The sequence below is a fragment of the Rutidosis leptorrhynchoides genome, chromosome 3 (assembly GCF_046630445.1).
Source record: "Rutidosis leptorrhynchoides isolate AG116_Rl617_1_P2 chromosome 3, CSIRO_AGI_Rlap_v1, whole genome shotgun sequence".
Taxonomy (NCBI): Eukaryota; Viridiplantae; Streptophyta; class Magnoliopsida; order Asterales; family Asteraceae; genus Rutidosis; species Rutidosis leptorrhynchoides.
In genome coordinates, this window is record NC_092335.1 from 65,142,751 (window position 1) to 65,214,839 (window position 72,089).

At 33.6% G+C, this 72,089-nt stretch overlaps 1 protein-coding gene and 1 long non-coding RNA gene across 2 annotated transcripts; both read left to right on the forward strand.

Annotated features, from left to right (window-relative positions):
• The first annotated feature begins 29,768 nt into the window (after positions 1-29,768).
• Positions 29,769-31,328, forward strand: LOC139900042 (sialyltransferase-like protein 1). Its single transcript, XM_071882853.1, has 6 exons — positions 29,769-30,196; positions 30,282-30,358; positions 30,792-30,878; positions 30,975-31,052; positions 31,131-31,226; positions 31,320-31,328. Exons 1-6 carry the CDS (start codon positions 30,070-30,072, stop codon positions 31,326-31,328), a joined length of 474 nt encoding a protein of 157 aa, XP_071738954.1. The 5' UTR covers positions 29,769-30,069.
• On the forward strand, positions 31,326-32,414 carry LOC139896231 (uncharacterized). Its single transcript, XR_011776167.1, has 3 exons — positions 31,326-31,521; positions 31,956-32,014; positions 32,271-32,414. It is a non-coding gene; the product is annotated as an uncharacterized lncRNA (long non-coding RNA).
• The last annotated feature ends 39,675 nt before the right edge of the window (positions 32,415-72,089 follow it).

Consider the following 72,089-nt stretch of genomic DNA (forward strand, 5'->3'; position numbering starts at 1 on the left):
GTTCAAACGGTAGATTCCAATTTAGAGTTATCATGATCGGCGCATTAGTGAGTTTTTCTTTAAGAATATTAAAAGATTTGATGCATTCATCTGAAAAGATGAATGGAGCATCCTTTTCTAGGAGTTTATTCATAGGAGTGACAATTTTAGAAAAATCTTTTATGAAACGTCGGTAAAAACTGGCATGCCCTAGAAAACTCCTAACTCCTCTAACATTGGTGGGATGTGGAAGTTTAGCAATTACATCTACTTTAGCTCTATCCACTTCAATTCCTTCCTTTGAAATTTTATGACCAAGAACGATGCCTTCTTTAACCATGAAATGGCATTTCTCCCAATTAAGTACTAGATTTGATTGTTCGCATCTAATAAGCATTCGTTCAAGATTGACTAGACATGTTTCAAAAGTATCACCGAAGATTGAAAAGTCATCCATGAAAACTTCCATGCATTCTTCTATCATGTCGTGAAAAATCGCCATCATGCACCTTTGAAAGGTTGCAGGGGCGTTGCAAAGTCCAAATGGCATGCGTTTGTAAGCAAAAGTACCATAAGGGCACGTGAATGTGGTTTTCTCTTGATCCTCGGGTGCTATTAGAATTTGAAAATATCCGGAAAAACCGTCAAGAAAACAATAGTAACTATTTCCGGCTAATCTTTCCAACATTTGATCAATGAAAGATAAGGGAACGTGATCTTTTCTGGAGGCGTCATTTAATTTTCTATAATCAATACAAACACGCCATTCTGTTACAGTCCAAGTAGGAATAAGCTCATTTTTTCATTTGTGATGACAGTCATGCCACCCTTCTTAGGTACGCATTGAACTGGGCTTACCCATGGACTATCAGAGATTGGATAAATTAAACCTGCATCTAGCAGTTTAATAATTTCTTTCTTAACAACATCTTGCATATTAAGATTTAGTCTTCGTTGGCGTTGCACATACGTTTTATGACCTTCTTCCATAAGGATTTTATGTGTGCAATACGAATGACTTATGCCTTTAATATCATGAATTTTCCATGCAATAGCTGGTTTATGAGCTTTTAGCACAGAAATGAGTTGAGATTTTTCATTTTCCGTAAGAGAAGACGATATTATTACAGGTAATTCAGATTCACCATGTAAATAAGCGTATTCCAAATGATTTGGAAGTGGCTTTAACTCTAATGTCGGTGGTTCTTCTATCGATGATTTATATCGATATTTGTCTTCTTATTTTAACATTTGAATTTCTTTTGTTGTTGGTTCATATCCATTAGCCATGAGTGTAGTTAACATTTCAGCTTCATCAATTGGTTCAGTTCCTTCTTCTAAAGAACATTCTCCTGTTCCTTGTAATTCTGGAAATTCTTCTAACAATTCTGCATGTGAATCTATAGTTTGAATATAATAACATGTATCATCTGCAGATTACGGTTGTTGCATGGCTCTATCAACAGAAAAGGTAACACTCTCGTCCTCTATACTTAGGGTCAGTTTCTTACCGAACACGTCTATTATTGCTTTAGCCGTGTTTAAGAATGGTCTTCCTAATATGAGAGGAACTCGAGAATTTTCTTCCATGTCCAGAATAACAAAATCTACTGGAAATACTAAAGTACCAACTTTAACTAGCATGTTCTCCATTATCCCTCTAGGATATTTTACTGATCGATCAGCTAGTTGTATGCTTATTCGTGTTGGTTTCAATTCTCCAAGGTCTAGTTTAGCGTATAGTGAATACGACATTAAATTTATACTAGCACCTAAGTCTGCCAATGCTTCTATTGAACTAAGACTACCCAGAAAACATGGAATTGTGAAACTTCCTGGATCTGATAATTTTTCTGGTATCTTATTCAACAACACTGCAGAACAATTTGCATTCATAGTAATAGCCGAGAGTTCTTCCATTTTCTTTCTATTTGTGATTAGATCTTTCAATAATTTGACATACCTAGGCATTCCTGAAATCAAATCAATGAAAGGAAGATTGGCATTTATTTGTTTAAACATATCCAAGAATTTAGATTGCTCGGCTTCAAGTCTTTCTTTTCACATTTTACTCGGGTAAGGAAGTGGTGGTTGGTATGGTTTAACATAAGGTTTAGCCTTAACTGTGTTATCTTCATTAACCTTTTCAACTACATGTTCTTTTTCCTTATCTTGCTTAGGTTGTTGTTCTTGTGGAGTAGGAATAGAGTCATCAGAAATTACAGGTATTTCAGGTGGTTTAAGTGTAATACCACTTCTCGTGGTAATGGCTTTAGCTGTTTCATTCCGGGGGTTAGCATTTGTATCGCTAGGTAAACTTTCCAGTTTTCTTTCACCTATTAACCTTGCTAGGTTACTCACTTCTTGTTCCAGATTTTGAATAGAAGCTTGTTGATTTCTAAATGCTTGAGCATTTTGTTCATTCGTTTGTTTCTGAGATGTGAAAAATTGTGTTTGAGATTCAACTAGCTTTGACATCATGTCTTCTAAATTTGGCTTTTTATCATCGGTTTGTGGTGATTTATTTGGAAAAATAGGTCTTTGCTGATTGTAAGTATTATTAGACACTTGTTGATTGCTAGGACCTTGTTGATTGTTGTATGGAACATTTCGGTTATAATTCTGGTTTTGATTGTAGATTGGTCTTGGCGGTTGATAATTATTCTGATAATTCTTTCCATGCCTTTGGTTTATGTATGAAACATTCTCTCTTTGTTCCATTGTTTGTTCAATACTGAGACAATCTTTTGTCAAATGTGGTCCTCCACACTGCTCACAACTAATTCGTATTGAGTGAATATCTTTAGTCACCTTTTCCATTCGTCTCTCGACAGCATCTATCTTTGCAGAAATGGAATCAAAGTCATGGCTAGAATCGGCTCTAGCCGCTTTAGATGATCTAACGATATCTTTTTCTTGGTGCCACTCATGTGAGTGGGAAGCAGTGTTATCAATAATTTTGTAAGCTTCAGTTGCGGTTTTCTTCATAATGGAACCACCAGCTGCTATATCGATATCTTTTCTTGTAGTGATGTCGCATCTTTGGTAGAATATTTGTACTATTTGATAAGTATCTAAACCATGTTGCGGACATCCTCTTAACAACTTTCCAAATCTTGTCCACGCCTCATATAGAGTTTCATTTGGCTTTTGCGTGAACGTAACAATTTCTCCTTGAAGTCTTACGGCTTTAGATGCCGGAAAGAATTGTTTAAGAAATTTTTCAACTAAAACGTCCCATGTATCAATCACCCCTTCAGGTAACGATTCTAACCAATCTTTGACTTCTCTCTTTAAAGTCCAGGGAAATAACATGAGATATATCTGTTCATCCTCAACTTCTCTTATTTTAAATAAAGTACAGATCCTATTAAAGGTTCGAAGATGTTCGTTTGGATCTTCCTTCGGCGCACCACTAAATTGACATTGATTAGTTACCATATGTAGGATTTGTCCTTTGATTTCATAATCTGGCGCATTAATGTCTGGTTGAGTAATTGCATGACCTTAGCCAGTGTGTTTAGCTCTCATTCGGTCTTCCATACTTAGAGGTTCCAGATTTTTCATGATCGAATTTGTTGAATCTGAATCACTAGAGGATTCTGACTTAATGGTTTCTTCCTCGACAATCTCTGGATGAGTAATTTGTGGTTCAGGAGGAATGATTAGTGGTTCAGGATCTCTGAATTGTCCCTGAATATCCTCCGGATTCTCAATTGTGAAGTTGGGTTCAAAAAATGGATTATCGGAAATTTGAATTGGAGTACTTGGTCAACTGGATGACGATTCTAAAGAAAAATCAACGGCAACAATATTGTCTAGATGTCTTTATCTAGTTATAGGTGGTGAACGTATGAAAGGTGGTGAATGTTTTGCTCGGTGCATTCACTGAATATTCTATTAGTTATAAAAATAAAAATTATATAAGTTATCAAATTAATAGACTTTTCTGATTTTGCCCACGTTTTGAATAGCCAATAGATGCAGCAGGTAGCCAGGACCCTTTAAATCAGAAGCCCACAACTCGTCACTAACAAATCCAACTATTACTACAAATCAGAAAATTTAGGATGTCTATCAATTTAACCACTTAAAATAATTTTTCGTAGAAGTTTAAAGAAATTTTAGAGAAGAAATAGAAAATTCTATGTCCTAAAAAAACTAGAGCGTCGAGAAATAAGAAAGAAAAAGAGCGCGTCGAAAAACGTCGAAAAATAAAAGGTCAAAAATAATAAAAAGAACGTAGCGCGTCGAAACTTAAAAGTCTAAAAACTAAGAATTAAAAGTTACGTCTCAAGGTATTAAAGCTTAAAAGGAATTCTATATTCAAAACGGCAATAACTTAAAAAGTACTAAAATTTATAAAATATTAAAGCGATAAGCGACGTCGTAAAATTCTAAGGCGCCTAAATCTTAATCTAAAGAAAAAGCACTTAAGGAATTTTACGGCAAAGCCTAAAAATCTAGAAATAAAAATAACTACGGCAAAATACTAGATTAAAAACTAATTACGAACGATAAAAATACAAATATTACGAATAAAAAGATATAAAATATAAAAATAAAGCTTAAAGTTGTAAAAAAAATACAATTTTTATAAAAATATTATTTTTATATTATTTATTTTATAAAAGTATTAATTTATTATATTAATAAAACTAATTAAAACTAAAAATACAAAATAAATAAAACTAAACTAAATATTATTATACTTAACCGTAATTAGAATTAATAATAATAATAATAACCGTAACCCTAATTTCGTACGTACTAGGATTAGGCCAGTCAAATCACTCCATGCGATCGCATGGAGTGCTAGTTAAATATTCATGCGGTCGCATGAATTAGGAAACTAGGCCAGAAGTTGTGGGCTGCTACAGCATCGGGCCGTATACTTTTTATATTTATATTTTTGACTTTTAATTTTCTGTTTTATATTTATATAAAGTATTTATATAAAATAAATAAAAACTTATATTTTTACAAACTAAAATAGAAATAGAAATATTTTATAATTTATATATTTTAAACAAATTCTTAAATATATATATATATATATATATATATATATATATATATATATATATATATATATATATATATATATATATATATGTGTATATATATATATATTTTATTTATTTTTGTATTTTTAATATTTAAAACGTATTTTTACAAAAAGAAATTGAAACCTAATAAAAATCTTTTTTTTATATATATAGCGTTTCGCTTCCGGCGTTTAAGAAGTCCCCGGCAGCAGCGCCAAAAATACTTGATGTTAAAGCGAAGGGGTACGAAATAGTTATATATTTATTATGAAAAACTATTAAATATGATACAATTTTACACAAGTTATTTATTTATTTATAGAGTGGATATACCTAAACCTTGCTACAACACTTATAGGCAGTGTACCTAATCGTACAGTAATGTAGTTTTTAGTAAGTCCGGTTCGTCCACAGGGAACTAGCCAAGTTTAACGCTATATTTTTAAACTATATTTGTATAAATATAAATATATATATAAGTACTATTATTATTAAAAAAAGGGGTTTTTACCGTTTAATGACCGGTTTGTCGATTTTAAAACTTTAGTCGCAGTTAAAACCTAATGTAAAATATTAAAAATAAATATAACTTAATTTAAAGCGTAAAATAAATGACAATAATTAAAGTACGATAAATTAAAGTGCGATAAATTAAAGTGCGATAAATAAAATGATGGTAAATAAAATTGCGATGAGATATAAAATAGAGGAATTATGCTTATTTAAACTTCCATAATCATGATGTTTGACGTGCTGATTTTAGTTTATTATCATGGGTTAATTGTCCTTTGTCCTGGATTATTCGATATGTCCATCTGGTTTTTGTCCATAACAGTCCATCAGTCATAAATATAAAGTGCGAGTGTCCTCGTCAAATTATCCTTATATCCGAAGTCAAATATTCCAACTAATTGGGGACTTAAACTATAACAAGGTTTTAATACTTTGTTAACAATTACGCCAAGTGTCCTTGTACATAATTCACCCCTGTTTTAATGAGTCTATTGACTATTAATCCATTCCCGTGTCCGGTTAAATGAACGATTATTAGTACTTATAAATATCCCACCCATCGTGTCCGATCTAGTGTATATGGTTATTTATAATTACGTTCAATTGTAAATCTTTATATTAAATTAACGAACTATCATTCAATTAAACAAATATAAAGCCCATTAATAGCCCATAGTCTAATTTCCACAAGTGTCATTCTTTTGTCCAAACCCCAATTATGGTACAAAGCCCAATTACCCCGTCTTTAATATTTTAGCCCAACATCACGATTACTTCAATTTAAATAAGCATAATAATAACTTAGCTACGAGACATTAATTTAAAAAGGTTGAACATAACTTACAATGATTAATAATAGCGTAGCGTTACACGGACATAATTTCGACTTATACACTTACAACATTCGCTAACATACCCTTATTATTATTAATCTTAAATTAAAATTAAAATTAAAATTATAAATTATATATATATATATATATATATATATATATATATATATATATATATATATATATATCGTGAGAGAGAGATTGAATAATATTTAAAAAATTCGGCCAAAACACTCGAACTTTATAGGACCTCAGCTGCAGCAGTACTCCATGCGATCACATGGAGTTTGTTCCTCCAGGCCATGCGATCGCATGGCCGCCTTTTACTGGACACATAACATTCCAAAACGTGGGCTGCTGAGATTTTAATAATATATAATATAATATATATAATTTTATATAATTATATATATATATTATATTATATTCTTGTGCATAGTTGACTCGTAATTTTAGGTCCGTTGCGTCGCGCGTTGAAAGTTGACTCTAGTCCCGGTTCCGAATTTTCGAACGTCCTTGCGTACAATTTAATATCTTGTATTTTGCGTTTTGCGGCTCGTACTCTTGTAACTTTTAGACGTTTCTCATCAATAATTTGAACCATTTTGATTGTACTTTGTAATTTTTAGCTTTTTGGTCATTTGCGTCTTCAAATCGTCGAATCTGTCTTTTGTCTTCTCCTTTTATTATTTAAACGAATATTACTTGTAAATAGAACAATTGCAACTAAAAGCTTGTCTTTCTTGAGGGATAATGCTATGAAATATATGTTCGTTTTTAGCATTATCACTTTTGATTTTGAAAAAGCAAACAACTCACAATTGCATTTGTCGAATAGCATACGGTCCAAGCAGGTCATGTCAGTTACCTCAGAAACCCAAACATGGTTAATCGAGGCTCCTGAAACCTCCAAATCCACTACGAGTTTTTTTTTTTTTTGGGCGAAAAACGAATACTCATATAGAAACGAGGTCGTTTTCTAAAAGAAAACTCTCTCAACAGGGAATACAAAAGGGCTAAGGGAGAACGGGATGGCTCGCGTCTAAACAAAAAACTATCTATCAGCGAGCCTCCCTAACATCTCGAAAAAAATACAAACATATTAACCAAACAAAAAACCGAATAATAGACGAAATACAACGAACGAAAGCAACCGAAGAAAATCAAGACGGACCATTCCAATGAACCTCGAGGACCCGCCCTTTTCAATTTTTCATTGACCGTCTCTTTTAAAGAATTTTTCCCGGATCGGTTCTCAATCTTGTATGATAACACATTAGCGGATCCATCACCCGGTACGCACTCCCCGGCCAACCGTGTCATCATAACGTCGAATGCCGCGAAAGCCTCCATGGACATATTTCCTCTCCCAATTACCGATGAGCCACCATCTCTTTCAACTTGAGGGCCCACAAACACCTTTTGAATTGCATCCCCATAATTCAAGTCATCGATATTATCTTTAAGTTTATAATCGTACGATGTGGAAACCTCAATCGCCTTCTTTCTTGACCTAGGGTTAACCTCGCTAAGTAAACTTCTTGAAACATCCTTATTCAAAACGTACCAAGCTTTACAAAAACCGTCACACGAGGGAACCTCGCAATCACAATACCGTCTTCCACTTCGACCAATCAAAATCGATTTTGGCCTTTCACCGTTCGATTCAACCTTTCTTCTTGCTAACATTTCTTCTTTCTTTTTATGTTTCTCCTTCTTCAAACGAGCCAATCAAAATCCACTACGAGTTGATCACGAATATGCTAAGCACATTTAATATTAATACACGTGAACATGAAACCAAAATTCCCAACCCTAATTAAAGACCTCGCCACTCATAACACCTCACCAAAAAGACAACAGATCTTCAAATCATTATCTTTCGAAATACCAATAGCCGAATCACTTTTAATTTCATTCCACGCGAAATGATAAAAAACCTCAAGGATGTCAAAGAAAGGAAAAAGCGCAATAAAAGCATCCGAGCAAAAATGCCAGCATATTATCATAGTTAGCTTGATCATTGCACACACAGACGCAAGCATAAATTCCAAACTTATAAAAACGTGGTCGATGATAGCCATAGAACCGTAGAGAAACTCAGTAACCTTTATCTCATTCAAAGGGACTGAGTCCACCGAAAGAACATACAACTCCTTTATGTCGGGATATGAGTCAGTAGGAGCGTAAAAGTGGTGAATTTTAATTTATATTCAATGTTATAAGATTATACTACTAGCTTAAGACTCGCGAATTCGCGGAATTTTTTTAGAGACGAATCAAAATCTGAATTGTCAGAATAATTTTATATATTATTTGTTATGTCGTTAAGAAATGAAGACAGTTTCAATAGTAATGTTAATTACTCATAATAAAGCAAGCAAGTTATAACTGAAAAACAAAACAAAGAACACAAAGTTACGAACCATAAGCGAACAAAAGTTTAGTTTGTAATTATTGGTCGAGCTTCCCACCATGATTGTAATATTTTTAACATATTGATGAATTGTACAGAGATCGAAATATGTTTGTTTATTATGAGTATAATTTGAATCTCCTTAAAGGTAATAACACGTAATCTATTTGTCTGTAAGATATTAAAACAATAACATTAGAACATTCCTTGAAATAAATAGATCACATGTGTAAATTAGCAAATTGTTAAAAGATGTAATAGTATGAATGCCGAAAGGAAGTATATTAAAATCACCTTCTCGAAATATTTTTCATATCAAATAACTTATTAATTTGCTCATACATGTTATTTTTATGATTAGATATACCAGCAGTCAAATTGCTCAAATAGTTTATCATAGCAGATAACTTGTCAATTTGCTCAAACATGCTAAGAGGCTTGTCGGAGAATGTGTCCGATATATTTATTTCAAGTTATCCATACAACACAACACATATGGATCTCAGAATATCAATACAATTATCCAAACTAATTGATTTCATGAATCGATTCAATTTAATGATCGATTCAATAGGAAGTTGAAATATTAAATGATTACCTTAGTTTTTAGACGTTAGGTTGAAGATTATAATGATAATCTTCAAGTAATAGTCGAAAGTAGCTTATTTAGTTGAGAAGAACAATATTAATTGAATCTACAATCAAATTATGAATTTAAACAAACTCCTCAAATCTGTTCGTATGATTTATAATACTAATTAAGAGTATAGAAACGAAATAAGAGATCTTTAGATCCCATGAAATATAAACGTACCCATATCATCTTTGAAATTTGATGTTATGCGAGGTGTATATAAAATAGCTTATATTTTACAAGGAAATACTATTAAATACGATACAATTTTACTCAAGATATTTATTTATTTATTGAATAGATTATGGGCAGTGTACCTAATCGTACAGTAGTGTAGTTTTTAGTAAGTTCGATTCGTTCCACAGGAAAAATCTTTTAATCAAAGCTTAACGCTATATTAGTTTTATTTTATAAAAATACAAATATATATATAAGTAATATTATTATTATAAAGGGGGGTTTTTTACCGTTTAATGACCGGTTTGTCGATTTTAAAACTTTAGTCGCAGTTAAAACAAAATGTAAAATATTAAATAAATAAAAGACTTAATTTAAAGCGTAAAGTAAATAACGATAATGAAATTGCGATAAATAAAAGTGCGATAAAATAAACTTATGATAATTAAAAAGTACGATAATTAAAAGTGCAATTAAATACAATAACAATAAATAAAAGTGCTATAATTAGAAGTGCAATTAAATATAAAATAAAGGAAATTAAATATGAAATAAAAAAATTATGCTTATTTAAACTTCCGTAATTATGATGTTTGACGTGTTGATTTTAGTTTTATACCCATGGGTTAATTGTCCTTTGTCCTGGATTATTTAATATGTCCGTCTAGTTTTTGTCCATAACAGTCCATCAGTCATAAATATAAAGTGCGAGTGTCCTCGTCAAATTATCCTTATACCCGAAGTTAAATATTCCAACTAATTGGGGACTTAAACTGTAACAATATTTTAATACTTTTTTTAATAATTACACCAGGATGTCGACTGAATGTAACCCAAGGTTTTAATACTTTGTTATCAATTATGCCAAGTGTCCTTGTACATAATTTCACCCCTGTTTTAATAATTCTAGTGGCTATTAATCCATTCCCGTGTCCGGTTAAATGAACGATTATTCGTACATATAAATACCCCGCCCATCGTGTTCGATCGAGTGTATATGGTTATTTATAGGGACGTTCAATTGTAAATCTTTATATTAAAATTAACAAACTATCATTTAGTTAAACAAATATAAAGCCCATTAATAGCCCATAGTCTAATTTCCACAAGTGTCGTTCTTTTGTCCAAACCCCAATTATGGTACAAAGCCCAATTACCCAATTTTAATATTTTTAGCCCAACATCATGATTAATTCAGATTAAATAAGCATAATAATAACTTAGCTACGAGACATTAAATTAAAAAGGTTGAACATAACTTACAATGATTAAAAATAGCGTAGCGTTACACGGACAGAATTTCGACTTACACCCTTACAACATTCGCTAACACACCCTTATTATTATAAATTAAAATTAAAATTATAATATAAATATAAATATTATACGTTGAATGAGGAGAAGGAAAAGATGTCTTTTTGTGGTTCACCAAAGCTCGATTTTTATAGGCATGTGGGCTGGAACTGTGCACCATGCGATCGCATGGATTTATGCCTTCCAGGCCATGCGATCGCATGGCCAGCTGGGGAGACTCAAAAGTCTTTGTTTTTTTATGCCGACGGTTTTTAAATATAATATAATATATATATTAATTTTAAGAATTAATTATATATTATATTATATTCATGTGCATAGTTGACTTGAAATTTTTAGTCCGTTGTGTCGAGCGTTGAGAGTTGACTCTGGTCCCGGTTCCGGATTTTCGAACGTCCTTGCGAATAATTTAATATCTTGTACTTTGCGTTTTGAATCTTGTACTCTTGTAATTTTGAGACGTTTCTTATCAATAATTGGAACCTTATTGATTGTATTTTGTACTTTTGAGCTTTTTGGTCGTTTGCGTCTTCAATTCGTCGAATCTGTCTTTTGTCTTCACCTTTTATTATTTAAACGAATATCACTTGTAAATAGAACAATTGCAACTAAAAGCTTGTCTTTCTTGAGGAATAATGCTATGAAATATATGTCCGTTTTTAGCATTATCAAATATTCCCACACTTGAGCGTTGCTTGTCCTCAAGCAATATCGCCTTGAAATACAAGAATCACTTATTTATTCTTCACACTTTGTACATCAGTGATTTCAATACGGCGGTATAAACAATGGTAGTAACGATGTGGTTTACAGTCTCACATGACTTATGAAAATTTAGATCCTTTAGGAAATTGGATCTTTATGAAAACATTTGATTTTTTTGAAAATTAAATAGCTTTTACCCTAGATAAGTTTTCCGGAATAACCCTTCACCGGTGTTTGCAAAATATTTTTGTGGGTTTGGTGGGTTTCAGATTTGAAAATTTTAGCTCAAAACTTGTGGTTTTGTGTCACCCACTTGCTAACCTTGTATTGGGAAAGCAACACGTCCAGTATACTTGCTCCGTATATTACCTTTCGGTAAACTACCGTCCGGTTGTAAAGGAAAGCGTTTGAACAAGCAACTGTTAAGGCAATGTCCCCTGACATGCTTTTAATTATGGTCTATAACGTGTCGGACGCAATTACTATCCTTGGTAGGAGCAATAGTAAAGCTCACCCTTATGATTTTTCGGTCTGGCACAAGGTCCTGTCTTTGACCATGCTATGCAACCACCGTTCTTACGGTTGACACCCGATTTGGTTCAGGTGACCTAATGAATTCCAACGAATTCTCAGGATTTTACGTTCAATGGTAATGAACGCATTAAAAATGGGTTTTCAGAAAATAAATCGGTTTGTAATTTTGATCAAAATATTTTCTCGTTCAAGCTTGAGTTTAGATATCATTGAATTCCATGAGTTTGTAATTCTCAATCTTTAATGTCAATCTCTAGGATTGAGTAATATCAGTCTTAAAAGCTGATTTTTGATCTTTAAAGGAGATTATCCTTTCTGGGGATCTGATTTATTAGTCTTATCAAGCTAATTTGCACGGTGCCCCCCCATTGTACGACATAAATCCTTCTCATGGTTAGGATAAATCTGACCACTTGGCGACCCTATTTTATGCTGAGGTCCGTGGATTTCCTGCTGATTTTAGAGATGACTTTTCTAGATTTTTCATTAACCTACAGCTGGTCTGGACGACAACTTCATGACCTAAATCAAGAAGCGCGTTTCTTTTTCGAAAGACTTTACTTCCTTTTAATGATGGATTTGATTCATCGTGTAGATCCATCTTTCTTTCAAATATATTACTGTAAATCGGGTAAAACTGTTTAGTTTAGTCCAAAGCAAAAGTATCTTCAATTATTTGTTACAGAAATATGTGATATATGTTTAAGATAACTTGGTAATTTTTCCCACACTTGGCTTTTATTTTCCTTTTTATTGTCCTCTATTCCATTTTAAATGAATTTTAACATTTTGGTTTGTTTCTCAATTTATGTCCTTTTCGAGGTAACAATAATTTCGGTGTTAACACCTAGTTTTATCGTTCATAAATATGTATAAACATGATTTTGAGTTCATTTAATTGAAAATTTTGAAAAATTTTACTAGAATTGGGTAGTCAGTATATAAGACTAGGGCTGTTCTTTATTATCAGAGAGCACTAGATTCTAATACAACTACTACTTTACTAGTATTTCTAATGGTAACCAAGTGTTTAAAGTAAAAAAATTTAAAAATCTGAAAGAATTTAACCTCTTCCCACACTTAAGATCTTGCAATGCCCTCATTTGCAAGAAATCAGTAACAATTTAAATTATTGAGGGTGATTAGCGTAGAAAAATGAAAACATATTGGCGTTTGTTTGCTGAATGATAAATGGTGCATATCATTTGTTCATTCCGTCTGTTGTTACATCACATTTATTTGTCATCTTGTCGTCAAAATTAGTAGCTTTTGCTGAACTTAATGCCAGTCTTTAAAAATGCGCTGTTTTACCCTGTTTTGTACAATTTACAATATACATACATACAAATATAAACATGCATGGCAATTTGAAATGGGACTTAATATCCCACTTTCAAATCCTAAATGTGAAATATTAGTACACAATAATAATAAAAATGATAAAGATTACATAAGTATATTCAATAACATAAGTTTAAACATGAATAAGTAAAAAGATAAAAACATAAAAATCATATAAATAACCAAATGGAACCAAATCAGTCTGGATAGTGGTTCCAGTTCATCTCATCAGGTGGGTTCCATTGTTGGTTATAGGTGTTCTGATAGGCTTGGTTATAGTCATACCGGTTAAAGGGTGGTCGGATATCGGGGCTGTGTGGCGGAAAATGAGCAGGTCGAGTAGGTACATAGTTATTTGGTACCTGATATGATAGCTGGCTCATGATTTGGTGCTGATGAACTACCCAGCTATCGTGTTGGCGTCACCTATAATCCTCGTATACTCGCTCGGAGTTCCACTGCTCGTACATACTATGTCTGGCCGCGTTCGTCATTGCTTCCTCATCTATACGAACGTGGACGTCAAGAATAGCATCTCGAAAGACATCCCTAATGTCTTCCGCCTCCTTCATTTCCTCGTCTGAGCCTCTCTCTACCTGAGGATGAGATCCCTCATAGGGTACTGCCTGGTTACGTCTACTTTTCAATACCTTAGCACCCACATAAACTTTCAATCCTAAGGGCTCAACCTGTTCTCTATAAAGCTGTAATGGACCCCCTTGGTTCCTATCAACACCTAAATACTCTCCAATGAGAGTAACAAAAATACCTCCTCCTATTATACTCCCGTCCTGCATTCCCTCTACTATTTTAGATAAATAAAAAGCAACACATTAAGGGATATTGACAAAGCTTCTAGGATCCCGAATACACTTTAGGTAGAATAAATCATGTAAGGTAATTTTTTCTTTATTATGACCTCTTTGTGTAATCGAGTTAGCCAAAAATCTATGAATAATACGAAGCTCGGCTCTATCAATATGTGTATAGGAGTGTCCTCCTGCTCGTGTAAAAACATCAAAATGTGACATACGCCTCCAAATGGCGTCAGCGTCAAAGTTACTATCTACCCTTTCACCATAATGAATCAAATTTGTACAATCGGGTAATAGCAACTCACCAGGAGTATATATCTGTAAGGCCCTGGCCATGTCCAGCATGGACATTCTGTACATCCTACCGCCAAGGATAAACCTAAGAAATCTTCTATCATCTATTCTAACTATATTTGTATCAAGTGATACAGTACTCATCAACTCAACACACCATTCCTTATATACAGGTCTACGAATGGTGAAAAGACGTTCCCAATCTGTAAAAGAAGAACTGCCATACCTTTGTACCAAAAGTTGTCTAACACGGTCAGCTAGATGGACCATTTCCAAAGGGGCCCAATCGATTACCCTTGGTACCTCTACATTTTTTGTTACCAATTTGAATTTGTTCCTTTGATATGTCTCGTAATCTCTCCATCTCCTATCAAATCTTATATTAGGATGCAGAGTGTGCTCAGGAATCGTTGGGAATTCTACTGGCGGCCTCATTGGGAATACTATGAATTCATCAACAAACTGTACCGGATCATAATAAGGTATGTGCTGATCAGGCTGTTGTTGTGGTTCTTGTTGTGGTTCTTGTTCGTGTTGCATTTCTGGTTCTGGTTCTGGTGCTGGTCGTCTAGATGATGATGCTCCTGAACCTCCCGTATTGGCTTTCATTTTGCTGAAGAATGAGAATCTAGGCATGATTAGGGCAAGAAAAATGACGAATTACGATGGATTTTGGTGAATTTTGATGAAGATTTGAGAGTATTTTCGTGTATGTTGTGTGTTTGTGTTGAAGAACAGACTCGCTGTCTGTTTTGATCTGGCCAGAAATTTGCCTCCATGCGATCGCATGGAGGTATAGGGTGATTCCCATGCGATCGCATGGGTACCCGGCTACAGTGTTTTGCCCTTTTTTTTTTTTAAATAAAACCTTATACTTTATAAAACTTATAATTAATTAAATTTTAAAAATTTGTTTTCCTTTATGAGCGAGGGTGTTTCGGATCGATGTCCTAGTCTGTCCCTTGACAAAAATTTTAAAATTTGTCAAATCAAAGCGTGGTTTTAAAAGTAAAGATTTTTGGGTTTTTTAGTGTTTCTGGCATACTTTAATTCAATAAAATTAAAAATAATGATAATAAAAGTTCTCGTCCCTCCCTCGGGTAAAGCAATTTCGGTTCAACGATCTAGTCTTCAACTCACGATGAATTTTATAAAACATATTTTTAACTTAGCAAAATAAAGTAAATTTTTGTTTTTAAATTCACACCAAACTTAAATTTAAAATGCATAAAATTAAAAATTCACACCAAACTTAATTAAAAATTTATATTATAAATTCACATCAAACTTAAATTTAAAATGCATAAAATTAAAAATTCACACCAAACTTAATTAAAAATTTATATTATAAATTCACACCAAACTTATATTATATTTTTGTTTTTATACATACAAACTTATATTAAAAAGATTAATTTTTCAAATATTTACAATTTTAAATATATTAATTTTAAAAAGTTTACAATATTATTTTAATTTTTATATATTAATTTTAAAACAAGGTAAAAATAAAATTAAAAATCTTTTTGGCTTTTATCCCACTTTAATCAATCAAATATTATCAAAAATATACGACCCTCTTTTCGGTAAAGTAATTTCGGTTCCATGACCTAATTTAACTCATGACGAATTTTTGAAATATTTTGGGTTGATTGATTAAAGATATTTATACCTTAAGAATAAACGTTAAATTTCGCAGTGATGTAATAAATTTTTGTATGATATCAATAATTTCGGTCGCCAAACCTAATTTTATTCAATACCAATTTAATACTTTATAGCGAACAAATCAGCGTTTATTATCAAAAGGTTAAAAATAAAAATAAAAAATAAAAACTGTACAGACTTACCTGTGAGATAGTATTCTTAGTTATATGATTTATCCCATTCATAAGATAGTCGGTTTAATTGTTTTTCCATAGCTACATAGGCGTAACCTCGAGCATTCAGTGTTTTTTCTTCTAAACATATGAACGGTCCGTCTCTGCATAAAGTAACAAATTCGGTGTTTGAATAGGTTTGATTATTTGAACATTTACCTCCATGTGACCATTTTCCGCATTTGTGACATCTTTCTAGGTGTCGTGCTCTTCTTTTCGCTGCGGATTTTGATTTTCCTTTACCAAATTGTAACTTATTATCTTCGCATCTGGATTCTTTTCTTACTCCGTCCAATCTTTCTCTGATTACTGATACTAGTTCACTCGGAAGTGTGTCATTATTACGTTTAGTGATCAAAGCGTGTAGCATTAGACCATGGTTTAGTTCACAGGAAGTCTTCATTTCCTAAAAAAATAAAAATTCAGAATGGGGGGAGAAGACTAGTTCTTTAGGGTCTGCTAGGAAAAGACCATTCGGGTTCCATTTTCGAGAACTACACGAAAACAGACAATCTAACTCTAACAGAAATACATATTATCCTTTAAAGACTTGATTCTCCCCACACTTAGTTAGCTGTGGTATCGAAATTGTGATTAACTTCATTGTCGATTTCCATTGGACTATCTATGTAATATTTAACTCTGTGACCATTAACCTTAAATTCAATCCCATTTGAATTTATTAATTCTATCTTTCCGTATGGAAAAACTCTTTTGACTATGAATGGTCCAGACCATCTTGATTTCAATTTTCCAGGAAATAGCTTGAATCGTGAATTGAAAAGAAGAACTCTGTCTCCTTCTTTGAATTCTTTTGAACTTCTGATTCTTTTATCATGCCATTTCTTTGTTCTTTCTTTATAGATTAACGAATTTTTGTATGCTTCATGTCTTAATTCTTCTAATTCGTTTAATTGACTTAACCGTAGACGTACAGCTTCATGTAAATCAAGATTACATGTCTTCAAAGCCCAAAATGCTTTGTGTTCAATTTCTACTGGAAGATGACATGTTTTTCCATAAACGAGTCTAAAAGGTGTGGTTCCAATTAGAGTTTTGTAGGCTGTTCTAAAAGCCCAGAGTGCATCCTCCAATTTAATGGACCATTCCTTCGGATTTGATCCTACAGTTTTTTCTAGAATACGTTTTAAAGCTCAGTTAGTATTTTCAACTTGTCCACTTGTTTGTGGATGATATGCGGTGGAGATTTTATGAGTTACTCCATATCTTTTGAGAACTTTCTCAAGTTGATTATTACAGAAATGAGTACCCCAATCACTTATTAAAGCTTTCGGTGTTCCAAACCTTGCCAAAAGACGTTTTAAAAAGTTGACTACAACTCGTGCATCGTTAGTTGGGAGAGCTTGTGCTTCCGCCCATTTAGATACATAATCAATGGCTACGAGAATGTAGAGATTATTATGAGATTTTGGAAATGGACCCATAAAGTCAATACCCCAAATGTCAAATACTTCACATACTTGAATGACATTTTGTGGCATTTCATCACGTTGACTTATTTTTCCGGCTCTTTGACATGTATCACAGGATTTGCAAAGAAGGTGTGCATCTTTGTAAATTGTAGGCCAATAGAATCCAGCATCATAAACTTTTTTTGCTGTTAGTTGAGGCCCATAATGCCCTCCTGTTGGTCCTGTGTGACAATGGTTTAAAATTTTACTAGCTTCATCTCCGAATACACATCGGCGTATTATTTCATCTGGACAACTTTTAAACAGATGTGGATCTTCCCAGAAATAGTGTTTTATATCACTGAATAATTTTTTTCGTTTTTGGTACGATAATCCTTTTTCAAGGAATCCACATACTAAGTAGTTTACATAGTCTGCAAACCATGAAATTTCATTATAATCTATCTTCAATAGATATTCATCAGGAAAGTTATCTTGTATGGCCGATTCATTTAGAACTTCTAATTCGGGATTTTCAAGACGAGAAAGATGATCAGCGGCGAGATTTTCTGCTCCTCTTTTATCTCGGATTTCAATATCGAACTCTTGTAAGAGTAAGATCCAACGGATTAATCTTGATTTAGCATCTTGTTTCGAAAATAGGTATCTAAGAGCAGAATGGTCGGTATAGACCACCGTTTTAGCTAGAACGAGATATGAACGAAATTTGTCAAAAGCAAAGACAATAGCAAGGAGTTCTTTTTCAGTAGTTGTGTAATTCGTTTGTGCTCCTTGTAACGTCTTACTATCATAATATATAGGTTGAAATCGTTTTTCAATCCTTTGTCCTAAAACGGCTCCCATTGCAAAAACACTTGCATCGCACATTAGTTCAAACGGTAAATTCCAATTCGGTGCTATCATGATCGGCGCATTAGTGAGTTTCTCTTTAAGAATATTAAAAGATTTGATGCATTCATCTGAAAAGATGAATGGAGCATCCTTTTCTAGGAGTTTATTCATAGGAGTGGCAATTTTAGAAAAATCTTTTATGAAACGTCGGTAAAAACCGGCATGCCCTAGAAAACTCCTAACTCCTCTAACATTGGTGGGATGTAGAAGTTTAGCAATTACATCTACTTTAGCTCTATCCACTTCAATTCCTTCTTTTGAAATTTTATGTCCAAGAACGATGCCTTCTTTAACCATGAAATGACATTTCTCCCAATTAAGTACTAGATTTGATTGTTCGCATCTAATAAGCATTCGTTCAAGATTAACTAGACATGATTCAAATGTATCACCGAAGACTGAAAAGTCATCCATGAAAACTTCCATGCATTCTTCTATCATGTCGTGAAAAATCACCATCATGCACCTTTGAAAGGTTGCAGGGGCGTTGCAAAGTCCAAATGGCATGCGTTTGTAAGCAAAAGTACCATAAGGGCACGTGAACGTGGTTTTCTCTTGATCTTCGGGTGCTATTGGAATTTGAAAATATCCGGAAAATCCATCAAGAAAACAATAGTAACTGTTTTCGGCTAATCTTTCCAATATTTGATCAATAAAAGGTAAGGGAAAGTGATCTTTTCTGGTGGCATCATTTAATTTTCTATAATCAATACACACACGCCATCCTGTTACAGTCCTAGTAGGAATAAGCTCATTTTTCTCATTTGTAATGACAGTCATGCCACCCTTCTTAGGCACGCATTGAACTGGGCTTACCCATGGACTACCAGAAATTGGAATATTAAACCTGCATCTAGCAGTTTAATAATTTCTTTTTTAACTACATCTTGCATATTCGGATTTAGTCTTCGTTGGCGTTGCACATACGTTTTATGACCTTCTTCCATAAGGATTTTATGTGTGCAATACGAATGAATTATTCCTTCAATATCATGAATCTTCCATGCAATGGCTGGTTTATGAGCTTTCAACACAGAAATGAGTTGTGATTTCTCATTTTCAGTAAGAGAAGACGATATTATTACAGGTAATTCAGATTCACCATGTAAATAAGCGTATTCCAAATGGTTTGGAAGTGGCTTTAACTCTAATGTCGGAGGTTCTTCTATCGATGATTTATATCGATATCTGTCTTCTTCTTTTAGCATTTGAATTTCTTCTGTTGTTGGTTCATATCCATTAGCTATTAGTGTAGCTAACATTTCAACTTCATCAATTGGTTCAGTTCCTTCTCCTAAAGAACATTCTCCTGTTCCTTGTAATTCTGGAAATCCTTCTAATAATTCTGCATGTGAATCTATGGTTTGAATATAATAGCATGTATCATCTGCAGATTGTGGTTGTTGCATTGCTCTATCAACTGAAAAGGTAACACTCTCGTCCTCTATACTTAGGGTCAGTTTTTTACCAAACACGTCTATCATTGCTTTAGCCGTGTTTAAGAATGGTCTTCCTAATATGAGAGGAACTTGAGAATCTTCTTCCATGTCCAGAACAACAAAATCTACTGGAAATACTAAAGTACCAACTTTAACTAGCATGTTCTCCATTATCCCTCTAGGATATTTTATTGATCGATTGGCTAGTTGTATGCTTATTCTTGTTGGTTTCCATTCTCCAAGGTCTAGTTTAGCGTATAGTGAATACGACATTAAATTTATACTAGCACCTAAGTCTGCCAATGCTTCTATTGAACTAAGACTACCCAGAAAACATGGAATTGTGAAACTTCCTGGATCAGATAGTTTTTCTGGTATCTTATTCAACAGCACTATTGAACAATTAGCATTCATACTAACAGCCGAGAGTTCTTCCATTTTCTTTCTATTCGAGATTAGATCTTTCAGAAATTTAGCATATCTAGGCATTCCTGAAATCACATCAATGAAAGGAAGATTTACATTTATTTGTTTAAACATATTCAAGAATTTGGATTGCTTGGCTTCAAGTTTCTCTTTTTTCATTTTACTCGGGTAAGGAAGTGGTGGTTGGTATGGTTTAACATAAGGTTTATCCTTAACTGTGTTATCTTCATTAACCTTTTCAACTACCGGTTCTTTTTCCTTATCTTGGTCAGGTTGTGGTTCTTGTGAAGTAGGAATAGCTTCATCAGAAGTTACAGGTATTTCAGGTAGTTTAAGTGTTGTACCACTTCTTGTGGTAATGGCTTTAGCTGTTTCATTCCGGGGGTTAGCATTTGTATCACTAGGTAAACTTTTCGGTTTTCTTTCACCTATTAACCTTGCTAGGTTACTTACTTCTTGTTCCAAGTTTTGAATAGAAGCTTGTTGTTTCTAAATGCTTGAGCATTTTGTTCATTAGTTTGTTTTTGAGATGTGAAAAACTGCGTTTGAGTTTCAACTAGCTTCGTCATCATATCTTCTAAATTCGGCTTTTTATCATCGGTTTGTGGTGGTTTGTTTTGAAAATTAAGTCTTTGCTGATTGTAAGTATTATTGGATACTTGTTGATTGCTAGGACCTTGTTGGTTGTTGTATGGAATATTTCGATTATAATTCTGATTTTGATTGTAAATTGGTCTTGGCGGTTGATAATTATTCTGATAATTATTTCCAGGCCTTTGGTTTAGATATGAAACATTCTCTCTTTGTTCCATTGTTAGTTTAATACTGAGACAATCTTTTGTCAAATGTGGTCCTCCACACTGCTCACAACTAATTCGTATTGAGTGGATATCTTTAGTCATCTTTTCCATTCGTCTCTCGACAGCATCTATCTTTGCGGAAATGGAATCTAAGTCATGGCTAGAATCAGCTCTAGCTGCTTTAGATGATCTAACGATATCTTTTTCTTGGTGCCACTCATGTGAGTGGGAAGCAGTGTTATCAATAATTTTGTAAGCATCAGTTTCGGTTTTCTTCATAATAGAACCACCAGCTGCTATATCGATGTCTTTCCTTGTAGTGATGTCGCATCCTTGGTAGAATATTTGTACTATTTGACAAGCGTCTAAACCATGTTGCGGACATCCTCTTAATAACTTTCCAAATCTTGTCCACGCCTCATATAGAGTTTCATTCGGCTTCTGTGTGAACGTAACAATTTCTCCTTGAAGTCTTACGGCTTTAGATGCCGGAAAGAATTGTTTAAGAAATTTTTCAACTAAAACGTCCCATGTATCAATCGCCCCTTCAGGTAACGATTCCAACCAATCTTTGGCTTCTCCCTTTAAAGTCCAGGGAAATAACATGAGATATATCTGTTCATCCTCTACTTCTCGGATTTTAAATAGTGTGCAGATCCTATTAAAGGTACGAAGATGTTCATTTGGATCTTCCTTCGGCGCACCACTAAATTGGCATTGATTAGTCACCATGTGTAGAATTTGTCCTTTGATTTCATAATCTGGCGCATTAATGTCAGGATGAGTAATTGCGTGACCTTGGCCAGTGCGTTTAGCTCTCATTCGGTCTTCCATACTTAAAGGTTCCAGATTCTCCATAATTGAATTTGTTGAATCGGAATCACTAGAGGATTCTGATTTAATGGTTCGTTTCTCAACAATCTCTGTTTGAATGATTGGTGGTTCCGGAGGAAAATTTAATGGTTCAGGTTCTATGAATCGTCCCTGAATATTCTCCGGATTCTCAATTGTGAGGTCGGGTTCAAAAAATGGATTATCGGAAATTTGAACTGGAGTACTTGGTTGACTGGATGACGATTCTAAAGTGCGAGTGTCCTCATCAAATTATCCTTATACCCGAAGTTAAATATTCCAACTAATTGGGGACTTAAACTGTAACAAGATTTTAATACTTTGTTTAATAATTACACCAGGATGTCGACTGAATGTAACCCAAGGTTTTAATACTTTGTTATCAATTATTCCAAGTGTCCTTGTACATAATTTCACCCCTGTTTTAATAATTCTAGTGGCTATTAATCCATTCCCGTGTCCGGTTAAATGAACGATTATTCGTACATATAAATACCCCGCCCATCGTGTCCGATCGAGTGTATATGGTTATTTATAGGGACGTTCAATTGTAAATCTTTATATTAAAATTAACAAACTATCATTTAGTTAAACAAATATAAAGCCCATTAATAGCCCATAGTCTAATTTCCACAAGTGTCGTTCTTTTGTCCAAACCCCAATTATGGTACAAAGCCCAATTACCCAATTTTAATATTTTTAGCCCAACATCATGATTACTTCTGATTAAATAAGCATAATAATAACTTAGCTACGAGACATTAAATTAAAAAGGTTGAACATAACTTACAATGATTAAAAATAGCGTAGCGTTACACGGACAGAATTTCGACTTACACCCTTACAACATTCGCTAACACACCCTTATTATTATAAATTAAAATTAAAATTATAATATAAATATAAATATTATACGTTGAATGAGGAGAAGGAAAAGATGTCTTTTTGTGGTGCACCAAAGCTCGATTTTTATAGGCATGTGGGCTGGAACTGTGCACCATGCGATCGCATGGATTTATGCCTTCCAGGCCATGCGATCGCATGGCCAGCTGGGGAGACTCAAAAGTCTTTGTTTTTTTATGCCGACGGTTTTTAAATATAATATAATATATATATTAATTTTAAGAATTAATTATATATTATATTATATTCATGTGCATAGTTGACTTGAAATTTTTAGTCCGTTGCGTCGAGCGTTGAGAGTTGACTCTGGTCCCGGTTCCGGATTTTCGAACGTCCTTGCGAATAATTTAATATCTTGTACTTTGTGTTTTGAATCTTGTACTCTTGTAATTTTGAGACGTTTCTTATCAATAATTGGAACCTTATTGATTGTATTTTGTACTTTTGAGCTTTTTGGTCGTTTGCGTCTTCAATTCGTCGAATCTGTCTTTTGTCTTCACCTTTTATTATTTAAACGAATATCACTTGTAAATAGAATAATTGCAACTAAAAACTTGTCTTTCTTGAGGAATAATGCTATGAAATATATGTTCGTTTTTAGCATTATCAAAATTCATCTACAATCGGAATTAGAAACGATGCTTTGAATCAGGAAATTTGATATTAATCGGAATTAGAAACGATGCTTTTGAGAGGAAATTAGGGTTTTCGATTGTAAATGAGTTACTGTATATTTGAAAGAACCCCTATTTTTTGAGTTTTCTTCCGCCAAATGTAAATTAGAAGGGTAATTTCGTCATCAAACAATTAATCAAGGTGATTATGAGGTCATAATGTTGACTAGAAAATTTGGATGGTCTAAATTATAGTTGTTAATGACAATGGAAGGCTAGGATTAGTGATTTGAATTTTAGATGATATATTTTCAACTTTGTTATTATAATATAAAGAGATACTGTTTTTGTTTGGATTAAAATATATTTTTGGGTTTTCATGCACTTTTTATTTGTTTCTAGACTCAGTTTATTATTTATTACTTTGATAGTCAACTATTTTGAATTCACAACTTCATAGTCAAGATTCTCTCAACCTTGGGTCTCGTGCATTCACTTTTTTTACCGGAGTCTTTTAATCTCCCATATTTTTCTCCAAGTCCACCGTCATTTTTCACCTTAAAAATAGCTTCATCCACTCTCTCAACTTCCGCCCTCATCAAGTGTTATACCCATCAGTAAAGACAATAAGAAAACTTCAACAGCGTACTTGTAATCAACTGAAGAGCTAGAAACATTACACAACCTCGGGCATTTGTGCAGATATACGTTTTTTAACCTTTTTCCTTCTCCAACACTTTTCTCTTCCGGTCAAGTCCACCGGCTTCTCCCCTTTTTAACATTTTGAAGGTTTCGGTGCTGATGTCCTCTCCGACCACCGGCATCTCGCCGGTGGTTCGGTGTTTCTAAGCTTTCCGTCAAGAATAAAGGTCCTCCGTTCCTTCTCCGGTGGCTTTTTGCGTCGATCTAGTGCTCCGGTATCTTCTCTGGTTTTCAGGCGACGATTTCAGGTCTCAGATTCTGGAAACCGTTAGGGTTTGAGGTGTTTTTTGGTGGCGTTTCTGATGGTGGTAAGTAAGCCTTTCTGTGTCTAGTCTTCGTCTGCTCCACTGTTTCTATTTTCGGTTTGATTTTTAGGTGACGAGTTCTACCTGAACAATACATCTCACTAAGTTGGGCTTCGGTTTTGGGTGGAGTTGGGTTTGATTTGGCAGGGCTTAGGTGGATCGTGTTTTGTGTTGAAATCCGTCAGATCTGGTAGGTCCTGACGTCGCCGGAAACTGTTGAGGGGTGGAGGTGGCTCCTCTCGGCCTTGGGTGGTTGATAACAACAACTATTGGTTCTCGGCGGTTGAAGAAGGTGGCAGACAGTGGTCGGTGACCACCGCTTGCTGCCATTGGTGGTTGTCTGGCGGCTGGTAGTGGCTGACGACGACTAATCTAGTTGTTGACGGCCCTAATGGTCGTTGGTAACTTAAAATGGTGATGGTGGCGGTTGGTTGTCGCAGGCGGTCGCCAGTTGGTGCTGGCAACTACTAACGGCTGATGTTGGACCGCTTAAGCCTGGGGGTTTGTTAATGTTCTTAGAAGGTGAAGATGACTGGCTCCTTTACGAGTTGATTCTGCATCTGGATCTGGTCGGTTGCTGCGAGTTTGGTTCATTCATTCCATTTTTCCTGTCGTTTAGTCTATTATGGGCTTGATGTTGTTGTCGGCGTTGTTAACGCAGTTGATTCTGTAAATAGGTCTCGGATTAGGTGTTCTTGGGTTGCCCAGTGATTGGGTTGAATTTGCAGTTTATGCGAGGTGTTGATGCGGGGTTGGTTACGAGGTCGGGTTTATGTATATGTGTGTAGACTTAGGCTTGGTGGTTTTGATTTTATGTAGTCTCATTGTATTGTAATTGTAATTCAATTGAGCTCGCTCTGTAGTTATTGTTGTCGTTCATATTGTTTAGAACGAACAGAGCGAGGGTCAATGTGTTTTGGTCGTTTATGACCAGTTATGTTCAGATCGTCACGATCTGCCCAATGTTGTACCACCGGATCTTCGGGTCTGATATATATATATATATATATATATATATATATATATATATATATTAATACTTTTGTAAAAAAAAAAAAAAAACTATTTTGCATTCATATATGTGAATTATTGATTTATAATTGATTTGAATAACTGAAATGTTTGAAAGAGTATAATTGTGAAATTATTTATTTTAATTCTTTTATTTCATTTTCAATGTAATTTAAGAAAAAGAGGTGATACTCACAAATTACTTATTGATTCATTTACACTTAATTTACTATTATACCCTTAACTATACTTAGAATAATAACATAAATTTCACCCCTTAGATTAATTTATAGAAAAAAGTATAAATAAATTACAAAATGACATGTGCGAATCACCTATCCTTCCTCAAAATATACAAATAAATAACTGCTATCATTTATTTTCTTTTCTTATCCTTTCAAGAATTACCATAAAGAAAATATTTTATATAATTCTCTGTTCTGTTTAGAACACAGTGTGAAATATTTTTCATACAATCTTAAAAGGTTTTTTATGAAGTCAAACAAATAAGTCAAATGGTAAAGCCAAAGTAGCTTGGAAAGATTTTTGTTTTCCTAAGGATTAAGGAGGTTTGGAGATCAAGCCTTTGAGGAAATGGAATGATGTTTTAATGATAAAGAATTTGTGGAGGAGTTTTACCCAAAAGAAATCTGATGCAGGTACGGTTGTTATTAGGCCTGCAGAAGCTAATAGGCCTGCAGGAGGTAATGGGCCTGCGCATCAGAAATTGGGCCAAGTTTATCAAAGGAGATCCAGGAAGAATATCGGATTTAAAGATTATTTTGGGCATGTGGAAACTTGGACGTGAAGTACAAGACAGTTGCCGCAGCGAATTAGAATTCCTCAAGGATTCTAAATCTTTTTATTTAACTAGTTTATCTTTATCCTTATTTGTTTAGCTATTTTAATCCAATAAGGACTCTAAGTCCATTAGCTTTTATAAATAGACAGCGTAGGGTTTTTTTTTTCTTCAGCAGATTTTTTTTAGTCTCGTGAATTAATAAAACGGCTTTAAGCCTTGTGTCCACTATTCTGCGCAGCAGCGTTTATCATTCTTGTTTAGCCACCATCTCAATCTATACATTAAGTGGTATCATATTCCAAGCATGGCTAACAACACCTACAGAGGTGAATATAGCAGATACGCCGGACGAGGCAGTTATATTGATACGAGAGATGCTGAAATCTAGCGTTTGCAACGAAGAATAGCAAAATTAGAACGGGTCCGACATCATAAATATGATGAACGCTATGCTTCGTATCAAACAGAGAACCGGTGGGAAAGTATGAATCCCTTCGCCGATGCGCCGAGCGGATTCAGACATAACCATCATGATGATCCCTTACAGACCAATGGTATGACGGTTGAACAAGTTTTTGATCTGAAATACGTTCCTGAACCTATTGTGGATGAAGATTCCGAACCCATCTATGATACGGATGGTGAGGATGAAGAACCGATTTATGATACAAATAGTGAAAATGATGTAGATTTTATGACTTTCAATGATGTTGATAATATTGGCATAAATTATGATTCTAGTGTAAAAGCCGAAGTTGTAAATGAAGACACAAATGTTGATTCTTGTGTTGAACAGTTGACTTTTGTTGATAGGTTCCCTGGTGCCAAGAGTATTTGGGATGTTAACTTGGCTTATAATGATAGTTAGGGGTGGAAGTGTCTTTTGGAATTAAGAAACAAAATTCATCCTCACACTTTTGAAGAGAATTGTAGCTTCTCTTGGATCACTAATGATGGCAGGAAAGTGGTTTATTCAACTTCCCATGTTTGGAGTGATTTGAGGGTTAATAAAAGTAAATTATTCCGGAGTCATGTTATTTGGTTTAAGGGTTTTGATCCAAAGCATGCATTTATCATACGGCTGGCTGCGTTACATAGGTTGAACACACAAGATAGGATTAATAAATGGATGCCAAACCAAATTCCGTCTTGCTGCATTTGTGGTAAGGTTCATGATTCTATCAATCACTTGTTCTTCAAATGTGATTATAGTGATGGTATTTGGAAAAGATTTAAGGCCAAGATTCTGTTTAGAGGCCTGCCAAATCATTTTGAAGAAATTGTTAATGCTTTAGCAATCTATCCTTTATGTAATAATATCTGGAATGTTGTAAACCGAATAGTATTTGCTTCATGTTTGTACTATATATGGAATAAAGAAATGGCAGGCTTTTTAAACTAAAAAAGAAAGCTGCTAGTAAGCTGTATGATGCAATTTTTGACCATGTTAGATTCAAGCTGGTTACACTGAATATTAGGAAATCTGCAGTAGTTTTAAAGGTGGCTCAGTTATGGAATTTAGTCTATACAGAGAAGGGCTATAGATTAGAATAATTTTAGTTGTATTCGTTTTGTATTGTTGTTGTTTTTGGGCTTTTGCTTTTTGTATTTGAGCTTTGGGTATGTCCTGGTCCTTTTTTACAAGAAACTAGTTTTGGAGGTCCGTGCTTCGCTACGGAGATCAAATCCACATACACATATAATTTCAATAATTTTCTTAATCAATAATAAATAAACGGGTTATAAAGGGTAAATTATAAGTCTACTCCCAAAAATAGATATAAATAATCATTACCTTTTATATATAAGATAAAAATATAGGTAAAAAGTAAGTGCTTAAATGGTAAAGTAAATAAAAAGTATAATATAATGAATGTAATGTTTTAAACTGTGTATTTTTACCTAAAGACTATTAATATTGGATCGAGGAGTAACATCTAACAATATTTTATAATACTTAAAAAAGTAAACAATTTTTCTATTTTGTATGTAATATTTGTATATGTTCGGTTTCATATTGGCCGGAGGTCTCCTTGAAAACAATCTCTCTACCCGTCAAAGAGAGATATGACTTTCTCTGCTTTTGTGAGTGTTTCACTTGGGGTGGAGAAACGACTTTTCTTTATTCAAGCATAGATGATGAATTATCTACGTCTCACCTCTCCTATAACCCATACATGTGGGATTGAGTTTTGTTGTTGTGTTGTTGTGTACATCAAATTATATATTTTAAAGAAAAATCAAAGAAATCATTTGCTCAATTACTCAACCAACATTTTAACCTCCAAAACCCACCAATGGGCCTCTGGGCTGGCCCGTCTACTAAAAAAACCTAATCAGACTATATATTATATAAACAAAATCAATTTTCCATTAATTAACTCATTTCTCCAGTCTTCTTTCTTCCTTCTCTCATCCCATATCCCCCATTCTCCTCGCATTCTTTTCTTGTTATTCTTTTACTCATCATCTACTAAATGTCTAATATCTAATTAGGTAATTTAAATTTGTTCGTTATGAATCCTTGAAATATTGAAGGTTTCTAGATCTGTTGTATAATCCTTTTAGCCCACATGACTTCATTTTAGTTAATCTAGTTTGTTTAAAAATGATGCTATGGTGTATCTGAAGCTCGTAAATGTAATATCATATTTTTTTTTTTTTAGTTTTTCGACTCAAATTTTTGTTTGTATATCGATATACATAATATGTATATTTATAGTTGCAAAATACGGCGCAACTGTGCTTATCCACGGATTAATATTTTATACTCCATTGTGGTAAGGGGAAAAAATTTTTTATACTCCATTGTTGTAAAAAAAAAAAATGCTACAGTAGCTACAGTAATTGCTACAGTAGCTACAGTAATTGCTAAAGTAGCTACAGTGATTTTAGCGCGAGGTGGCGAGATATTATTGGTCTCTATTGTCCATATTTGGATTAATATTTTATACTCCATTGTGTTAAGTCCATTGTGGTAAAGGGAAAAAAAATTTTATGATAAAAAAAAAATGCTACAGTAGCTACAGGATTTTAGGAGGTTGCAGTAGCTACAGATATTATTAGTCTCCATTCTTCATATATATATATATTATAATAATATAATATATTTGTTTGTTTGCCGGAAAATATTTTTCATACGGAGTATTTCACGGTGACGGGATTTTGTAGCACGCTTCAATCCTGCTTCAAACTTTTTGGTCGATTCTCGATTAATGTGAATATGGAGATAACACGAATTGATCTCATTCAATAATTTTGCAATCGAATCAAATTTTTCCGCGAATCACAAATCTGATAGCAACTTCATTAATCATATTATACTCAAACTACTTACTACACACCGAATTCATCGATCCCAACCACCAATCGAGTGCCTAGATCAACTGACCTAGGGCACCAATCACAATGACTAGACCTTTAAAATCATCATCATCATCGTCAACAACAAGAAGACTTACATTTGTTCATCTCATTTTCGCTGCTACTATTTTTTCTCTACTTGTTTTCGCTCTTCAATCCTTCTTCTTCACTGGTTAGATCAGCTACATGCTTTTATCTGACCCTAATTACACCGACTGTAATTCTAATTAGATTCATTTAATTTACATGCTCTGCAGGTAGTCGAGTTAAATCTGCCAACGTTGATGATGTTCGGATCTTATCTGACTTTCAGTCCGACGTTCAACAATGCGTGGTTAGCTTTCCGCTCTATCCACACACACACACACACACACACACACACACACACACACACTCACTAATATACAAGAATCAGTACACTACAGTAGTTAACTGGTTATGTACTTATCGTATTATTATTATAATTTTATAAATATAAATATAGATATAAATCCTAAATTAAGCAGATCACTGCGGACTTTTATACTGCACCAATGACTGATTGCATACTGATTCCTAAGGTAGATTTGGTTTAGAGGTTTGTAATTCAGCGGTATTTGTTACTTAATTCAACATGAATAACAGCTTAATTCTGAATGTCTAATTTTTGTGTTATCTATATGATTCTTCTTTTATCTACAGTGGATTGAATTCACCTTTGTTTATTTATTCAAGCATAATGAAGTTAATTTTAAGAGCTATTGTTTGTCAATCTGAGTGTCATGTAGGCGAACCGAGGATTTGGACTTACTGCGCATATCGTCGACCACTGCAAGTTGATTCTCAAGTTTCCTGAAGGGACTAATAGCACCTGGGTATGTATATCTATCAACGACATTTAATATAGATATGTATATGTATATGTATCTTGTATTAGTCAGTTGACCTCTATAAATGGTTCTAACTTGCAGTTGAACCCACAGTTTAAGACTTATGAGCCATTAGAGTACACATATGATGTTTGTGAGGCAGTACTCTTGTGGGAACAGGTTAGCGATTCATAACTTTTTATCTGTTTACTACGAGTACTCTAATAGTCTAATACATTTTCTTTGTCTATAATCCAGTACCGTAACATGACTACAATACTGACAAGAGAATATTTAGATGCACGGCCCGATGGCTGGATGGACTATGCAGCCAAAAGAATAGCACAACTGCATGTTTTTTTTTTTAATTACCAAAGAATTATGTCTTCGTTTTCAATAATCATTTGCATTAATTTTTCTTTCTGTTTGGTTAATTCTGTACCTTAGAGGTGCTAAGGATTGTAGGAATCGGACGCTTTGTGAGGAGTACCTAAATCCAGTTTTGCCAGCCAAACCACCATTTCACCCTCGCCAGTTTAAAAAATGTGCTGTTGTTGGAAATTCGGGTGATCTTTTGAAGACTGAATTTGGTGAAGAAATCGACAGTCATGATGCAGTTATAAGAGACAATGAGGCACCTGTCAACGAGGTAATATACTTACCTTAAAAGTCGCTGCTAGCCATAATTTGGATATTAAGCTGATGTTGTCCTGTAGAAATATGCGAAACACGTTGGTTTAAAGAGAGATTTTCGACTAGGGGTAAGGGGAACTGCTCGTAACATGGTCCCCATTCTCAATGGATCAGGTAAATATTTTGCCGATGAACACCATGTCTTAATGATGCAGTAATAAATTTTTCTTTAAAAGTGAGTTCTGGAATCTGTATATTTGCACTGTGTTTTTGTTGTGAGGTGGACTGCTAAAAGCCCTAAATAGTATAGCTTTCCAAAGTAAAAGTTTTTTTTACAGCACAAATGAGACCTTACATAAACAGGGTAAAAGGAAGATAGCTATAGGTAACAGACAGTAATGTTGCCTTAAAGGCTATTTACAAGTGTCGTTTTTGATATTTTCTATACAGATGACGAGGTGCTTGTTATTAAAAGTGTGACTCACAGAGACTTTAACAAGATGATTGATGTAAGTAACTTTTTACTAAAGTTTGTCATTCTCTTTGCATCAGCTCTCTATGAGCACGTGACATCTACTATTTGATGTATATTATTTGTTGAGCTTCTTGTATGAGTGGTATTTGTTAGCCACTAAACAGAGTTGTGCACTCAGTTGAAATTTAATTCGCAAATGAATTAATTTTTGGATGATTTTATATATTACCATTCTGGTTCTCTGTCATAATGGCAAGCCTAACAGATACTTTAATTCATCTGTTTTGCAGACGATTCCAAATCCCGTATATCTTTTCCAAGGTATTGTATTACGCAGAGGTGCCAAAGGAACTGGGATGAAATCAGTTGAGCTGGCACTTTCTATGTGTGATATAGTTGACATATATGGCTTCACTGTCGATCCTGGCCACACTGAATGGTCAGTCATCTCTCTCTCTCTCTCTCTCTCTCTCTACATATATGTATATATATATATATATATATATATATATATATATATATATATACGGTCATAATCAAGAGGGAAGCACTTTTTTGGGGGGAATTAGGGGGAAGTAATTTTTTTTTTTAAATTTTGGTTTTTTTCGAATTTTTTTTTCAGACATCAAAATTAGGTAAAAATATGAACATTTAAAAAAGACACTTTGTGACGAATATTATTATGTTGGCGGTAAAACGCTCGAAGAAAAAAATGAAAACATTCAATGCATTGAATGTTTTGATTATGAGTTTATTTGCATCGTTTTGTTTTCATCTTGTGTAAAGTGTTTTTTTTTCGAAATTTAGCCCGATTTAGAGTTTAGGGTTTAGGGTTTAGTGTTTTGGGTTTAGTCACTAAACCCAAAACCCTAAACCCCAAACCGTTCGTGTTAAAATATTCAATCTAAACCCTAATTTCTAAACCCTAATTTCAAAACCCTAATTTCTAAACCCTAATAGCTAAACCCTAATTTTTAACCCCCTAATTTCTAACCCCTTAAAAAAAAACTCAGAATGAAAACATTCAATACATTGAATGTTTTCATTTTTTTTCTTCAAGCGTTTTACCGCTAAAATAATAACATTCATCACAAAGTGTCTTTTTTAAATGTTCATATTTTCATGTGATCTTGATGCCTGAAAAAAAAAAATCGAAGAAAACCAAAAAAAATTACTTCCCCCATTTCCCCCCAAAAAAGTGCTTCCCTCTTGATTAAATCTCTCTCTCTCTATATATATATATATATATATATATATATATATATATATATATATATATATAGGGGCAGGATCAATGGGGAAGTAACCAATCGGGGGGAAGCAAATTTTTTTTTTTTTTTCGTTTTTTTTTTTTGGAATTTTTTTTTCCGGCATCAAGATCACACGAAAATATGAACATTTAGAAGAGACACTTCGTGATGAATGTTATTATTTAGGCGGGAAAACGATTGACAAAAATAACATTCAAGATAATATTGTTCGTGAAGAATATGAACGTTTTTTTTTCCATGTTTTGTGAAGTAAAATTTAGCCGGAATAAACCCAAAACACCAAACCCTAAACCCTAAACTCTAAACCGTTCGTGTTAAAAACTCAATCTAAACCCTAAATCTAAACCCTAAACCCTAATTTTCTAAACCCTAATATCTAAACCCTATAAACCCTAATATCTTAACCTTAATATCTAAACCCCAATAGCTAAAACCTCAACATACGCTCGAAAAACACGATAATTGTTATATATTACTTCTTCGAGCGTTTTCCCGCCAAAATAAAAACATTTATCACAAAGTGTCTCTACTAAATGTTCATATTATTATCCCATCTATAATGTTCGTGAACAAAGTTTTTTCAAAAAACAAAAAAAAAAAAAAAGTTTTTGCTTCCCCCGCTTCCCCCCGATTGGTTACTTCCCTCTTGATCCTACCACTATATATATATATATATATATATATATATATATATATATATATATATATATATATATATATATATATATATATAAGGTTTAAAAAAACGGAAACGCGCCTTGAGGCGTTTTCCCTTTGTGAGGCGAGGCGTATGCCTCGAGGCGAACCGAGGCGTACGTTCGAGGCGGAGTTAAAAAAATACATAGAAAATTATAAGTTCATTACAAGTTTCAACCGTTTCAAAATATAAGTTCATTACATCGACAGATACTCATAAAAAACACAAAACAAAGATTATAATCAAGCTCAAATTCAGAACTGATTCAGAACAGATACATAATTCATAACTTGAAGACAGTAATCAAGAACTAATCATATCACAAACTAATCATATTCAACATTCAACAAACTAATTATATAATTATATAAAAGATATAAAAGAACTATATAAAAGAACTAGAAGAATAATCAAGAACTAATCATATCAACAAACCAGTGGCGGAAGAATTACTAGAGGGGGCAAAAAAAAAAAATTATCTCTTCGAAGAACATATAAATATTACGGAGTACTAGTATTATTGTATTATTAAACTATAAAATTAATTTAAATATAAATATTTTCACAAGTACAATAGGAGTAATAATACAATAAGAAAAAGAAAGATGATAGGAAAAGACAAGATCTGACACTCAACTTTTACATATTTTTCTTTTCTTTTCCAATTAAAAAAAATTTAAATACTTAAAGGTACCGCCCTACTTTCCCTCAACACCAATTTTCCCTCCAATTTTATTAAAACATAAAAAAGCACTTTAATAATAGATGATTTTTGCCGCCATACCAACTTTCCCCTCCAATTTTCCAAGAGGCGTACGCTTTTTACTAACATGTGAGGCGCAGCAAAATCGATCCGCCTCTAATTTTGAGGCGTACGTTTTTTATTGGTCTTTGAGGCGGACGTTCCAGAACGGAATATTCAAAAATCGCATAGAGGCGCGCCTCGAGGCGTTGGAGGCGTACGTTAAAAGAATATATATATATATATATTCTTTTTCTCAAATCTGGGGGATCTTACAGGACCAGATATTTCTCTGAACCAAGAAAAGGTCACAATCCACTCCAAGGAAGGGCGTATTACCAACTACTAGAATGCCTTGGTGTAAGTAAAAATATCTTCTCACATCTTGCTATCTCCATAAACTTGTCGCATCACATAATAGTTGCAACGTCTCCTTGTTTGGATGAATTCTTAGCTCAAACAACCCAACTATACCCATGTAGTAACTTACAAATATCTAGACATGGCAAGATGGGTGAGTTGTACTGGGTAATGGGTCGTCACAAGTTTGTGTTTAGATAGGTCACTTTTAGTACTAGTCGAAACAAGTAATGTTGGATTAGGTCAACCAAATCCTTTGTCCTATCTTAGCAAATAATTAGTGTTAGTGTTGGTATTGTATTACGGTAAAAAGAAGGCATTAGTAAGGCAGTAGTTAACTTTTCAATTTACAATGGTTTTGGAGGTTATATGTGTTAGAAGTAGACTTTTTGGCTGACTTAGGACTGTTTGACCCATTTTCCTTCCAACTTAATTTTTCTATTAGACTACTTGAATTAGGACACAACCCAAATTGACCCATATTTTAACTAAGTGAATAAAAATTGCCACCTCCAAGATATACTCATCAAATGTAGAATGGTTAGAAGTAACTTATGAGTCCACCACAATCTCTTGTCTAATCTGAATTTCTTTAATTTATAAAAACATGGAGATCACTCTCTTCTCGATATTGGGATTTGGGATACTAATAACAAGAACACAGTTAGCATCAAAAATACATATACATATGTTAATTAAAAATCTGTTGCACTTATTGCCTGCTGGAAGGAGTAGAAACTTATACATGTTTCTTGTTGGCCTGTTTACTTGTGCATGTGTAACAACATTTCATATTTCAGGTTATTAGGATACACTCTCCTATGAGAGCGGAACGGGTACAAGACTGGTCCGACGTACCAAGTCGTGAGAAAATAGCCAACGCTCATGGAGCTGCAATGCGACTAAAGAGAATTCAAGAAGGTGAATTTGATAAAGTAGGACAATTTGGCAACTGTAAGGTGTGGGCCAATGCAGGCCCATATGGTAGTGGGCCAGTGTCAGGGTCTAGAGATATGAGTTACAAAAGGAGGAATTCAAATTATAGTAAATGGGAAGTTATGCCTTTTAAGAGTCTAAGAAGAGAAGCACAGGAACACTATAACCAGATGGAAGGTGTGTCACTGTATAAAATGGATGGCAACAAGTTAGATGATCTGGTGTGTGTTAGGCATCCCTTAGATTCTCAAGTGTAGGTAAAAAGTTGTTTTTGCTTGTAATTTATTGCTGTAATTTTATGTGGAAACACTCAGAATAGGGTACATTGCCGACTAACATAAGGTAAATTAGTTTTCAAGCTGAAGAGGATATAGAGCCATGAATAGTGCGTGGTTATACCCAGAGCCGAAATGAAGAGATAAATGATCTTTGGGTAACAATAGTGATTTACCATGGCTAATTTGAAGATCGTGTGGGGAAACGAGCGATGAAATGCGAGAAGAATTCAAGAAGCTTGTAATTGATGTACGACAGTACTACATCCTTTCATTTTTGTCATGTAATGTTAGTCGTATATACCAAAGCCATCTGCATATTTATTCATAGCGATTGGATTGTCTTGTGTATCATCTTTCATATTTGCACTGTAATTTATATACAGATTGATTGTGTAATTTATGTACGGATTGAGATTCAAGTTTACAATATCAAAAAGTATGTTGGTTGTTTGATATACGGATTGTCTGTATATTTGATTAAACAAAATGTTGGATATTTTAGTTTAGATAAACAGTATACCAAAGGCGCGTAAAATATAGTTTGTCAATGTACAATTTATATTTGTTAACTGACCGGGGTGTGGTTATCTATGGTGGATACAAGCTCTTAAAGAATACGTTCCAATAATGATGAAATGTCCTTTTATTAATCAAGCTTTTGAAATTCCACACTTCTTTCAGATGTGTATGACATTTGCTTATACTTTTATTTGATTTCTCTCTATTTTCACAAGCTCCAACTAATAAACTGATCAAATGAATAACGAAAAGGGTATCATTTTGCGATTTGTGATCAGTCATGTGTAAGCATCGACTATATTTCCACCTTATCATTAAGTACTACTAAAATACAAGGCTTTATATTCTGAAAGGAATAGGTTGAGCTTTGACTAACATGTAAGGCTTTATACACGTTTAATGAGTAAAACATGTTGAAGTCACTAAAAGTGTTGTGAAAGTTACTTATTGATCCATTTGACAACTTGCATTACTTGAACCGACTTGACAAATACACTTGAAGCAACTTTAGCTAAGCATTGGATGAATCCACATGTGTACATTGGGTGCATGAAGCGTGGTCCTATGGTGGCTCAAAAGTAAGCCATAATTATCATACTTGTTTTTTTTTTTTTTTTTTTTTTTTTTTTTTTTTTGTATTCTTGTGTCAGGTATTGACTGATTTTTGTTATAATGAAAAAGTGAATCACGAAGTCGAGCATTAGGTTTGTTGAGGAATGTAACAATCATTTCTGTAACGCCAGAGACAAATTTTATGCCACACCCAAATCGATCCATTACACAACATGACACCTCTTTTTAAATGATAACCCATGTTCCAATTTCGAATTAAATAGGCACTACTACAGTAGTACATCAACGAGAATGTATCTTTGGAATCATGGTTTATTGAACTGGATGAGGAGCAAAGTGATGACATGAGGCTCGATTGCGGGACACCGTCCCGTAAATATTTTGTTTCAAATATCACTCAATAGTAACTATATGGATGTCACATTCCTTGTGATAAATTACAGGTTCGGGTATTGTTGAAAAATTTTGCTTTTTACAAACTTTGCCCCCAATTAATAGATTTTTTCGTTTTCGTTGGTGATTGTAAATTTTAAAATTAACAACTCTATTCGAGAAAATTACAATTGATCCATTAACAATTTTTTAAACATACGTGCGACACATAAGCTTTGAACCTAGTAAGGAGATAAAGAAGATTGTGTTAATTTTTTCTTATTGTTTGGTTGCATGCCACAAATAAGAACCCTTTATAAGATAGCAGTACCATTATCGATAATCATTTAATATGATATTATGATACATACGTATATTTCGTTTTCAATCTGTCAAATATTAGCACAAAGTGTTGTTAACAAAAAATATATTTTGTTTCCTCTTTCTTTCCTTTCCTTTCCTTTCATTTTCTTTCATTTCATTTTCTTTTCATTCATTTCATTTCCTTTCAAAATAAAAACTCAATTTCAATGGGAAAATGGTTACATTATATATATATATATATATATATATATATATATATATATATATATATATATATATATATAGTGGCGGATCCAGAAAAAAAATTCACCGGGGGCAAAATTTTTTTAAAAACATAAGGATTTTTTTTTTGACAAAATATAGAGGTTTTGGGGCAAAATATGGAGTTTTTTGAGCAAAATTTAGAGGCTTTTGAGCAAAATACGAAGGTTTTAGGGCAAAATATGAAGGATTTGGGGCAAAAAAAAAAAAATTCCACCTGGGACAAAATCGAAAAACCGAAAAAATTTACACTAAAATTTCGAAATCGTCGGGGGCGGCTGACCCCACTTGACCCCCCTCCCTCCGCCCCTATATATATATATATATATATATATATATATATATATATATATATATATATATATATATATATATATATATATATATATATATATATATATATATAGTCGTATGAGAATGTTCTCACTTTAAAATTTGATGAGAACACTTCTCAGCCACTAAAAATTAAATTCAAATTAAATAGCATTAAACTAAATTTAAATTACATTATATCGATGACCCGTTGAATATTTGGGTGTAGTTTATTTAAGATATTTTATGAAAATAGGTATTTGACACTTTACACCCTGTTTGGGGGGTCGATTTTAATTTTTGGAAAAAGTGTGGGGTTTTTTTGGAAAATAAAAAAAGGTGAAAAGAAAAAAAAAAGTTGAAAGGACGAAAACGCCCCTAGTACTATTCATCGTTTTTTGTCTAATACGTAGTAGTTAATATAGTAATGATGACTTTAAAGAAAAATGTAGCGGTTTAATTAGCTTTTCTATTCACATGGAAAAAAAAATTAAAAGAAAAAGTGTATATTTTTGTTTTATATTAAAAAATGACTGACATTATTTTTTCTTCACTTTATAGTTTTTCTCTTTATTTTTTCTTCACTTTATTGCCAACCAAATCACCCCACAAAATTCAAAATTTGTCTCTGACTTGATTACTGTGCCCATCTTTACGTGTCCATCCCTTCATCCATTTCCTTTTTCTTTTTTTTATCTCTCGCCGGTAACTTTTTATCTCCGATCAATTCCGTTTTCTTTTTAACATACCACTGGAAGAGCTATTTGCCTCCATTTCTCTTGATCTTTTCCATCTGAGTTTCCTGTTTGTGAAACCCTTGAAATGTCCCGTTCATATTGATTATAAACGTTCCATATTAATTGATTTCGTCGCGAGGTTTTGACCTCTATATGAGACGTTTTTCAAAGACTGCATTCATTTTTAAAACAACCATAACCTTTATTTTATCTATAAAGGTTTAAAAAGCATTACGTAGATTATCAAATAATGATAATCTAAAATATACCGTCTACACGTGACCATTACATAATGGTTTACAATAAGAATATATTACATCAAAAATAAGTTTCTTGAATGCAGTTTTTACATAATATCGTACAAGCATGGACTCCAAATCTTGTCCTTATTTTAGTATGCAACAGCGGAAGCTCTTAATAATCACCTGAGAATAAACATGCTTAAAACGTCAACAAAAATGTTGGTGAGTTATATGTTTAACCTATATATTATCAAATCATAATAATAGACCACAAGATTTCATATTTCAATATACATACCATACATAGAGATAAAAATCATTCATATGGTGAACACCTGGTAACCGACATTAACAAGATGCATATAAGAATATCCCCTATCATTCCGGAAAATCCTTCGGACATGATAAAAACGAATTCGAAGTACTAAAGTATCCGGTACTTTGGATGAGGTTCGTTAGGCCCAATAGATCTATCTTTAGGATCCGCGTCAATTAGTAGATCGGTTTACTAATTCTTAGGCTACCAAGCAAAAGGGGCATATTCGGCTTCGATCATTCACCCATAAAACTGCATGTATTCTCATCCCAAAATATTAGATTTTAAAAGTGGGACTATAACACACTTTTACAGATTTTTACTTCGTCGGGAGTAAGACTTGGCCACTGGTCGATTCACGAACCTATAACAAATATATACATATATATATCAAAGTATATTCAAAATATATTTACAATATTTTTAATACATTTTGATGTTTTAAGTTTATTAAGTCAGCTGTCCTCGTTAGTAACCTACAACTGGTTGTCCATAGTTAGATGTACAGAAATAAATTGATATATATTATCTTGAATCAATCCACGACCCAGTGTATACACGTCTCAGGCTAGATCACAACTCAAAGTATATATATTTTTGGAATCAACCTCAACCCTGTATAGCTAACTCAAACATTACTACATATAGAGTGTCTATGGTTGTTCCAAATAATATATATACATGGGTCGATATGATATGTCAAAACATTTGCATACGCGTCTATGGTATCCCAAGATTACATAATATATTAGAATACATGTATAATACAATATAAGTTAGCTAGGATATGATTTGTATAGAATTGTTACAATATTTCCCGTAGCTACAACAATAAAAAAAATATCCAATCTTGTTTTACCCATAACTTCTTCGTTTTAAATCCGTTTTGAGTGAATCAAATTGTTATGTTTTCATATTGAACTCTATTTTATGAATCTAAACAGAAAAAGTATAGGTTTATAGTCGGAAATATAAGTTATAAGTCGTTTTTGTAAGAGGTAGTCATTTCAGTCGAAAGAACGACATCTTGATGACCATTTTTCAAAAATACTTCCACTTTGAGTTTAACCATGATTTTTGGATATAGTTTCATGTTCATAAGAAAAATCATTTTCCCAGAAGAACAACTTTTAAATCAAAGTTTATCATAGTTTTTAATTATCAAACCCAAAACAGCCCGCGGTGTTACTACGACGGCATATGTCCGGTTTTACGGTATTTTTCGTGTTTCCAGGTTTTAAATCATTAAGTTAGCATATCATATAGATATAGAACATGTGTTTAGTTGATTTTAAAAGCCAATTTATAAGGATTAACTTTTGTTTGCAAACAAGTTTAGAATTAACTAAACTTTGTTCTAGTTTTCAAGTTTAAACCTTCGAATAAGGTAGTTATATATATATGAATCGAATGATGTTATGAACATCATTACTACCTCAGGTTTTGTAGATAAACCTACTGGAAATGAGAAAAATAGATCTAGCTTCAAAGGATCCTTGGATGGCTTGAAAGTTCTTGAAGCAGAATCATGGCACGAAAACAAGTTCAAGTAAGATTTTCACTCGAAATAAGATTGTTATAGTTATAGAAATTGAATCAAAGTTTGAATATGAGTATTACCCTGTATTAGAAAAATATCTTACTGTAAATAAGAAAGATTTCTTGAGGTTGAATGATCACTTTACAAGATTGGAAGTAAGCTAGCAAACTTGGAAGTATTCTTGATTTTATGAAACTAGAACTATATGAAGAACACTTAGAAATTGAAGATAGAACTTGAGAGAGATCAATTAGATGAAGAAAATTGAAGAATGAAAGTGTTTGTAGGTGTTTTTGGTCGTTGGTATATGGATTAGATATAAAGGATGTGTAATTTTGTTTACATGTAAATAAGTCATGAATGATTACTAATATTTTTGTAATTTTATGAGATATTTCATGCTAGTTGCCAAATGATGGTTCCCACATGTGTTAGGTGACTCACATGGGCTGCTAAGAGCTAATCATTAGAGTGTATATACCAATAGTACATACATCTAAAAGCTGTGTATTGTACGAGTACGAATACGGGTGCATACGAGTAGAATTGTTGATGAAACTGAACGAGGATGTAATTGTAAGCATTTTTGTTAAGTAGAAGTATTTTGATAAGTGTCTTGAAGTCTTTCAAAAGTGTATGAATACATATTAAAACACTACATGTATATACATTTTAACTAAGTCGCTAAGTCATCGTTAGTCGTTACATGTAAATGTTGTTTTGAAAACTTTAGGTTAACGATCTTGTTAAATGTTGTTAACCCATTGTTTATTATATCTAAAGAGATGTTAAATTATTACATTATCATGATATTATGATATATTAATATATCTTAGTATGATATATATACAGTTAAATGTTGTTACAACGATAATCGTTACATATATGTCTCGTTTCGAAATCATTAAGTTAGTAGTCTTGTTTTTACATATATAGTTCATTGTTAATACACTTAATGACATGTTTACTTAGCATTTATCATGGTTAAACATAGTATATCAATATCTTAATATGATTCATATGTATTTAGTAAGACGTTGTTATAACGATAATCGTTATATATATCGTTTCGAGTTTCTTAATTCAATAAACTCAATTTTATGTATATAACTCATTGTTAAAATACCTAATGAGATACTTACTTATCATAATATCATGTTAACTATATATATAATCATATATATGTCATCATATAGTTTTTACAAGTTGTAACGTTCGTGAATCACCGGTCAACTTGGGTGGTCAATTGTCTATATGAAACCTATTTCAATTAATCAAGTCTTAACAAGTTTGATTGCTTAACATGTTGGAAACACTTAATCATGTAAATAACAATTTCATTTAATATATATAAACATGGAAAAGTTCGGGTCACTACGAGCATTCCATCGAACTTTAACAATTGGTATCTTGTTTTGCTTAAGTCTTTTAACCTCACGATCCATTATTTCGACGGGTTCTTCGACGAATTGAAGTTTTTCGTTGATTTGGATTTTGTCTAACGGAATAGTGAGATCTTCTTTAGCAAAACATTTCTTCAAATTTGAGACGTGGAAAGTGTTATGTACAACCGCGAGTTGTTGTGGTAATTCAAGTCGGTAAGCTACTGGTCCGACACGATCAATAATCTTGAATGGTCCTATATACCTTGGATTTAATTTCCTTCGTTTACCAAATTGAACAACGCCTTTCCAAGGTGCAACCTTAAGCATGATCATCTCTCCAATTTCAAATTCTATATCTTTTCTTTTAATATTGGCGTAGCTCTTTTGTCGACTTTGGGCGGTTTTCAACCGTTGTTGAATTTGGATGATCTTCTAGATAGTTTCTTGTATTATCTCCGGACCCGTAATCTGTCTATCCCCCACTTCACTCCAACAAATCGGAGACCTGCACTTTCTACCATAAAGTGCTTCAAACGGCGCCATCTCAATGCTTGAATGGTAGCAGTTGTTGTAGGAAAATTCTGCTAACGGTAGATATCGATCCCAACTGTTTTCGAAATCAATAACACATGCTCATAGCATGTCTTCAAGCGTTTGTATCGTCCTTTCGCTCTGCCCATCTGTTTGTGGATGATAGGCAGTACTCATGTCTAGACGAGTTCCTAATACTTGCTGTAATGTCTGCCAGAATCTTGAAATAAATCTGCCATCCCTATCAGAGATAATAGAGATTGGTATTCCATGTCTGGAGACGACTTCCTTCAAATACAGTCGTGCTAACTTCTCCATCTTGTCATCTTCTCTTATTGGCAGGAAGTGTGCTGATTTGGTGAGACGATCAACTATTACCCAAATAGTATCAAAACCACTTGCAGTCCTTGGTAATTTAGTGATGAAATCCATGGTAATGTTTTCCCATTTCCATTCCGGGATTTCGGGTTGTTGAAGTAGACCTGATGGTTTCTGATGCTCAGCTTTGACCTTAGAACACGTCAAACATTCTCCTACGTATTTAGCAACATCGGCTTTCATACCCGGCCATCAAAAATATTTCTTGAGATCCTTGTACATCTTCCCCGTTCCAAGATGTATTGAGTATATGGTTTTATGAGCTTCTCTAAGTACAATTTCTCTCATATCTCCAAATTTTGGTACCCAAATCCTTTCAGCCTTATACCGGGTTCCAACTTCTCGAATATTAAGATTCTTCTCCGATCCTTTGGGTATTTCATCCTTTAAATTTCCCTCTTTTAAAACTCCTTGTTGCGCCTCCTTTATTTGAGTAGTAAGGTTAGTGTGAATCATTATATTCATAGCTTTTACTCGAATGGGTTCTCTGTCCTTTCTGCTCAAGGCGTCGGCTACCACATTTGCCTTCCCCAGGTGATAACGAATCTCAAAGTCATAATCATTCAACAATTCAATCCATCTGCGCTGCCTCATGTTCAGTTGTTTCTGATTAAATATGTGTTGAAGACTTTTGTGGTCGGTATATATAATACTTTTGACCCCATATAAGTAGTGCCTCCAAGTCTTTAATGCAAAAACAACCGCGCCTAATTCCAAATCATGCGTCGTATAATTCTGCTCATGAATCTTCAATTGTCTAGACGCATAAGCAATTACTTTCATTCGTTGCATTAATACACAACAGAGACCTTGCTTTGAGGCATCACAATATATCACAAAATCATCATTCCCTTCAAGTAATGACAATATAGGTGTCGTAGTTAACTTTTTCTTCAACAATTGAAATGCTTTTTCTTGTTCATCCTTCCATTCAAATTTCCTCTCTTTATGCGTTAATGCAGCCAAGGGTTTTGCTATTTTGGAAAAATCTTGGATGAATCTCCTGTAATAACCAGCTAGCCCTAAAAATTGGCGTATGTGTTTCGGAGTTTTCAGGGTTTTCCACTTTTCAACGGTTTCAGTCTTTGCTGGATCCACCTGAATACCTTCTTTGTTCACTATATGACCGAGGAATTGAACTTCTTCCAACCAAAATGCACACTTTGAAAACTTAGCGTACAGTTTTTCTTTTCTCAGCAACTCTAGCACTTTTCTCAAATGTTCTTCGTGCTCTTGATCATTCTTCGAGAAAATAAGTATGTCATCGATGAAAACAATGACAAACTTGTCAAGATATGGCCCATACACTCGGTTCATGAGGTCCATGAACACAGCTGGTGCGTTAGTCAATCCAAATGGCATAACCATAAACTCGTAATGACATTAACGCGTCCTAAAAGTAGTCTTCGAAATGTCATCGTCTTTCACCCGCATTTGGTGATATCCAGAACGTAAATCGATCTTCGAATAAATCGACGAGCCTTGTAGTTGATCAAATAAGTCATCGATTCTCGGTAATGGGTAATGGTTCTTGATGGTAAGTTTGTTCAACTCTCGGTAGTCGATACACAACCTGAATGTACCATATTTCTTCTTGACAAACAGAACAGGAGCTCCCCATGGTGATGTACTTGGTCGAATGAAACCACGCTCTAAAAGTTCCTGTAACTGACTTTGTAATTCTTTCATTTCGCTGGGTGCGAGTCTGTATGGAGCACGAGATATTGGTGTAGCTCCTGGTACAAGGTCTATTTGAAATTCAACGGATCGATGGGGGGGTTAATCCCGGTAATTCTTTCGGAAATACATCAAAAAATTCTTTTGCGACGGGAACATCACTGATGTTCTTTTCTTCAGGTTTAACTTCCTCGATGTGTGCTAGAATGATGTAACAACCCTTTCTTATTAGTTTTTGCGCCTTCAAACTACTAATAAGATTTAACTTCGCGTTGTTCTTTTCTCCGTACACCATTAAAGGTTTTGCTTTTTCACGCATAATGCGAATCGCATTTTTGTAATAAACGACCTCTGCTCTTACCTTCTTCAACCTGTCCATGCCAATTATTACATCAAAACTCCCTAACTCGACTGATATTAAATCAATCTTAAACGTTTCATCACCCAGTTTAATTTCTCTATCCCGACATATATTATCTGCTGAAATTAATTTACCATTTGCTAATTCGAGTAAAAATTTATTATCCAAAGGCGTCAATGGGCAACTTAATTTAGCACAAAATTCTCTACTCATATAGCTTCTATCCGCACCCGAATCAAATAAAACATAAGGAGATTTATCGTCAATAAGAAACGTACCCGTAACAAGCTCCGGGTCTTCCTGTGTTTCTGCCGCATTAATATTGAAAACTCTTCCACGGCCCTGCCCATTAGTATTCCCCTGATTCGGGCAATTTCTAATAATGTGGCCTGGTTTTCCACATTTATAACAAACAGCGTTGGTATTACTTGCTCCGACACTATTCGTTCCGGCATTACTTGTTCCGACACTATTTGTTCCTTTAGTTCTGTTAAACTTTGGTCCGTAGACCTCACACTTTGTCGCGCTATGACCATTTATTTTACACCTGTTGTAAAATGTCATGCAAAACCCCTGATGATTTTCTTCACACCTATGACATGGCTGTTTTTGGTTTTTGTTGCCGTTGTTGTTATTGAGGTTGTTGTTGGGATTGTTATTGTTGTTGAAATGGTTGTTGTAGTTGTTGTTGTTATTGGGATGTTTCTTGTAGTTATCGTTAGGATTGCTGTTATTGTTGCGATTGTTGTTGCGGTTGTTGGGATAGTTGTTGCGATTGTGGTTGTAATTGTTATTGTTGTTGTACTGGTGACTCTTGTCACCGTTTTCCTCCCACTTCCTCTTGAGTTGTTTCGTGTTGGCTTCTTCGGCCGCCTGCTCTTTAATTCTTCCCTCAATCTGATTTACGAGTTTATGAGCCATTCGACTTGCCTTTTGTATGGAAGCGGGCTCGTGTGAACTCACATCTTCTTGAATCCTTACTGGTAACCCTTTTACAAACGCGTCGATCTTCTCTTCTTCATCTTCGAACGCTCCCGGACACAATAGCCACTACTATGTGAATCGTCGTTCATACGTGGTAATGTCGAACCCTTGTGTTCGTAACTCTCTAAGCTCTAACTTGAGCTTATTGACTTCGTTTCTAGGACGGTACTGCTCGTTCATCAATTGCTTGAATGCCGACCACGGTAGTGCGTAAGCAGCATTTTGTCCTACCTGTTCAAGATAGGTGTTCCACCACGTTAACGCAGTACCTGTGAAGGTATGCGTAGCGTACTTAACTTTGTCCTCTTCAGTACACTTACTTATGGCAAACACCGATTCGACTTTCTCGGTCCACCGTTTCAATCCGATTGGTCCTTCGGTTCCATCAAATTCCAAAGGTTTGCAGGCAGTGAATTCTTTGTAGGAGCATCCTACACGATTTCTTGCGCCGTTAGCTGCATTGCTAGATTCAGAGTTATTGTTGGTATGTAGCGCAGCCTGTACTGCGGCTATGTTTGTAGCAAGAAAGGTACGAAATTCCTCTTCGCTCATATTCATGGTGTGTCGAGTAGTCAGTGCCATTTCCTTCAAATTAGCCAACTGAATCGAGTTAATCATTCAGAATATTAAGAGTAGTCAATAGTATTTCGTAGCATAATATGAACTCATTTATAAAAGCTTTTTCTTCATATTAGCGTTTTATAATTTTAAATTCGGGTACTACCTACCCGTTAAGTTTATACTTAGTAGCTAATATACAATTCAACTACTATAATTTCATATGAAAAACTGATTATAATAATATATCACATATAAATATTCTTCAAACTTACAACATCACTATATTACATATAACATGAAATATAGTACACTTTGATACAGGACAGTTTTGAAGATAAATCTAGTTAATACGCAAGTTGTTCAGCAAAGGAAATAAAGACACGTAATTCATAAGTCCAGAAACAAGTCATGCATTCTGGTTTTACTAAGACGACTTCCCATCCTTGGTCTTGTGGAAAATAACTGTTATGACCATTGGCTAGGCAGCATGTTGTAATGTCGTCAAAAGGACGAGGGTTTCGCAATGTCCAACAGCCCCGTAATAATCTAAAAACCTTGTTTCTCACCCCAACTACTGAATCCGTCACTTGTGGGAAGGTTTTATTTAAAAGCTGCAATCCGATGTTCTTTTTCTCACTTTGGTAAGAAGCGAACATCACTAACCTGTAAGCATAACATGCTTCTTTATGTTGCATGTTAGAAGCTCTTTCTAATTTACGAAATCCTATGTTGGGATATGTTGAGTCAAAATAGGTTCTTAACCCGTAGCGTAAAATTGCATTTAGGTTCCCCGCATTTTGTAGTGACCCGAACTTTTTCATGTTTATATATATTAATTGAGATTGATATTTACATAACTAAATGTTTCCAACGTGTTAAGCAATCAAACTTATTAAGACTTGATTAATTGAAATAGGTTTCATATAGACAATTGACCACCCAAGTTGACCGGTGATTCACGAACGTTAAAACTTGTAAAAACCATACGATAACATATATATGGTTATATATATATATAGTTAACATGATTTTATTATAAGTAAGTATCTCATTAGGTATTTTAACAATGAGTTATATACATAAAAATGAGACTATTAAATTAAGAAACTCGAAAACGATATATATAACTATTATCGTTATAACAACGTCTTACTAGGTACATATGAATCATATTAAGATATTGATACACTTGGTTAATTATGTTAAATGATAAGTAAATATATCATTAAGTGTATTAACAATGAACTACATATGTAAAAATAAGACTACTAACTTAATGATTTCGAAACGAGACATATATGTAACGATTATCGTTGTAACGACATTTAACTGTATATATATCATACTAAGATATATTATATATCATAATATCATGATAATGTAACAATTTAACATCTCATTTGATATAATAAACAATGGGTTAACAACATTTAACAAGATCGTTAACCTAAAGGTTTCAAAACAACATTTACATGTAACGACTAACGATGACTTAACGTCTCAGTTAAAATGTATATACATGTAGTGTTTTACTATGTATTCATACACTTTTAAAAGACTTCAAGACACTAATCAAAATACTTCTACTTAACAAAAATGCTTACAATTACATCCTCGTTCAGTTTCATCAACAATTCTACTCGTATGCACCCGTATTCGTACTCGTACAATACACAGCTTTTAGATGTATGTACTATTGGTATATACACTACAATGATCAGCTCTTAGCAGCATATGTGAGTCACCTAACACATGTTGGAACCATCATTTGGCAACTAGCATGAAATATCTCATAAAATTACAAAAATATGAGTAATCATTCATGACTTATTTACATGAAAACAAAATTACATATCCTTTATATCTAATCCATATACCAACGACCAAAAACACCTACAAACACTTTCATTCTTCAATTTTCTTCATCTAATTGATCTCTCTCAAGTTCCATCTTCAAGTTCTAAGTGTTCTTCATAAATTCCATAAGTATAGTTTCATAAAAATCTAGAATACTTCCAAGTTTGCAAGTCTACTTTCAAGCTTTCTAATCCATTCCAAGTAATCATCTAAGATCAAGGAACCTTTATTATTTACAGTAGGTAATCTTTCTAATTCAAGGTAATATTCATATTCAAACTTTGATTCAATTTCTATAACTATAACAATCTTATTTCGAGTGAAAATCTTACTTGAACTGTTTTCGTGGCATGATTCTGTTTCAAGAACTTTCAAGCCATCCAAGGATCCTTTGAAGCTAGATCCATTTTTCTCATTTCCAATAGTTTTATCCAGAAAACTTGAGGTAGTAATGATGTTCATAACATCATTCGATTCATACATATAAAGCTATCTTATTCGAAGGTTTAAACTTGTAATCACTAGAACATAGTTTAGTTAATTCTAAACTTGTTCGTAAACAAAAGTTAATCCTTCTAACTTGACTTTTAAAATCAACTAAACACATGTTCTATATCTATATGATATGCTAACTTAATGATTTAAAACCTGGAAACACGATGAACACCATAAAATTGGATATACGCCGTCGTAGTGAAATCGGGGGCTGTTTTGGTTTGGATAATTAAAAACTATGATAAAATTTGATTTAAAATTTGTTCTTCTGGAAAAATGATTTTTCATATGAACATGAAACTATATCCAAAAATCAAGGTTAAACTCAAAGTGGAAGTATGTTTTCTAAAATGGTCATCTAGACGTCGTTCTTTCGACTGAAATGACTACCTTTACAAAAATGACTTGTAACTTATATTTCCGACTATAAACCTATACTTTGTCTGCTTAGATTCATAAAATAGAGTTCAATATGAAACCATAGCAATTTGATTCACTCAAAACGGATTTAAAATGAAGAAGTTATGGGTAAAACTAGATTGGATATTTTTGATCTTTTTAGCTACGGGAAATGTTTAACAAATCTATACAAATCATATCCTAGCTAACTTATATTGTATTATATATGTATTCTAATATATTATGTAATCTTAGGATACCATAGACACGTATGCAAATGTTTTGACATATCATATCGACCCATGTATATATATTATTTGGAACAACCATAGACACTCTATATGCAGTAATGTTGGAGTTAGCTATATAGGGTTGAGGTTGATTCCAAAAATATATATACTTTGAGTTGTGATCTAGCCTGAGGCGTGTATATACTGGGTCGTGGATTGATTCAAGATAATATATATCTATTTATTTCTGTACATCTAACTGTGGACAACTAGTTGTAGGTTACTAACGAGGACAGCTGACTTAATACACTCAAATCTTTAAAACATAATAAAAATGGTTGTAATTATATTTTGATCATATTTTGATATATATGTACATATTTGTATAGGTTCGTGAATCGATCCGTGGCCAAGTCTTATTTTCGAGGAAGGAAATATCTGTGAAAGTGAGTTATAGTCCCACTTTTAAAATCTAATATTTTTGAGATGAGAATACATGCAGGTTTTATAAATGATTTACAAAATAGACACAAGTACGTGAAACTACATTCTATGGTTGAATTATCGAAATCGAATATGCCCCTTTTTATTAAGTCTGGTAATCTAAGAATTAGGGAACAGACACCCTAATTGACGCGAATCCTAAAGATAGATCTATTGGGCCTAACAAACCCCATCCAAAGTACCGGATGCTTTAGTACTTCGAAATTTATATCATATCCGAAGGGTGTCCCGGAATGATGGGGATATTCTTATATATGCATCTTTTTAATGTCGGTTACCAGGTGTTCACCATATGAATGATTTTTATCTCTATGTATGGGATGTGTATTGAAATATGAAATCTTGTGGTCTATTGTTACGATTTGATATATATAGGTTAAACCTATAACTCACCAACATTTTTGTTGACGTTTAAAGCATGTTTATTCTCAGGTGAATACTAAGAGCTTCCGCTGTTGCATACTAAAATAAGGACAAGATTTGGAGTCCATGTTTGTATGATATTGTGTAAAAACTGTATTCAAGAAACATATGTCGATGTAATATATTTCTATTGTAAACCATTATGTAATGGTCGTGTGTAAACAGTATATTTTAGATTATCATTATTTGATAATCTACGTAATGTTTTTAAAACCTTTATTGATAAAATAAAGGTTATGGTTGTTTTAAAAATGAATGCAGTCTTTGAAAAACGTCTCATATAGAGGTCAAAACCTCGCAACGAAATCAATTAATATGGAACGTTTATAATCAATATGAACGGGACATTTCACATTTAATGCTTTAAAGAAAACACGGCGTAACTTACGGTCTCCCCAATGTGATATACCCCACCTATCAAAGGAAAGCCTTTTGTGATGACCCGGAAATTTCGACTAAATTTAAACTTAATCTTAAATGATTAATGACTTCGACACGATAAGCAAAGCCTATGAAGTTGAATCTCAAAATTTTGAACTATTCAATTACCCTTCGGTTGTTCTCAACGATTCGCGAACCATTATATGTAAATAGATACATATATATACTATAACTTGAAAACGTAACAAAGTTTTAATTGCATAATACCGTACATTAAACTTATTGGTTTATATATCTAATTAAATATGTATGATTTCAAGTTATTTAGTAAACGATAGTAACATTCGATTATTGATTTGATTGATATTTAGATAAGTTAACTAAAACGTTTAAGATGAACCAGTAAAACACTAATTTGATAAAGTATTTTCAAATTGCTACAGTACCCAAAATGCTACAGTGTTTTCGAAAATCACTAATTGCTACAGTAAAATTGACTTTGCTACAGTGAATTGCTACAGTAAAACACTATTTTAAAAATGTATTTTAACAAATAGTGAGACGATGATTTATAGAAGTAAATGACCAAGATACTCGAAAGTTTAAGATATACTTTGAGTGGTATAGTTTAGGAATAATTTAAGGCTATATTTTAACAAAGGTACGAGTCACGAAATGTAAAATGCAAGTTTTCTCAGCGTACGAAAGGACATTCGAGAAACCGGAACCGGGACATAAGTCAAGTAACAACGTACGACTTATCGGAATAAAAGTTACAAGTCAACTATGCACATGAATTTAATATAATATATAATTAATTATTTAAATTATATATATTATATTAATATTTTATCATGTCGACAAACAAATGGACAAATGATTCTGAGCTGGAAATTGAGGCCATGCGATCGCATGGCCATCATGCCCAAAATTCATGCGATCGCATGAGGCAAAATTTCAGGCCAAATGCTATAAATTCTCGAGTTTTGGCCAGATAAATCACACACACATATATATTATTTTTACTCCGTATTTATTTATTTTATTATTATTATTATTATTATTATTATTATTATTATTATTATTATTATTATTATTATTATTAATAAGATTATTATTAATCTTATTATTTTTATTATTAGTGTTATTATTTTTGCGATACAAAAATAATAATGTACATAAAATATTACGACGGAGTGCTGTCCAAGTAATTTTTCAAAACGAGTTTCCGAGAAAGCTAGAGCTAAGGAAAATATGGGTTATTGCCAAGGAGGTTATGGGTAATATTCGAGGGTATTTTTGTGAATCAAACCTCGTGCTTATTATATCCAATGCGTCTACGTGCTCTCCTACAATATTGTATATCAATATTTAACTGTGAGTTTCATAAGATCCCTTTTACTCTCTATATTTTTGGGCTGAGAATACATGCACTTTATTTTAAACGCAATGGATACAAGTACATACTAAATTCTACACTGAGTTTGAACCGAAAATCCCTTAGCTTTGGTAACTAGTAACTGCCAGTTATAAGAACTGGTGGGCGCGAGTAGTAGTATATGGATCCATAGGGCTTGATATCCCCGTCCGAGCTAGAGCACTAGCCTTTTAACGGACGTATGCTATTTGAGAAGCGTACACGTTGGTTTGCGTGTATTATTAAGATGATTGTACAAAGGGTACAAATTATATAAGCATTAAAGTTTAGTTACCAGGGTGCTCAATTTTGTAGAACCGATTGATAAACGTTTCGGATGAAACAACTGAAATCTTGTGATCCACCTTTTATGTAAAACCTATTGATAAACGTTTTGAATAAAACAACTGAACTTTTGTAATCCACATTGATATACGGATTATGTGTAATATTAAAACTATGAACTCACCAACCTTTGTGTTGACACTTGAAGCATGTTTATTCTCAGGATTCTAGAAGTCTTCCGCTGTTTGCTTATACGTGATACAAGATATGTGCTTGGAGTCATACATGCTATATACAAGAAACTTGCATTCACCAAACCATTACCATGTATCTTATTTTGACTGTATTGTCAACAGATGTATTATTGTAAACCATTTAAATAGTGATTGTCTATACGTAGAAATCATCAGATGTTAAAAACCTGGAATTTATATATTCATTTATGAAATACCTTTTCAAACGAATACAATGTTACAAAATGTATCACATAGAGGTCAAATACCTCGCAATGAAATCAATGAATGACGTGTTCGTCCATATGGATTTAGAGCGATCGTCACACCTTTTATAAACTAAGGCATTTCTGGAAAGTCTTTCAAATGTTTGACAAGTTAATTTTGCCATAATTAATTGTGCTGATGAATTCTGACCGACTCTAGACAAGATTTTCTCAATCATATCCTGTGGTAGATCTTCTAAAATATTCGGTTGTCTACCCTTAACGTCCATTTTTTTATACTATAAAATAGACAAGGATTAGATTCGTAAAAGATAATTAACAAACAATACAAGCAATTTTTACATAGAACATAAAAGTACAAGCACACTACAATACATATAATACGCAATATGATTACAACCCTCTAATCTGAATCACTGGTTTCTTCTTCTTCTTCTTCAGACTTGGTTCGTTTTCCTAATTTTCTAGGAATATATGGTGTTCCTCTAATACGAGCCGTCGTTTTCCACAATGGTTTAGAAAAACCTGGTGGTTTAGAGGTTCCCGGGTCATTGTTACATTTTAGGAAATACGGATGTTGCCGATACGTATAAAGTTCATCGGGGTTGGAATCGGGTTTCTCTATTTTTATACCTTTTCCCTTATTATTTTCTTTCGCTTTATTAAATTGAGTCGAGGTAATTTCTATAACATCATCGGAATCTTCATCGGGATCCGATTCATCGGAAAATTGGTAATTATCCCAATATTTTGCTTCCTCGGCGAAAATACCATTGACCATTATTAACTTTGGTCCGTTGGTTGAAGATTTTCTTTTATTTAATCGATTCACTATAGGTATCAATATTTCTTCCTCCTGAACCTCTTCTTCTTCCGGTTCCTCCTCTTTGGTTCCTCTTCTTCCGGTTCCTCCTCTTCCGGTTCCTCCTCTTCGGGAATTTGTGAATCTTCCCAAAATATATTCGACTCTTCATTATTATTAGGTGAATCGATGGGATTTGTACTAATGATAGACATCTATCACACAATATCAAACACATTAAGAGGTTAATATATCACATAATATTTACATGTTAATAATATATAGTTTCCAACAAAAGTGTTAAGCAATCGTTTTTAAAGAAAACACGGTCGAAGTCCAGACTCACTAATGTATCCTAACAAACTCGATAAGACACACTAATGCAAATTTCTGGTTCTCTAAGACCAACGCTCGGATACCAACTGAAATGTCCCATTCATATTGATTATAAACGTTCCATATTAATTGAGTTCGTCGAGGTTTTGACCTCTATATGAGACGTTTTTCAAAGACTGCATTCATTTTTAAAACAACCATAACCTTTATTTTATCTATAAAGGTTTAAAAAGCATTACGTAGATTATCAAATAATGATAATCTAAAATATACCGTTTACACATGACCATTACATAATGGTTTACAATAAGAATATATTACATCAAAAATAAGTTTCTTAAATGCAGTTTTTACATAATATCATACAAGCATGGACTCCAAATCTTGTCCTTATTTTAGTATGCAACAGCGGAAGCTCTTAATAATCACCTGAGAATAAGCATGCTTAAAATGTCAAAAAAAATGTTGGTGAGTTATAGGTTTAACCTATATATTATCAAATCATAATAATAGACCACAAGATTTCATATTTCAATATACATCCCATACATAGAGATAAAAATCAATCATATGGTGAACACCTGGTAACCGACATTAACAAGATGCATATAAGAATATCCCCTATCATTCCGGGAAATCCTTCGGACATGATAAAAACGAATTCGAAGTACTAAAGCATCCGGTACTTTGGATGGGGTTCGTTAGGCCCAATAGATCTATCTTTAGGATTCGCGTCAATTAGTAGATCGGTTTACTAATTCTTAGGCTACCAAACAAAAGGGGCATATTCGGCTTCGATCATTCAACCATATAATGTAGTTTCGATTACTTGTGTCTATTTCGTAAAACATTTATAAAACTGCATGTATTCTCATCCCAAAATATTAGATTTTAAAAGTGGGACTATAACTCACTTTTACAGATTTTTACTTCGTCGGGAGTAAGACTTGGCCACTGGTCGATTCACGAACCTATAACAAATATATACATATATATATATATATATATATATATATATATATATATATATATATATATATATATATATATATATATATATATGTATCAAAGTATGTTCAAAATATATTTACAATATTTTTAATACATTTTGATGTTTTAAGTTTATTAAGTCAGCTGTCCTCATTAGTAACCTACAACTAGTTGTCCATAGTTAGATGTACAGAAATAAATTGATATATATTATCTTGAATCAATTCACGACCCAGTGTATACACGTCTCAGGATAGATCACAACTCAAAGTATATATATTTTTGGAATCAACCTCAACCCTGTATAGCTAACTCAAACATTACTGCATATGGAGTGTCTATGGTTGTTCCAAATAATATATATACATGGGTCGATATGATATGTCAAAACATTTGCATACGTGTCTATAGTATCCCAAGATTACATAATATATAAGAATACATGTATAATACAATATAAGTTAGCTAGGATATGATTTGTATAGAATTGTTACAATATTCCCCGTAGCTACAACAATCAAAAAATATCCAATCTTGTTTTACCCATAACTTCTTCGTTTTAAATCCGTTTTGAGTGAATCAAATTGCTATGGTTTCGTATTGAACTCTATTTTATGAATCTAAATATAAAAATTATAGGTTTATAGTTGGAAATATAAGTTACAAGTCATTTTTGTAAGAGGTAGTCATTTCAGTCGAAAGAACGACGTCTTGATGACCATTTTGAAAAACATACTTCCACTTTGAGTTTAACCATGATTTTAGGATATAGTTTCATGTTCATAAGAAAAATCATTTTCCCAGAAGAACAACTTTTAAATCAAATTTTATCATAGTTTTTAATTATCAAACCCAAAACAGCCCGCGGTGTTACTACGACGGCGTATGTCCGGTTTTACGGTGTTTTTCGTGTTTTCAGGTTTTAAATCATTAAGTTAGCATATCATATAGATATAGAATATGTGTTTAGTTGATTTTAAAAGTCAAGTTAGAAGGATTAACTTTTGTTTGTGAACAAGTTTAGAATTAACTAAACTATGTTCTAGTGATTTCAAGTTTAAACCTTCGAATAAGGTAGTTTTATATATATGAATCGAATGATGTTATGAACATCATTACTACCTCAAGTTTTGTGGATAAACCTACTGGAAATGAGAAAAATAGATCTAGCTTCAAAGGATCCTTGGATGGCTTGAAAGTTCTTGAAGCAGAATCATTACACGAAAACAAGTTCAAATAAGATTTCCACTCGAAATAAGATTGTTATAGTTATAGAAATTGAATCAAAGTTTGAATATGAGTATTACCTTGTATTAGAAAGATATCTTACTGTAAATAATAAAGATTTCTTGAGGTTGTATGATCACTTTACAAGATTGGAAGTAAGCTAGCAAACTTGGAAGTATTCTTGATTTTATGAAACTAGAACTTATAGAATTTATGAAGAACACTTAGAACTTGAAGATAGAACTTGAGAGAGATCAATTAGATGAATAAAATTGAAGAATGAAAGTGTTTGTAGGTGTTTTTGGTCGTTGGTATATGGATTAGATATAAAGGATGTGTAATTTTGTTTACATGTAAATAAGTCATGAATGATTACTAATATTTTTGTAATTTTATGAAATATTTCATGCTAGTTGCCAAATGATGGTTCCCATATGTGTTAGGTGACTCACATGGCCTGCTAAGATCTGATCATTGGAGTGTATATACTAATAGTACATACATCTAAAAGCTGTGTATTGTACGAGTACGAATACGGGTGCATACGAGTAGAATTGTTGATGAAACTGAACGAGGATGTAATTGTAAGCATTTTTTGTTAAGTAGAAGTATTTTGATAAGTGTCTTGAAGTCTTTCAAAAGTGTATGAATACATATTAAAACACTACATGTATATACATTTTAACTGAGTCGTTAAGTCATCGTTAGTCGTTACATGTAAATGTTGTTTTGAAACCTTTAGGTTAACGATCTTGTTAAATGTTGTTAACCCATTGTTTATTATATCTAAAGAGATGTTAAATTATTACATTATCATGATATTATGATATATTAATATATCTTAGTATGATATATATACAGTTAAATGTTGTTACAACGATAATCGTTACATATATGTCTCGTTTCGAAATCATTAAGTTAGTAGTCTTGTTTTTACATATGTAGTTCATTGTTAATACACTTAATGACATGTTTACTTATCATTTATCATGATTAAACATAGTGTATCAATATCTTAATATGATTCATATGTATTTAGTAAGACGTTGTTATAACGATAATCGTTATATATATCGTTTCGAGTTTCTTAATTTAATAAACTCAATTTTATGTATATAACTCATTATTAAAATATCTAATGAGATACTCACTTACCATAATATCATGTTAACTATATATATAATCATATATATGTCATCATATAGTTTTTACAAGTTTTAACGTTCGTGAATCACCGGTCTACTTGGGTGGTCAATTGTCTATATGAAACCTATTTCAATTAATCAAGTCTTAACAAGTTTGATTGTTTAACATGTTAGAAACACTTAATCATGTAAATAACAATTTCATTTAATATATATAAACATGGAAAAGTTCGGGTCACCACAACCCTTATCTTTCTTCCTTTTTTCACCACCAAACTTCGAGGTTTCTTGATCTCCTCCTTTTCGTAACCACCTCCGGCCATCGGCACCTCACCGGTGGTCCAGAGGGTTCTCTTTCCTTTCTTTTTTCTTTGTTTTCTCGCAGTATTTACCTGTGACTTTCTCTCGTTAGGCTTGACTTTGACGGTGGTTTCCAGTGGAGAACCACCCCGTTAGTGGTGGTCACCCTAGTTTGTGGTCTAGGTCGGGTTTTCTACTGCTGCTTCCGTTGGAGATTACTCTTGCCCTTGCTAGATCTGTGGTGCCCGGTGGTGTGCCACCCTGTTGGTGGTGGCCACCGGGTGGTACGGTGTCTAGTTGGAGTCTTAATCGTTGGCGGCTTGTCGGTGTATCTCCGCCATGTTGGTGGAGGTCAGTGATGGTGGCTGGTAGTGTTAGATGTGATGGTTGTCTCCATCCGTTGACTTGAAGGGATCCATTACCCCGTTGGTGTGGACTTTCGTTGTTAATGAAGGGCGGTGAGCGGTGGTGGTAGCGGGTTTTGGTTGAGGGTGGTAGTGCTGCAGCTGTGGTTACCTTGCTTGTATCTGTTTTTTTCCGGTTGTACCTTTGGAGTTGTGCCAGACGACGATCTTCTTGATAGAGATCTGGTTTCTACTTCATGGGTAGGATTGGTATTTTGTAGACAGATTCTCTTTTTGAGGCGGCTTGTGTTGGCTAGTGTTGATCTGGTTCTCTGTTGGTTCTTGTTGTGGCGGTGATCGGTTGATAATGCTAAAAACGAACATATATTTCATAGCATTATCCCTCAAGAAAGACAAGCTTTTAGTTGCAATTGTCCTATTTACAAGTGATATTCGTTTAAATAATAAAAGGTGAAGACAAAAGACAGATTCGACGAATTGAAGACGCAAACGACCAAAAAGCTCAAAAGTACAAAATACAATCAAAGAGGTTCCAGTTATTGATAAGAAACGTCTCAAAATTACAAGAGTACAAGATTCAAAATGCAAAGTACAAGATATTAAATTGTACGGAAGGACGTTCGAAAATCCGGAACCGGGACCAGAGTCAACTCTTAACGCTCGACGCAACGGACTAAAAATTACAAGTCAACTATGCACATAAATATAATATAATATTTAAATAATTACTAAAATTATTTATATATTATATTTATTTATATAATCCGTCGACAAGCTAGGAGCCAAGGCTTGGTGAGCTGTAAAAACAAACTCCGCGACTCGCGGAGTTTGAAGGCAAAAAATGCCGCGAGTTGCGGAGACACCCTGGACGAAAATTCCTATAAAAGGCAACGCAGTTTGATCGTTTAATATATCATAAATCAATCTCTCTCTATATATGTATACGTAATATTTATATTTATATTTTAATTTTAATTTTAATTTTAATTTTAAATCCGAATAATAAGGGTATGTTAGCGAATGTTGTAAGGGTGTAAGTCGAAATTCTGTCCGTGTAACGCTACACTATTTTTAATCATTGTAAGTTATGTTCAACCTTTTTAATTTAATGTCTCGTAGCTAAGTTATTATTATGCTTATTTAAAATGAAGTAATCATGATGTTGGGCTAATTACTAAAATTGGATAATTGGGCTTTGTACCATAATTGGGGTTTGGACAAAAGAACGACACTTGTGGAAATTAGACTATGGGCTATTAATGGGCTTTATATTTGTTTAACTAAATGATAGTTTGTTAATTTTAATATAAAGATTTACAATTGGACGTCCCTATAAATAACCATATACACTCGATCGGATACGATGGGTGGGGTATTTATATGTACGAATAATCGTTCATTTAACCGGACACGGGAATGGATTAATAGTCACTAGAATTATTAAAACAGGGGTGAAATTATGTACAAGGACACTTGGCATAATTGTTAACAAAGTATTAAAACCTTGGGTTACACGCAGTCGATAACCTGGTGTAATTATTAAATAAAGTATTAAAATCTTGTTACAGTTTAAGTCCCCAATTAGTTGGAATATTTAACTTCGGGTATAAGGATAATTTGACGAGGACACTCGCACTTTATATTTATGACTGATGGACTGTTATGGACAAAAACCAGACGGACATATTAAATAATCCAGGACAAAGGACAATTAACCCATGGGCATAAAACTAAAATCAACACGTCAAACATCATGATTACGGAAGTTTAAATAAGCATAATTCTTTTATTTCATATTTAATTTCCTTTATTTTATATTTAATTGCACTTCTAATTATCGCACTTTTATTGTTATTGTATTTAATTGCACTTTTAATTATCGTACTTTTTAATTGTCGCAAGTTTATTTTATCGCACTTTTATTTATCGCAATTTCATTATCGTTATTTACTTTACGCTTTAAATTAAGTCTTTTATTTATTTAATATTTTACATTTTGTTTTAACTGCAACTAAAGTTTTTAAAATCGACAAACCGGTCATTAAACGGTAAAAACCCCTTTTATAATAATAATATTACTTTTATATATATTTGTATTTTTATAAATTAAAACTAATATAGCGTTAAGCTTTATTTAAAGATTTTTTTTCCCCTGTGGAACGAACCGGACTTACTAAAAACTACACTACTGTACGATTAGGTACACTGCCTATAAGTGTTGTAGCAAGGTTTAAGTATATCCATTCAATAAATAAATAAATATCTTGTGTAAAATTGTATCGTATTTAATAGTATTTCCTAGTAAAATTTAAGCTATTTTATATACACCTCGCATAACATCAAGTATTTTTAGCGCCGCTGCCGAGGAACATCTAGCTTAAAAGCCGGAAGCGCAACGCTAAAATAAAAAAAAAATAAAAAAATTTATTTTTAGTTTACTTTTATAAAAATACGTTTTTGTAAAAATACGTTTTAAATATTCGAAAACATAGAAAAGAAAACAAAAATATAAATATTTTTAAAAGTTTGTTAAATATTTAAGTTTTATAAAGTTTCTTTATTTTTATTTTATAAAAATATAAGTCTTATTTAAATATTTTGTTTTTATTGAAAACATAAAAAAAACCGAAAGAAAATATATATATATATATATATATATATATATATATATATATATATATATATATATATATATATATATATATAAATCTAGTTTTAAGATTTTTATTTAAAAAATTATAAAATATTTCTATTTTAGTTTTTAAGTATAAGTTTTTATTATATAAATATTTTATTTATTTAAAAAAAAATAATATATATATATATATATATATATATATATATATATATATATATAATTACGTTGAACCTGTCAAACGAAACAACCTGATCTGAAATTTGAAATCCCGCGACTCGCGGAGTTTTCCAGCTTCGAGAACCGCGACTCGCGGAGGAACCCTGACACGGGTACACAGAAACCCTAACAGCATCATTACGTAATTATTATTATTATTATTAATTAAAAAACCCTAATTAGGTTTTAATTTTTAATTAATTAAGTTTAGTTTATTTATTTAATTTGTATATTTAGTTTAATTAATTTAAATAAATTATAAAATTAACACTTTTATAAAATAAATAACATAAAAATAATATTTTTATAAAAATTGTACTTTTTACAACTCTTAGTATATTTTTATATTTTGCCTCTTTTTATTTGTTTTAGCGTAATATTTGTATTTTTCGCTCGTATTTAGTTTTAAACTTAGTTTTTTCCATAGTTATTTTTTATTTCTAGATTTTTAGGCTTTGCCGTAAAATCCCTTAAGTGCTTTTTCTTTAGACTAAGATTTAGGTGCTTTAGAATTTTGTGACGCCTTTTTAAGTTTTAGTACCTTTTTAAGTTATTGCCATTTGGGATATAGTTTTACTTGTAAGCTTTAATAGTTTTAGACGCAACTTTTAGTTTTTAATTTTTAGTTCTTTTTTAAGTTTAGACGCGCTACTTTCTTATTTTTATTTTTCGACGCCTTTTACCTATGTATCAATTATCACTCCAATTAGTAATCTCAATTTGCGATTATAATTTTAAGTTAGTAATAGTAATAAGGTTGGGTTAGTCGAGTGTTTTTAAGTTCTATAAGTCATTTTTTTTTATTATTTCTTATTTTTACGCCTTTTATTTTTCAACCCTTTTCTTTTTCGACGCGCTCTTTTTCTTTCTTATTTCTCGCTATTCTAGTTTTTAGGACTTAGAATTTTCTCTACTTCTTATCTAAATTTCTTAAAATTACGAAAATTTATTTTAAGTGGTTAAATTGATAGACATCAAAATTTTCTGGTTCGTAGTAATAATTAGATTTGTATGTGGACCGGGTTATTGGAGCCAAACAGTCCTCAATTATATTGAGACCAAACGAATCCTGCCCCTCTGATGCATCTTTTGGCTATTCGAAACGTGGGCAAAATCAGAAAAGTCTATTAATTGGATAACTTATATAATTTTTCTTTCCTTTTAAAAACTAATAGGATATTCAGTGAATGCACCGAGCAAGACGTTCATCACCTTTTGTACGTTCACCACCTGTAACTAGATCAAGACATCTAGCAAATATTATCACCGTTGATTTTTCTTTAGAATCGTCATCCAGTCGACCAAGTACTCCAGTTCAAATTTCCGATAATTCATTTTTTGAACCCGACCTCACAATTGAGAATCCGGAGAATATTCAGGGACAATTCATAGATCCTGAACCATTAATATTTCCTCCGGAACCACCAATCATTCAAACAGAGATTGTTGAGGAACGAACCATTAAATCAGAATCCTCTAGTGATTCAGATTCAACAAATTCAATTATGGAGAATCTGGAACCTTTAAGTATGGAAGACCGAATGAGAGCTAAACGCACTGGCCAAGGTCACGCAATTACTCATCCAGACATTAATGCGCCAGATTATGAAATCAAAGGACAAATTCTACATATGGTGACTAATCAATGCCAATTTAGTGGTGCGCCGAAGGAAGATCCAAATGAACATCTTCGTACCTTTAATAGGATCTGCACACTATTTAAAATAAGAGAAGCGGAGGATGAACAGATATATCTCATGTTATTTCCCTGGACTTTAAAGGGAGAAGCCAAAGATTGGTTGGAATCGTTACCTGAAGGGGCGATTGATACATGGGACGTTTTAGTTGAAAATTTTCTTAAACAATTCTTTCCTGCATCTAAAGCCGTAAGACTTCAAGGAGAAATTGTTACGTTCACACAGAAACCGAATGAAACTCTATATGAGGCGTGGACAAGATTTGGAAAGTTATTAAGAGGATGTCCGCAACATGGTTTAGATACCTGTCAAATAGTACAAATATTCTACCAAGGATGCGACATCACTACAAGGAAAGACATCGATATAGTAGCTGGTGGTTCTATTATGAAGAAAACCGAAACTGATGCTTACAAAATTATTGATAACACTGCTTCCCACTCACATGAGTGGCACCAAGAAAAAGATATTGTTAGATCATCTAAAGCAGCTAGAGCCGATTCTAGCCATGACTTAGATTCCATTTCTGCAAAGATAGATGCTGTCGAGAGACGAATGGAAAAGATGACTAAAGATATCCACTCAATACGAATTAGTTGTGAGCAGTGTGGAGGACCACATTTGACAAAAGATTGTCTCAGTATTGAACTAACAATGGAACAAAGAGAGAATATTTCATACATAAACCAAAGGCCTGGAAATAATTATCAGAATAATTATCAACCGCCAAGACCGATTTACAATCAAAACCAGAATTATAACAGAAATGTTCCATACAACAACCAACAAGGTCCTAGCAATCAACAAGTATCCAATAATACTTACAACCAGCAAAGACCTAATTTTCAAAACAAACATCCACAAACAGATGATAAAAAGCCGAATTTAGAAGATATGATGACGAAGCTAGTTGAAACTCAAACGCAGTTTTTCACATCTCAGAAACAAACTAATGAACAAAATGCTCAAGCATTTAGAAATCAACAAGCTTCTATTCAAAATCTGGAACAAGAAGTAAGTAACCTAGCAAGGTTAATAGGTGAAAGAAAACCAGGAAGTTTACCTAGTGATACAAATGCTAACTCCCGGAATGAAACAGCTAAAGCTATTACCACAAGAAGTGGTACAACACTTAATCCACCTGAAATACCTGTAACTTCTGATGAAACTATTCCTACTCCACAAGAACCACAACCTGATCAAGATAAGGAAAAAGAACCAGTAGTTGAAAAGGTTAATGAAGATAACACAGTTAAGGCTAAACCTTATGTTAAACCATACCAACCACCACTTCCTTACCCGAGTAAAATGAAAAAAGAAAAACTTGAAGCCGAGCAATCCAAATTCTTGGATATGTTTAAACAGGTAAATGTAAATCTTCCTTTCATTGATGTGATTTCAGGAATGCCTAGATATGCTAAATTCTTGAAAGATCTAATCACAAATAGAAAGAAAATGGAAGAACTCTCGGCTGTTATTATGAATGCTAATTGTTTAGCAGTGCTGTTGAATAAGATACCAGAAAAACTATCTGATCCAGGAAGTTTCACAATTCCATGTTTTCTGGGTAGTCTTAGTTCAATAGAAGCATTGGCAGACTTAGGTGCTAGTATAAATTTAATGCCGTATTCACTATACGCTAAACTAGACCTTGGAGAATTGAAACCAATAAGAATAAGCATACAACTAGCCGATCGATCAATAAAATATCCTAGAGGGATAATGGAGAACATGCTAGTTAAAGTTGGTACTTTAGTATTTCCAGTAGATTTTGTTGTTCTGGACATGGAAGAAGATTCTCAAGTTCCTCTCATATTAGGAAGACCATTCTTAAACACGGCTAAAGCAATGATAGACGTGTTTGGTAAAAAATTGACCCTAAGTATAGAGGACGAGAGTGTTACCTTTTCAGTTGATAGAGCAATGCAACTTGGAACAGGAGAATGTTCTTTAGGAGAAGGAACTGAACCAATTAATGAAGCTGAAATGTTAGCTACACTAATGGCTAATGGATATGAACCAACAACAGAAGAAATTCAAATGCTAAAAGAAGAAGACAGATATCGATATAAATCATCGATAGAAGAACCTCCGAAATTAGAGTTAAAGCCACTTCCAAACCATTTGGAATACGCTTATTTACATGGTGAATCTGAATTACATGTAATAATATCGTCTTTTCTTACTAAAAATGAAAAATCACAACTCAATTCTGTGTTGAAAGCTCATAAACCAGCTATTGCATGGAAGATTCATGATATTAAAGGAATAAGTCCTTCGTATTGTACACATAAAATCCTTATGGAAGAAGGTCATAAAACGTATGTGCAACGCCAACGAAGACTAAATCCTAATATGCAAGATGTAGTTAAGAAAGAAATTATTAAACTGCTTGATGCAGGTTTAATTTATCCAATCTCTGATAGTCCATGGGTAAGCCCAGTTCAATGCGTGCCTAAGAAGGGTGGCATAACTGTCATTACAAATGAAAAAAATGAGCTTATTCCTACTAGGACTATAACAGGATGGCATGTATGTATTGATTATAGAAAATTAAATGACGCCACCAGAAAAGATCACTTTCCCTTACCTTTTATTGATCAAATGTTGGAAAGATTAGCCGGAAATAGTTACTATTGTTTTCTTGATGGATTTTCCGAATATTTTCAAATTCCAATAGCACCCGAAGACCAAGAGAAAACCACATTCACGTGCCCTTATGGTACTTTTGCTTACAAACGCATGCCATTTGGACTTTGCAACGCCCCTGCAACCTTTCAAAGGTGCATGATGGCGATTTTTCACGACATGATAGAAGAATGCATGGAAGTTTTCATGGATGACTTTTCAGTCTTCGGTGATACTTTTGAATCATGTCTAGTTAATCTGGAACGAATGCTTATTAGATGCGAACAATCAAATCTAGTTCTTAATTGGGAGAAATGCCATTTCATGGTTAAAGAAGGCATCGTTCTTGGACATAAAATTTCAAAAGAAGGAATTGAAGTGGATAGAGCTAAAGTAGATGTAATTGCTAAACTTCCACATCCAACCAATGTTAGAGGAGTTAGGAGTTTTCTAGGGCATGCCGGTTTTTACCGACGTTTCATAAAAGATTTTTCTAAAATTGCCACTCCTATGAATAAACTCCTAGAAAAGGATGCTCCATTCATCTTTTCAGATGAATGCATCAAATCTTTTAATATTCTTAAAGAGAAACTCACTAATGCGCCGATCATGATTGTAGCGACCCCGACAAATCGTCAAGTGACGGCGTCGACTACGTAGGTCCCATTACCTGGTCATAAGTCTTTAAAACAGACGTTTGACCCAAAATATGTCGCATCCATTCAAGTGTAAAGATTGTTTCAAAGTTTACAAAGATAATTGACCACAAGTTAAGTTACAACGTTATAAGTACAAATGAAAACTATGCGACACAGTTTAAATAAGTTTAAAAGATGCTCCAAAGTGCATGTATACTCGACATCCAAGCAAGTATCAAAAGAGTGCGGAAGCATGTATCACTAAGCATTCAAAACCTGAGAAAACATAGAAGAATCTGTCAACGAAAACGTTGGTGAAATCATAGGTTTAGTAAGTATTAAACGTTGTTTTTGAACCACAAGATTTTGTATTTCCATAACGTAGATTATCCAAATCATTTGCATTCCAAAAGTGTTGTAACATCCCGTGTTTTTCCGTTAAATTTAATTTTAACACCGTCTTTTTTTTTTTTTGTAAACATAATCTTTCGTATTTAAATTAATAGTTTCCGTGAGTAACGTTCATTATATTCCCGCTATTTAATTTTGACATCACCCGATTACTCGAGCGTTTTCAAAATATTCGTTCGGTAAAATCCCGCACCCGCTTCTAAACTCGAGGGACTAAAATTGACACGGGGCAAACTAGTTGACTAGGTCAACTAGTCCACCCCAATTACCACCATTCAACCATCTCCCTCTCTCTCTCTTTCTCTCTAGCAAGAACACACACAAACCCCAACTTCATAAAATCATCATCTAAATCCGGATCGGGAAGCAAACTTCAAAACAAATTACATATTCGTGATCCTCTCATCATCCTCTTCGATTTGGTACCAAATTCACCGATTTTGGGTAACATTTCTAAAACTCTAGATTTCTTTAAATTCGTGTTTTTGACTAGAAATTGTGTTAGTTAGTGTCTATGGCTCGTGTCTAGCATGAATATATGTTTTACTTGCTCGATTTGTTGTTTTGAGTAACTAGTAAGAACAATTGAAATGGGTGTGCTTAATCTTTGATTTTGGATGAGTTAAATGTTGTTAAATTGTTAAAGTTCATGTTTTAATTGTGTTACTAGTATCACTAGCTTCGTTTTGATGCGTAGGTTGATTAAGTAAACTTCAAAAACATGAATATTGATTTTTGCGGATTTTGGTTAGGGTTTGATAGACTTAAAACGAGCTTTTGATGTTTCGAATGCCATGAAATGTTATTAGTAAGTGTTTAGATGCAATGTATGCTTAATTACCTTCGAAACGGCATATCGTATGTGTAAATTGGATTCCCGAATCATAAAATACGTTTTACGAACTTGAAACTTTGAAAATAAACCTTCCTTGATCAATTGACGAGTTTTTGGTTATTGTAATTGATGTTTTTGCTTGATGAAAAGTGGTTAGTTGTATTCCTCGTCAAAATACCTTTTCGACGATATATGATACATATTCTAAGTGTTTCCGGGTCATAAATTAGGTTAGTTTGATTGTTGGTTCGTGCACTTAGAGTTGCAGCAAACAGGGCCTGGAAACTAACCAGGACGCCGTCCAGAAACTCAGGATGCCGTCCCACCTTTTGAACCTGGATGCCGTCTAGGACATCAGGACGCCGTCCCACCCTTCATTTTGGGACGCCGTCTAGCCATTTGGGACGCCGTCCCATTGTACTAAAACTGGCTGTTTGGGTTGTCATTTGACGAAAAATGTTTGGGATGTTTTAGACCTCCAATTCACTTGCAACTTGTTTTAACATGCTTATATATGAATAACTAGCATAGAAAATTTGTCCGGGACCCGACCCGAACGTGTTGACTTTTTCGTTGACTTTGACCAAGTTTGACTTTTAGTCAAACTTAACCAAACTTTTATGCAATCGTTCTAACATGCTTTTATACGTGATTCTTGTATGAAACTTGACAAATTGATTCACATGCTATATTTAATCGAGTCGTAACGAGCCATAGGACTAATTGAACACATTTCACCCGACCTTGTATCGTAACCGGTTAATTGATACAACTTACTTGTTTAGGTCAAGGCTAAGCAACTTTCATGCATACGTTACTTTGTGAAGTACGTTTATACTCGTGCACTCGAGGTGAGATCATAGTCCCATCTTTCAACAACTTTTATACTTTTAAATTATGGGATGAGAAACATATACAGTTTTATACTACATACTTTTATACTTTGAACACAAGTACAAGGAAACAAACATTCCACAGCGAGTTAGAACAAAAATCCTCAATTCGATTATCATTAGTTACACTTGCAGGGTGTAAGCGAGAACTTATATTGTGTGGCCATACGGGTTTGACAAACCCTCATTTCGGACGGTTCGCTACCGTCTACGGATGAAATATATTTTCGAGAAACAGTGTATGTTCTAACACTATTGTGATGGGGTTCTATGGGAGGAAACGTTAAGTCTTGATAATTGGGTGCTCGCGAACAATACTTTTGGAATGCAAACGATTTTGATAATCAACTATGGGAATATTAAATCTTGTGGTTCAAAAACAACGTTTACAAACACCTATGATTTCACCAACGTTTTTCGTTGACAGTTTTCTATATGTTTCTCAGGTTCATACTCGGCTACTTGATACATGCTTCAGCACACTTTGATTTCTTGCTTGGGGTCAAGCATACATACATGCATACGCTAGTGATAGCACCTTTGGATTCAAACTTTTGTTTACATACTTACGCTATTTATAGCAACTGTGTTTTTAAACTAATTATGTCGCAAGTTATTTCATTTATACTTTATGACTTTTGTAAACTTAGACTTGTTGTCGAACAGTTTTGTAAACTAAACTTTGCAAGTCTTGTACGTTTCAAATGAATGCGACATAATTTTGGTCAAACGAGTCTCATATAGGGACTACGACCACGTTTCGGGACCTCAGTTAGCGACGCCGTCAATGACGATTTTGGTCGGGTCGCCACAGATGGTATCAGAGCTGGTTTAACCTTAGCCGTAAAGGTAGTCACGCGCGCCGGCTGTCAGGCCGGGCACTCATACGGACTATGCTTTTTGGAGGGTTAATCGTAGAGGGGGTTCTCACAGTGTTACCTGTGACGAAGCATTGGCTCTTACCCCTTGCGATCCCTTGGAATTTGAGGGTTGGCAGTTTGGCAGAAATGCGGGCCGTAAAATCAGTGTCTGAGGTACACTCAGTGGTCACCATGCGGTTAGCTGGAAAGGCACTGGGTGGGTTTCTACCCCATCTGTAGCTACTTGCAGGGTCGCTACAGATGGTATCAGAGCGTTGGTTGTAGGGAAGTAGGACGTGCATTAGTGTGTCTAACAGAGTCGTTAGGACGCATTAGTGAGTCTAGACTACAACCGGATAGTTAGCATTTGCATTCTGACATACATTTGCTATAGATAGCACTTACTTGACTACTTGTGCATTATACTTGAATCATTCTTAGGCAAACTTTTTAATGGTACCCAACCTTCATCATACGAACTCGTATTCCGCCACTTTTTGGTAACACGCGTAAATTCATGATTCATACACGTATGGATGACGACGACTTCATTAGTCACACTTGTTCGGGAACTCTGTCTCCCGGATTGTTATTTGCCATCGTTTCAACTTACTATCGGTTTCCCACTGGTGTTCCTTACTATCTACTTTTTGGTGTTACTACCATCACTACTCTAGGTGAGTATCGTCATCAACATTTATCACTACGGTTGCGTGCTACTCGTTACTCTTTTCATACCTGAATACCTTATTGTCTGACTCGAACCACATTGACGTGAACAATCATTTATACACTTCCCTCGGGGAACGCTTGTTTATAGTTGCACTAATTCTTTCGATTTAATACGAGTCACGTTTGAGACGTCGTTACATTTTGTTCATTTTAGATTTTCGCGATGACACGAACTTGAATCTATAGAGTGATGTGGGGATGGAGGTATGAGTTAGCGTAATATAACGACACTCGATCAACGTGGTTATATTACGGTAAGACATACCAAAGTTCTAGTGACACGTGATGGTGGTTAGACTCGATCAACCTAAACACCACCATGAGCCATGTACATGACTTCATCTTTTCATGTTTGGACATCCGAAAACTCCGAGAATATTTATAACAACCATACCGGGGACACACCTTCAATTATTGTCAATTTATATTTATGCTTCCGAATGAATTACCGATTTCATTCGACTTCAACCGTATGTCACACGGGTATACTAGCTCGTCCTCGCGCAGTCTTATTGACTAACTACAATTTACTCGTTATGCTCGCACCGAGGCGGAAACTTCTCTCTCATCACACTCGTACTTCCGGTTCAGGAAATCATTATTCTAAATTCTCAAAGGAGAGAGACTCTTCACGTTATACTAGTATTCGCCTCGAGGGTGAATAGTCTCGACGAACGTATTTGGAAACCGATAAATCTTCCGCGACGCGAATTTTCTTGAGAAACTTGTCCTAACAAACTTGTTCAAATATACCTTACGGAATGTACTTTGTTTCGGATCGAGATCCTCGTTTCATTTCTAGACTTCGGAGTGCCTTACAAAAAGCCTCGGGACCGCGTTTAGACATGGGTACCGTGTATCATCCACAAACCGACGGACCAAGCAAACATATGATTCAAACCTTGGAAACCGTAATACGAATTTGTATTACCAACTTCAAATTTACTTGAGAAAAGTATTTTCCTTTAACCGAATCCTCGTACTACAATGATTTTCATTCGAGTTTTAACGTCACTCCTTTTGAAACCACATGTGACCGGAAACGTCATTCTCCTTTGTCGAACCAAGTAAACGATGATCAATTCACCGGGGCCGCGGTTATTTATGAGCAACCGAGAAAATTTATTCATATTCAGGTAAAACCCTACGCGACTCGTAACCACCAAGAGCTACGCCGATGTTAGACGTAAACATTTCAAATTCCACGTGGGAAACCGCGTCACGTTAAGAGTCGCACCTTGGAAAGGTGCAATCCGTTTCGGAAAAACGTAGGAAGCTAAATCCGCTATATTTTGATCCTTTAAATTCTTGGGGTGTTTTGGACCCGTCGCTAGCCGTTTAGACTTTTCCGACTCATTTTGGGTCTCCGTTTATCCTACATTCGATATATCAACTCAAAGACGTGTTTTGCGAAACCAGAACTTGTTATCTCCTTTGATGAACTCACTACCGACGATAACCCTCACTTCCTAGGAGGACCGGTTGAAACCATAAATCGTGAAGCCAAACCTTAAAACAACATATTATCCCGACCGTCAAGTTCGTTGAAATGCCCAAGGACGTACCTTCACTTATCCGTAGAATTTAC

What these genes read in the sequence shown, in the direction of transcription:
- LOC139900042 (XM_071882853.1), top strand. Translation starts at nt 30,070, where the DNA reads ATGACTAGACCTTTAAAATCATCATCATCATCGTCAACAACAAGAAGA. An exon ending in CCGACGTTCAACAATGCGTG is followed by an intron (nt 30,359 to 30,791) that starts GTTAGCTTTCCG and finishes AGTGTCATGTAG; the next exon opens with GCGAACCGAGGATTTGGACT. An exon ending in AAGGGACTAATAGCACCTGG is followed by an intron (nt 30,879 to 30,974) that starts GTATGTATATCT and finishes TCTAACTTGCAG; the next exon opens with TTGAACCCACAGTTTAAGAC.